Source organism: Megalops cyprinoides, chromosome 23 (assembly GCF_013368585.1).
Source record: "Megalops cyprinoides isolate fMegCyp1 chromosome 23, fMegCyp1.pri, whole genome shotgun sequence".
Lineage (NCBI taxonomy): Eukaryota > Metazoa > Chordata > Actinopteri > Elopiformes > Megalopidae > Megalops > Megalops cyprinoides.
This window is the reverse complement of record NC_050605.1, coordinates 10,068,346-10,136,423: the sequence shown is the minus strand read 5'-3', so window position 1 is coordinate 10,136,423 and position 68,078 is coordinate 10,068,346. Positions and strand designations below refer to the sequence as shown.

The following is a 68,078-nucleotide window of genomic DNA, read 5'->3' as shown; positions in this document are numbered from 1 at the left end:
AAAGGTAGTGTTCTGGCTTCCCCTGTTTCCAGCTCACCCGCCGCCACTGCTTGTATCTATATGTTGGTTAACTTACCTATTAGCTTTGAAAAACACATAGCATAAGTTTTCACTCTTTATCTTTGTAGCCATGTGTTTCTATCTACCATTCTACCACATGGAAGCAGCAGAGTGCTGTTGTTGTGATATCAACATTGAATAGAAAGTGGCATTTTACCCCTGGAAGCATTTCACATGGCCTCAGAAAACTTAGGGTGTGCTCCCGCATCAGGTATGACTAAAGGGAAAACAATACAGGAAGAAACCTAACGCCACATGCCGGGGATAGCTGTTATTGCACTAAATAATAACAATTAGGTATATCGCAACGGCTATATGGCCCAGCCCTACTTGAAGGGGACTTTCAAGTGTGCTGGTTTGGAGAGCTGAGGAATGTTTATACCAGAGGACATGCGGGGAGCAGGATGAGAGGTGGCGGAAAACACTGGATTTGTGAGGAGACATTGAAAATTAACGAGAGTTAGTCGTTGGTCATCAGAGGGAGGGAGGAGCTCAATGGTTCAGTGTGCCCCCTTCAGGAGCTCAGTCTGACCACATGGCTCTCGTGTTTTCATGTGTTCATGTGTGCACCTCTGCTTGTACAAACACCTATACATATTATTCCATATGTTGCATATATAACACAGTGCAGCTTCAGGTAACCAGTAGAAATGGCACAAATCGTGCTGCAGCAAGAGCTAGCCAAAGATTGTTAAGGGGAGGAGTGGACCTTTTCCCAAGGAGACCTGCGTAAACTCTGTTTTTCTCCAGGATCCCTCTGAGGAGCTACTGAGGTGCTTTCAGAGTGGCCTTCCAGCTCTGTGTATCTGAATAAACAGTCTTTGTTACAAACTGAACCTCAGCCTCACGTCCCTGTATTTTTGTATTGGTCAACAGATATCGCAAATACATTTCAAGGTTCAACTGCTCTGCTGTTTGGAGGTCTATTTCCTGTTTCCCTAAAGTGACTGGATAATTGAATCGGCCTTGTTTTGTACATAGTTTGTTTTACCCCAAATTTACATTACAATTTACGTGTCCTTAAAATATTCAGGATATAATTCCTCCCCATCCTCACCCAGCCCCCACCTCTCTGCCCACCCACCAACCCAGCCGCTCATTTTCAGTGTGATAAAGAGAAAATGTCGACACTGCGAAGAAGGTCCCGTGGAAATATCTGAAGGTCTTTGTTATCTATCTTATCTTTATTATCTGTTATCAACATAAAAAATACACATACATGCACTGCATTTCAATTTAGGACAAAAATACCAGCTTCAGCTCAATATATCCTCAAAATAAAATAAACCATCTTTGGATAGAAGAGTGAAAAGTGGTTTATTTCCATCTATCCTGCCAGTTCATTCTCATTTGAAATCAGGACCCATTTTCCAAACATTAAACATACTATTTCCTAACAGTGCTGCCAGGGCCTCTGATTTAATCTGTTCTGCATGTCTGAGCAGAGGAACAAAAGTTCCCTCCTGGAAAGAGATCGAAGTGGTTGTTTTTTTAGTGCAACAAGCTCAAGCATGTCTAGGGAAAGTTATATGCAGTTACAACTATACATACTCCCTCAATGAATCCTGCTCCATTGGCCAGCTTTTGCATTTTCCCCCAATTCCAGCTATGTTATTTTGACAACGCAGTTTGCAATGAGGTACAGAACCGCAGTTAGTTTTCGCTTGCGTTGTGGAGCTCTTCGTACGGAGGACTGCTGGGATTCATGCTGAGGCTCACTGGTGAGCGCTGTCTTCTCATTTGGCAGAGCAAAGTCATGGACATCGCCATCCCAATGAACTGATGACACAGAGGGACATGTTAAAATACTTAAAACACTGATTATTACTACTATCCCTAAAGTCTTTATTCAACAGAAGCCCTCATTCAGCCCTGTTTAAAAATCTAGAGAGAAACATCACAATCAAGAACACAGGCCTATTGCATATGCAGAATCCGAACAAAACACATTTATGAACTTTATGAATATTGTAAACTGCACCTATTGAATGATGATGACTAAGCAGCTGCAAAGACTTTCCAATACATAAATAACAAAAATGCATCTCTTCTTTTCATTTTTTTTTGTGATATGTTTTAAATGCAGCAGGCTTCAATAGAAAACAAAGCAACCATTGCCAGCCTACATCCAGCTGGCAGAGCTCAGCTCAACAAAGCACAGTCAGTGAAAAAGGGGGAAAAGTGGCAAGGAATACATACCGCCATTATAGCGAATCCAAAACAGATTCCCAGCATTATATTTAATGCTTTTCGCATGGTATTGGTAACAAAGGGTACGCAGGGCTGAGAGAAATAAACATGTTATCACATCATCCTGAGAAACAGAGCCATTGAGCAGTAAATTGACTGAACTCACACCCTCAATAAACGCTACTTTAGCTATATTGTTTAATTACAGGTTGAGCTACAGACATAGTTGTTTCAGAGGCTAAGAGAAATGTTTTTACCTCCTTGTACACCAGCTTGTCGGAGTCATCAGAAAGCATACTTCCATGTTCATGTGTCTAAAGATAAAAGAACAAAATACAATAGGTCACACAGGCAAAGTGTCTGTTTCAAGGTTCTCATACAGTATTTTGTGATAGGTAAACAAAAATAACACAGTATTTGTGTGGATGCGAAACTGAATTATATTGGGGTGAGTTTTCTTAGAGGTGGTGCACTAATCCCATTCAACAGGCACTCTCATGTAAGGCAGAAATAGGTAATCACTAGTAACTACTGTTAGGAAACACATGCTGAAGTACTGTAGGTGGTACTGTGATTGTACTGTGTAAGTGTGGCCACAGATGGTTTGTTTGTGCTGGTGCTGCACTTAACATGCATATCAGTGTGACAATGGAACAGGAACTCCACTTTAACAGGATGTTTTCTTGACTTTTATGTTATCCCAATTTAGCAATGAAATGTATATAGTTCGTTGTAGCAAAGGGCGAGAGCAGTCACCCCACCCGGCCTCGAACCCAGGTCTACAGAATACTAACCATGCCACTTTGACCACGACGCCAAAGAGCCTGGCTCATTGGTATGGCAGTCAGAGCGCATACTCAACCGTAGTGACGGCACTCCGTCACATTCGTATAGCTGAAAGTGTGAATTTTGTGTCATCAAACAAGAGGGGTAGTTGAAACACTCTGGTAACTTACCTCAAACTGTGAGCCATTAATTTTCTCACATTTATCCATGATAGGTCTAGATGAAAGACAGAGGCATGATTGTGGGAGGTGTTTCCCCCAGTCTTGGTAGCCATTGAAGACTCCACAGCAGTTAAGCTGTTCAAACAAAGCAGTCAGTCAGGAAATATAACCAATTATATTTCAGGTTTCTTTATTGCCCTGACACAAGTCTTTCCAACCATTAAAAGCTGCTACCATGCCAACAAATATAAAGAAGGGCAATATCAATAACGGTAATGTCAATATGAATCATACCCTCTTCCACAGCTAATTTGTGGATAATATAGCACACTGCTTAGTTGGCCTACGCATGTTATGCTTCTACTAAATCAGATAGAAAAGGAGGAACTTAAATGTTACCCAAGAGGTTAACTGTAGGCTGTTGTGTTTGCATTGTGTTTATAAAAATGATACATGTTGGTGTGTCAGGGCAACAGGACACACAGATGGACCATAAAGTTGGATATCTGCAACAAGCACAAATGTATAATGTGATAAGTTTAGCGTGTCTATGTGATACATTGGTATAGTTCGTCACTTAAAAGATATACCTCAGACTGCAACTTCTCGACAACGTTTTGGATGTCCTGGCTAGCTTCATCCAGTGGTATGGCATTATAAAAATAATTTTCAATAGTTTGAGTTGCCTGAAAACAAATAAAGTACAATCAGATTAGGTAATTTACTATCATCTTTAGTTTACACACAAAAAGCAGTCTGATGCTGTGTAAAAGAAAACTCAATTAATTCCAAGACAACATGATTGCTGAATGTTAGCATCCCAAATGAAAGTAGTATGGTTGAAAATTCTCCACAAACAGAGGCTCTAAAAGTTATGAACATATTCATAAAATAAAAAAAACACTGCTTGTTGTGTTTGTGTGGAATTTAAAAGAGCTGAATTCCAAGTTAATGGTGGACTATATGCAATCATTAGGTGAGTCAGATGTGCATTCATTTAGATTACTTGCCAGTTAGTTAAACCTGAATGCAGGGATATACAGTATATAAGAATTTAATTTTAAGAGTTTGTGACTGGCACCTATCAACATAGAAATGAACTTCTTAAGATTGGACGATGCCCTGTTGTCAGCAGACAGGTATGCTTTCAATAGACATATTTTAAGTATCAGCCGTATGAACCCATTAACCTTAATTGGGCTGGCTCCTTCCTATTGCCACTGTTGAGTGCATATTATACAAATAAAATCTTGTGCCTCAATTCACACCCTTCCCTCGTTCACATGTAATATAATGACCACTGAAAGCACCCGATCCATTATCATTAATATTTATAAAATTCACACACATGAGGTCCAGTGACCTGCCGTATGCTTGTTACATTCTACTAAATGTACCGCGAGTTCATTTCAAATATTGTCAATGACTTTTTTCGTAAACAGTCTTAGCGTGCCCCGTAAGGTGTGAATATCACAGGATGCTACATACCGCTGGTATTGAAACAGACACAGTGACTGAGAGCAGCAGGAGACAGGCATTCCCCACTACCAACCCTGTGAAAAACTACAGACAGTTCATGTCAGTTCTGTGTTGCCATTTCCTGTTGGATGAATTATAGATGGACATTACATTACATGCATTTACATCACATGCATTACATGCAAGTAAAAATGCATGGTATGTAATAATCAGAATTCCCACACACCATTAATATTTTAGGAAAGCATATCCCTGAAAATATTTCACCATTCAAAGATAATAACTACTATGAATGGGCTTTAAGATTTTCATTGAAGATATCCTTTAGTATGTTGTTCCTAGCCTTTGCTGTGGTAGGTGTCAAACAGTTCTGACCATTGGTTATAGAATGAAATTCAGCCAGAGTTTTAGTGAATGAACTGCACACTAAATATCTAATATCTAAATTGGTATGTCCACCCCTGGATTTAAAATAGGCATTTCGCTGAAAAAAGTGCACTCCAAAGAATTTGTGAAAGTGCCATATTTTTAAATATTTACCACAATCAATGCCCACTTCTTCTCCTTATGTGCACCGTATGCTCCAATAATCGACAATACCATGGTGGCAGCTCCGATGAGGTACAGAAATATGACTCCCGACAAGTTCTGTTCAAACTGAGTACAAACAGGAGGTCATGATCATGTTTTTGCCCAGGACATGGGTTCAATTTAATATAGTTCAAATTTACGACAGGACAATTCAGCCTGTTTTGTTTTGCATTGCGCTCATTGCTTCCGTGTAAAAGGCACTGTAAGCTCTTACCCCGTCAGGTCCTTGGCTGATATGTCCTAGCATCGCGATCATTATTAGGACCCCTCCTGCAATCTACAACAAGGAAGGTCTATTACAGAACAGCAGCTGAGAATAAGTTGTTTCATAGGGCGTGCACTGACTTTAGCAAACATTTGCCAAGCTTGCCAAGAACTCTGCTCTTTTTTCACAACGACTACAGGTGTGTTTCACTTGTTGCAGTCAACACTAACTATATTTAGTTTGTCCATAACTAATATTGTAATGGACAGACTAAAGTTCTGAAAATGTATCTTCCCATGAAACTACAAAGCACAAGTCAAAACTCTGGTATTTGGACTTCATGTGTCAAATGGAAACATGTCACTTTACTTACTGTATGCACTTTTGTACGTCGCTTTGGATAAAATTGTCTGCTAAATAAATAAATGTAAATGTAAATGTAAATTTACTAAGCCGATCTCAGTTAAGAAAAGCAACGCCGTACGACTGCGCATGCGCACATTATCTAGACCTGTGCCAGACCAAAATCGCATAAATAACTTACGCATACTTAGTATGTATACGCACAAGTGAGGGTTGTGATGTTACGTGCCTACATAGTTAAGTGTGACAGTGCGGTGAATGTGGAAATCTAGTATAAGAAGTAGCCCATACACAGATATTACATTATCTCTGTCGCAGCTGTGTTTATGGTTGTGTCATACATTAGGTTTCCCTTGTCTTTCTGTAATAATGAAAGAAATATATTCGGTGTTCCTATAACGTAATTAAATGGGAATACAACTATACATAGTGTCTAATTACAGCACGCAAGGCATATCGAAAACAAACACAACCGGTGAAGCTAACCTAAGGTCAGTGGGTGTACAATGTAGCCTATAATAATAACACCATCGGACATAATTTAGATTAAACCGATGTAAAATACAGGACATATTTCAGACATTCTCGTTTGCCCATAGTTTTAGCAATTTACAACGACATATTAAAAACCGAACCATTATAAGCCTTATTTGTTTAACTTACTTCTAACTTACTTCAAATTAACGATGCGAGCTAAACGGGATTGTTTTAGCAAAAAAAAGAAAAGAAAAAGAATAAAATAATAAACAACTTACCGCAAACAAGACATTGAAGACAATTAACACCCATTTCAGGGATGCGCTCACGTTAGTCATTGTTAGCTGAATGAACCTGCAACAAAACTCGCACAGTTCGAGTCGAAAGTTCGAATCAGCTATCTTTGTGTGGGCAGTACTTACAGTAATGCATTGCAACACCATGCACTTTTGCCATTCCAGATTTTCTGAGGGAGGTGCTCCAACATTTTGTTCTTAACCCTCCTACAGGAAATGATGAACTAGTGATGCACTTACTGGCAAGTCGCTCTGGGTAAGAGCGTCTGCTAAATGACGTAATGTAATGTGTCACTTAAAGGTTACATGTCAAACAGTGCAACTTAAGAAAACATCCAAGGTCTGAAAACCATTTTGCTTCACAGACATACACCTTTCTGTGTTAAAATCCTAAAAATACTGCCAGATCCTTTCAGATGCAGTGCAGAAATAGTGAAATTCACCATACACATTTCTTACAAGACGCCGTCTATTTAAGGGTCTAAACCATCATATAGGGCACCTCAAATGTTTGCTTTTGTACATCAATACTCCTGTGCTTCAGCGACAATGATCTTTGGCCAAACCGCTTATATATACAGTATAGATAAGTATAGATGGTGTTTTAACACAAATGGTCAAGTGAAAACTTACAAGCCCCACTTTCCACTTAGTATTCTCATGCATTTTAAAGATGTCAGAATCAAGCTTCCCAAAAACAGAATGCCTCTGTGAAAACACTTCCACATTGAGCAGCCGTATGTTGTCACCAGGATGAAGTCTCTGGTGTTGTATTCATTTACGCATATGAGCTAAATACTGACAAAGAAGTTCTGACTACCTGCATTATGTGATTTACAATGCAGCTGATTTAAGTTATCACATTACAGTGTCTGTTTGTCATGAACTGATTCCTCTAACATTGTTCAGTCTTTGCTTAACCAGTGCACCAACTTCCTCTTTTTGTACCTCAAGAGCTTCCTGCATTGTACTGCCTCTCATATGAGTGCCAAAGTATACATATATTTGGCCACACCTTTTTTTCAGGGTTTGGGCTAGGCCCCTTATCTCCAGTGAAGGGGAATCTTAATGCTTTAGCATACCAAGACATTTTGGACAATGCTATGCTTCCAACTTTGTGGCAACAGTTTGGGGAAGGCCCTTTTCTATTCCACCATGACTGTGCCCCAGTGCACAAAGCAAGGACTATAAAGACTCACTATAAAGAGATGAGTTCGGTGTGGAAGAACTTGACTGGCCCGCACAGAACCCTGACCTCAACCCCATCAAGCACCTTTGGGATGAACTGGAACGGAGATTGCGAGCCAGGCCTTCTCGTCCAACATCAGTGCCTGACCTCATAAATGCTCTACAGAATGAATGGGCACAAATTCAAACAGAAACACTCCAAAATCTTGTGGAAAGCCTTCCAAGAAGAGTGGAACCTGTTATAGCTGCAAAAGGGGGACCAACTCCATATTAAAGTATATGTATTTGAATACAATGTCATTACAATGTAACAGCCAGGCGTCCGAATACTTTGTCCATATAGTGTATATATGGACAAAGTATTCGGACACCTGGCTGTTACATTGTACAGTATATATATATATTAATAGTATATAATAGATATATAATGGTGGAATAACACAGAAAAGCATCACCCAGAAGTTTACAAAGCATATGATCTGCAAATGTTCTGAACTAGTACAGAACTGGTGTAGTTCTCCATCTCCTACCAACAGTTCTGAGTGAGCTACACAATTATTGAATGCTTTGAATTTGGAGTACTTCTCAAGGACTGTCCACCAAGCTCGCAGTGATGTGTCAGCTTATAAATGTTTGAGCAGACTGTTCCATAATGATTTTTTAAACTATAATGTTGTCATATATGTGAAATTTACTACCGCTATCTCACATTTTTGATATTTCAGTAGTCTGAAATATCAGACTGACATTACTGAGCTCAACCTGTATGTCATTAAGAGAAAAACAGCAAGAAAGGGACACTACTGGTCTGAGCTTCTACTTGACAAGATGAAACTATGGACTGAAGCACATCAGCACCAGCACATCTCTTTGTCATTACTCCAAGAGTGATGAAGACACTGAATTTGACGACTTTGAAGACGATTGTTAGTGTGAACGGCCAATTTTAAAACGATTGACTGTTTAAGTAAGTAATGCACCCACTACATGCTGAATTCTGCAAGCTGTGTTTCATATGCAATTTCAAGAGCAACAATATTGCTTTGGTGCATGCGTATGCGTGCGCATTATATTGTCACCGGTACACTGGAAAGCATAAGTATTTTCATACGAACATAGCACTTCTCAAGTGTGCAACAGAAATCAACGTTATGCTATTGTTTTCCACACCTCCCAGATAGATGGCGATAGAGAGCTGAGTAAGGTGTGTGCCTACCGGGGATCCTCACTCTCAGTGAGAGCCACTTTGCAGAGATAAAAGCAAAGATTTTTTGTTTGCTTTCTGGTTGCGTGTTGCATGTTACATGGATATAAAATATACATTTTAATCGGTGAGCTTGTTTGTCGATGTTGCAAGCAGTTATAATCAAGTTTTGCCGATCGTCCACAGTGTCGCCTGATGCATCAATCGCAGGAAAATAAACAGAAAATACGGAAGAATCTGAAATTATTGGAGCAGTCAAATCAGGTGATAGCAAATATCAACGAATGCAATTGCTTTGGCTTTCATCGCACACACCACTGTGACCTAATACCAAATGCTACCGCAAACTCGTCCAAGATAACCACGGGCAACCAGAAACAAATGTGCGATAAACATACAGGTTCATTCAGTACTGCTTTTCAAAATGGTGGATGTGGTCCTGCAGGTGTAACCACACAGTACTGTACATACTGCTTTCATGTAATGTGTCACAGTAGGTAAGTGTATCTGTAGTTTTAGAGTCAATTTCCATTCACGTGTTTGCTTGCCAGTGTATCCCCATTAACATTTTTTTCCAAACCATATGAGTTGGTTGATTTGGTTTGGCAAGGATGGCCTTACACACCTTGTAAATATAAAAGCCAGTTTCACTTAAATTGAGCTGTTTTTATGACAAAAGTTTAAACTGACAAGAGAGAAAGGGATGGGATGTCAGTACTCCGGCCCCCTAGCTGTGGTGTTTTTGTTTTCCCCGGTCCATGTGCTTTTGTTTTTCCTTGTGTTCTAGCCCTGCCCCGCTCCCCGCCCTGTCTCCACCCGCCTGATTGCCTGATCACCTTCACCTGCCTGCCTGCACACCTGCTTCCCATCCCCTCGTCTGCCCTGCCCTACATCTTCCCTGCGTGTCTCTGTCCTGTTGCTCGTTCGTTGCAGTGTTCGCGCCTGTTTCGTCCACGCCGTTGTTTCTGCCTGTTTGCTTTCCCATGTTTCGACTTCGCCTGTGTTCCGACCTTGTTCCTGCCTGCCGCCTTGCCCCAATTGCTTGCCTTCCTGTTTCCGACCCTGCCAGCTTTTTAATCGCGATTTGCCTTACGATTTCAATTAACCGGAAGCCCCCGTGGTCCGCGTCTGAGTCCTTGCCTGAGCTCTGACGTGGGAAAAGGGTGGAAGTTGTATGTGGCAACAATCTAAGTGTTACTAGAAAACAGGGAACATGCAAAATGTGTTGTCATCTACCTCATCACTTATTTTCTTTGTGACTGTATACAAGTGTCATTTTAATCAAGCATTGAACAATAAAATAACCACCCCAAGCAGAATAAAGAAAACAAATGCTCTTAATCTGATGGTTTGTAGTTGGTTTGTAAACCCTACAAAATATTTTGATTTGGACAGTATGTAAACATAAAGAAAAATGCTTTATAATTAAAATGATTTCTAATTTGAAGGCATGCTGCTTGGCAATTAATATTACAAGAAAGTTTCCTTTTTATCTTTCACTTTGTATTGAATCTTTTTTGTAATCTTAGGGGAAAGGGAAACTTTTAGCTCACTGGGGTCTTTCGTTATGTTGAATAGTTATTTCAGTTTGTCTTCAAATTTGTTTACGATTCAGGCATATTGCAGCTTCCGTCTTTGCTAACACTGTACAGAAAATTATGCTGTGTGCAGAAAGAATCCATTAACAGCCTTTGTCATAGACAAAATTAGAGCTGTTTGCAGATCACAAACACAATCTGGCAAATATCAATCTTTCTACTCCACAGCTGAGAAGATGTATCTATATATCTATCATCTATATCAAGATGAAACTTTCTCCGTCAGTTTTCAGTAGAGTTTATACTCAAGAAATATAATGCTACAAGAATGGCTGTTGACTTGCATACAAGGCAAATTTACCTAGGGGTGCTGTGAGGAAATCAGCTCAGAGGGCAAATTCAAATTCAATGGTTTGAGATTATTACTTTCCTCCTAAAGGTCTGTCAGCTTCAGGATGAAATGACTCCAAACCTACTATTCAGTTTCATTTGTGTGAATCTGATGTCGATGGCAGAGGCGCATGCCTTGTGTAGCCACAGCACATCTGTAGTGACTGCAAAAAATGAGCTTTATGTCGCTGATTATAAACAATATAATCAGAGACAAAAAAGTGAAGTTCATGCTTATAAGAATACTAAAGGGACAGGCATGTTTCTTTTGGGTTGAAAATATTATGTGTCACGTATGCCCTAATCAGACAAGAATAATATGTTTAAAATACTCTTAAATATTTGGCAGAGAATCTGGCTCCCCCTGCTAATCCCATGACATATCTAGCACAAGTGAACATTGATTGAAAACATTTGGAATGACTGTGAATTTAAACATCTTTTTATTTTAATTTAGTATTCATCTGTTATAACACATGCTTGTATCTTTTTGTATGGCTTTCAGGAGTCAAATGAGATAAAGTGGTCATGGAGCTGCCTGGGATTAAACCTAAAGAGGAGGTACTTGATGGCCTGGAGTCTGGCCACAAAATAGAGGTGGAGACACAAGGACAGGAGTCACAATGTGTCACTGATCTGCACTCCTCCCATATTGGGACAAAATTGAGACTGATGATCAAGGCCAAATTAAGACAGAGGAGGACAGTGATTCACAGGAGTTTGGTGGAGTAGAAAGTACATTTAAACAAAAGTGTGAATCCAGTGGAGGTTTACAGATTCACGGTGGGGCTGGTTGCGCATCCAAGACTGAAATGTCAGTGTCCAGGAGACCCATGTTCTAAAAATGATATGGAAAAACCATATAAGTGCACCCAGTGCAGATGCATCTTAAAGTGCATGCAGGTAAAAAACCATATGTATGTACACACTGTGGGATGTGTTTTAGTTGGGTGACTTCTTTAAATCAACATCTGATCATTCATTCAAATAAGAAATCATACAATTTTACACAATGTAGGAAGTCTTTTAGTCATTTGTCTACAGTATCACTGGATATTTTTAAATATTAGTGTGCTAATTGTTTTCCAGACATCTATTTCAATGTATTAGAGGTGTGAATTTTGTGAAATGGGAATTTTAAATTTTATTTTGTGTTTATAATTTACTTTGTGTATAAATATTAGTTTTGACTGTGTAGGGTCACTGTCATAATGAATGGAAATGTATTGGTGCCTTTCTGTGAGGTAAGACTGTCAAATTCTATCCTTTCATCAGATATACTATCATCAGTAGTGTATATGTACAAAATATAAAACAAAAATAATAACATAGCCTTTATACACCCAAAATTAACACCTGCACCGCTGCTTCAACACAATGAGTCATTTAATTATTCTTTACTACAACAATATTTCCCCAAAATGTAGTGGCTTAGGTTTGAAAAAGCAGGGAAATAATTTTCCTCCACAGAACCTCTAGCTGAGACTGTGTCATATGTACTGTATGAAATATATATCCACCACAACTGTAGAGACGGACTCACTTTAGTTCTATATTAATATTTTTGTGCTGATGTGTTTGAAATAATTAACGTCAATAGCTGCTTCGATATCCCTCGGTTTGCGCAGAACTTCGTCCGACTCGCCGGCTAAAAGGCAGGTGGCAGCCTGGCGCTTATCTGCTTATTCCAGCTGGTGCCTCACCACAGTCCTTGGAGGTGTGGCTTCATTACCATATCAATACGAAATAGGTATCCTTTATTTTATTTCCCTTTATTAGGAAAGGGTTTGAGAAGCGATTTTGAGAATAGAGGTGTACATTCGGCAGAGATCCACGAAAGCTTGGCGAACGCGTTCTTTTTGTTTTATTTCAGTGTACCCCGTATTTGTTATGCTACGGTCCTCGCCCTGCTGGGCTAGTCCCCAGAAGTGTCTGCGCGACTCAGCCACTGTAAACTGAAATGACAAATACTGAGGGGAAAGGACATAAGCAAAATATAGCAACGGTAAAGCCGTCAGAATTCCCCCAGGACTAGCCGGCATACACCCCCAGATAACACCCGCAACCGCAGAAACGCTGGAAGAAAATCCATACCTCACGGAAACATGCGAGGAGGAAACGGCGTGGCGATTGTTGTTTATGTATTGCTCCAGCTCAAAATTGCCGGTAAGAATTTGTCATTGAGTACAGGTGCAGAGATCAAGTGACGTCTGTGTTTTGTCGGCTAAATATCATTGCACTGATTTCAGTTACTACTAGCTTTTCACATTTTTTATTTATGGGTACTGAATCAGATACCAGGGCTCGTATGGTCGTATGTTGTAAATAATCGTAAAAAAACAAACCAGTGGCTCGAAATGTGATCACTCTAGGTTGTTTGAATTGAGAACCAGGTTCTAATCCAATACATAGTTAAATATACTATGCACGTTGTTAACTATTCAGTATCTCTATTTTATGACGACGCTGCACCGACTTTTGTGAGTATAATTCCTTGCACTTGAGGATGCCAACGATGATAAATTCTGCACGATTGAACTGTTTACGAAAGGGATAGCTTTATCACAACTGCATTATATGTATCTGTGTATAAAGACAAGCAAAGAAGACACCAAGTTTTTCTTAAATTTCGTCAGCAATACTAGTGATTGCGATTGACAAACAAATGTCTACTTCCAGTCGAATCTCTCTTCAGCACCAAGGCTAGCAGTCGCCGGAAAACAAAGCTGTCACTCGGGGGGAAACAAGTGAACCTGCTTCTCTTACACACGACACGCAGTGTTACATCGAGGCAACCAACATCATGTCACACACAGATGGAACATAACTATTGTACGGTATTGGATAAATTGACAATATGGTTATGTTTGTTCCTCACACGATTTGTATTATAGGTGTTTTAGTTGGTATAGTTGTAGTTGTTGCAGCTCCTCCTAAAAATGGACATAACTTTTACAGCTGCCGGAATTTTCTGAAACTTGACAGGCTATTAGACGGCAATGAATACGTGGTGCAAATTAGTCATGTAGTACGACGGCCATCTTGTAATTTATCTCAAAATTCTAAAATAAATAAATACAATGAAATCATTCGGCAGATTACCAAAAAAAAAAAAAAAAACCCCAGTACATATGCCTAGGAATGCTCAGGGAAACTTTAAATACATCACCTAATTTTCTTCATGAACCATACTTCTGAAAATACAGTATACAACCCCTTTATCCCAGTCCCTGCAATTGCTAAGACATACTGCTAAAAATACTATGTTGAAAGACCCCCAATGTGCCAAGCAGCAATCACAAATTCACCAGTAAGCTTATAAAATCCAGGCGGTGTAGCAGTGGAAACTCAGTAAATTCATTCAGTTAATGAAAGACAATAACAAGACCCACCAAGACCCATCACTAGTATGGCTCTGAACAGACACATCGTGGCGCTATAACAGTTGCCTGAATTTTTTATTTTCAAAAATTAAAAATCACACATACATCACAGAAACCCCACATTTGTTACAGATGTTATCCACCCGACACAAAACACCACATGGGTATATGGGAGCAATTTTCAAACATTTACTACAAATTGGCTCTATGCCATAAAAAATCTCAAACTTGCTGCAACGTACCTTACAAGGAACAACTATATACAGTCAGAACTGTCATGCCATTTCAGAAAAATTGCCATGGCTTACACAACAGTCACCGCAAGTTGCAGCATATGACAATTATTCATACAATGCATTGTAATGTTGCATAATATTGAAATATAAAAAAAATAAATGCTTTATCTGTAACCAATGGCTGGTTAATAAAAATGATCCTTTTTATCTCTGGGTCTTACATGGGGAGCCTAACCTGTGAAAGTCAGTAGTGGTAGTACTCCTACAAAAATACTATTAGTACTAATGATGATTAAAACTTTCATAAATACATAGATTTTTAACAAAAAGCCATCAGTCCTGTTCAGTTATGTTATTGTATGCTGTACAATAGAGAACTATAGTTCCATTGGCATGATGTGGGCATGAATGAGTGAAGTACTGCACTGTGGGACAGCCATGAGTAGAGGATGTACCTTAAAGTAAGTTCCTGTATTAACACAACAAAGATGAGGATGTCTTGTTGTTTGACCTTTAATTCAATTCCCTGATTGTTGCATCTGGCTCTCCTGGTTTAAATCACTATGCCCTTTGGGCTAGAATCCACTTTGAGCAAATAACTGGTGAAAACCAGCCAGCAACTCAGGTCTCTGTATCTAAATGGAAATTCTTATTTCCTCCATAGTTCAACTAGGTCCTACATTTAACACGTATGTGAATAACCTTTGAGGTGAGATGCTAATGTGATGTAATACCAGTTGGTTCTAATGTGATATTTGTTCTTTGAGTGTCTCTCTCACCTTTAAAATTTCCTTGCAGCATTCAGCAAAAAAGGAGGACAGGTCTTATAGCCCCTGGGATTAATAGATGAATGAGAGTGAGGGGAAGATCCCAGAGTTATCTCTCTTTTTCTCTCTCTCAACCTCTCCATTCCTCTCTTTCTTTATCCCCCCTCTCTCACTGAATTTTGATTGCAGAGGTCTGCTCAATCTCATAGCAATAGAAATGAGGTCAGATGAACTAAAATCTGCCCAAAACTGGTAAAATAGATTTAACTGAGCTTACAAGCAAAATGACACAGTTAATTCCCCTCAGTTGAAGCTTATCTCTATGTTCTGATTTGCTTTCCTGTTTTCTAGTACCTTGTATGAAGAAAGGGTGTTTCTGGTTTGCCCCTTGCTCATCAACAAACTGTTTCCAATTAGACATGATCAGGCAAGAGCTTGTGTTTCACTTATTATTTGAATCCTACGAGACCTTGCTGGGAAAAACAGTGGTTTCATTATTATATGAAGCCACATGCTATCTGACAACACCTGTGTGTCATACAACTCTGTAGGAATTCCATTTACACAAAGTAGATTGCCTCCCCTGTACAAATCAAAGCACTCATCTTTCCATGGCAGGGTCTAAGCCTATGACTGAGCTTGTGTGTGCCAGTGCAGAGATGCCTGAAAGCAGAGCCCTGAGAGACAACATTTACTCTTTATGTTTGGATTTTTGCAATGCTGGACTTTGTCTTTTTATTTGTTATGTTATCAAGATATTTTGCAAAAAAAAAAAAACACTGGCGTTCAGTCATGAAGTTTTAATCACTTTTGAAATTAATCACAGAATGCAATAATCCTGACGTGATCACAAATATGTGGTAAATTAGTTATTTTCCAGTGCTGCAGAGGACAATGTCTTGACCATGAACCTTCATTTAGAATTTAATTTTTATCTTCGATTTATCCATTTATACAAAGACAGTTACTGGGTGATCACTAAACACCTGCACAAATGTGTGAAAGCACATTAGTTTTCAAAGGGTGTCTTGCCTCTGAAAATCTAATATTAAATATTAGTAATGCAATCACTTTCCATCTGCATGTTTTGGCCTCAGCTGAAAGGCTCCACTGTGCCACAGAGACAGTGGCAGTCTTAATTATAATCCCTTGTTCTATATGTGAGTGGTAGCAGTGTTGGCTCTTCCATCACTCTGTGTGTCTCTGTGTACCAGGTGGCTTCTCAGGGGACCGTGACCGCTTTTTGACCACACAGACCTGGCGGTCAGAGCATACGGTCCCAGCATACCGCCACGCTGAAGGCTCACAGAGGAGCTTGGATGTGGGGGATGAAGGCAAGCAAAGGACCACCTTTCACTCTCCATCACACATGAGAATGGGCAAACAGCGTCCTGCTGCCATTCAAGGACCCCGTTTTGTCCAGGCCCCCAACAATCAGGGCGCTGGCTTCCTAGCGCGGACTGACCTCGTCATGCAGGTGGAGAACATCCCAGTGTCAACACAGCACATCGTCACTGTGGTAGGAACACATTTTTTACATTTACTTTCTACTGCTACTGTCATTCTATTATCTGACACATCTGTTTTTATGCAAGGGCACTCATCTGAAATATTGGCAGGCGACAGCGTTTTGACAATTTGGCACACCCAGTCATATAACCATGTGTTCCAACATCTCATTTCAGTCACAACAGTCAAACGTCTGCGTCCAGTTCACAAGGGCAAAGAATTTTAAAGGGCCTGTAGGGACACTTTGTGAGAAAGACATATCAGAGAAAGCGTTTCTCGGGCAGAGCAAGCAGTTCAAGCATTTAGATGTCAGGGTGGCACCTCAGAGAATTTATTTGGTTGGCCATGTAATTTTTTTCAGGCATTTATCAGCAATTTTTTTTAGAAAACTTATATTTAAGCTCATATTAATTCTATGGCAGCTATTGTTCATTATCCAGACACAAGCGGCAGTGTAGCATAGTGGTTAAGGAGCAGGACTCGTAACCGAAAGGTTGGGCAAGGTACTTAACCCACAGTTGCCTCAGCAAATATCCAGCTGTATAAATGGATAACATTGTAAAGAACTGTAACCTATGTAAGTCGCTTTGGATAAAAGCGTCTGCCAAATGAATAAATGTAAATGTAAGCCCAAGAAAGGATAATATGTTTTGAAAAAAGAGGAAATAGCTCAGTGTAAAGGTGGGTGGCCCTGGAACAATGGAAGGTCATTGCCATTGCAGAAGGATTATTGCTGTGTTTGTGTTCACTACACATGCTTGAACCCTAATACTCCCAAAGAGGCCCATTGTTCCCCTCATCGTTTCAGTGACAAATGAAAAAAATCCCTCTGCTAGAATAACATCCAGCCTGTCCAGTGAGGGATGGCTGGACTTACAGTCATAACAGGTAACTGTATATCAGGATGCCGACCCACATGACTCATAGTGGAACAAAAATCTATAATGCATTAGTGCACCACATGATCATGCAAGTATACTCTCCCAATAATAGCATTTGCCTCTTCAAGGAGAAGTAGGACCATTTGGAAAGAATTCCCCCCTTGAGTGTTCAGCAAGAGTTAACATGATTCGGGTTCAGTGGAAAAATGATGGGTAATTAGAAATGATTCTAAGCATCGCTTCATCGCCTCATGGTAATATTTCATTTTTGCCTATATGTAAGTACACATCTATGTATTCACATTGATGCTTATCTCAACAATGGGCTTTGGTTATAGTTAGATAAGCATTTTGACTTGAGTTTTTGTACTGCATATTGTGAATGCAGCACCCCACAGGGCAAGTTGATGTCTGCCTTGTTTTAGCCCTGATGGTAAAGGGGCAGAGTATTCAGCAACATTTCTCATTTCACAGACTGCATGGTGTGTGAGTACTGAAAGCAGGAACTGTGCACCTCTGTCATCGATGCCGTTTTTGGAAATTGCAGCCACCCAATGGGTGTAATGCACCTAGCAGGAGGGCTTTGGAAGGTGCCCCACTTCGGCAAGTGCAGTAATCTGTCATCGGAGACAGGATACAAGGAGGCTATCTCGTGATTGTCCTTTTCAGGGCATTGTTTGCCTGAGTTTTTGAATTTCTCAGTCAACCCTCATAATATAGAACAGGGCAACTCCATTCTTGTCAGGAGGGCCTGCAATTCAGACTGTTTTCCAACTATCAACTGCTAGCACTCTAAATTGGTTCAATCTAGATGAGCTTTAATTAAAGCTGAATCCAGCTGGTTAATTGCCATCCTTAATGAAAGGCTATAGACACAGAGGCACTCCAGACTGGAGCTTGAATAACCCTGTAATAGAGGTATGGCTCAGGGTGAATCAAGGCAACATCTTGTCACCTTCTAAAGAGCCCGAGGCCTCTGGGTAAAACTCATCTAGTTGACACAGGTGATTATCAACCAAGCTGATATACCCAAAAATCCAAGTACAGCAAATAATGTACTCAGATTATAAAAGCGCAAAAATGCATAAAATCTTTTTGTCATCGAACTGATGCATACAGTAGATTGTCAGTTTGCTTTGCCTTCTCCGGTGAGACATCTACATTTTCCTGGCACTGTTTTAAATAGACAAAAACCCTCACTGACAGAAAATTAGGAGTGTTTCTAAATCGTATTTTGGGTTGATGGACTGGATACTGGAGGATGCCCCTGTTACCAAGCAAGGGAGATTTTCACAGATGAGGTGATGCATGCCTTGGACCATTTTCAAAACCAGAACTGCAACTGCCCAGTCCTTGAAATATTAGTGCCATTGATCTGTTGTTCTGGAAAGTAATTTGAGCGCTGTATCCCTGTAAAAACGGGAAATGGTCAGAATGTCAGCATTCAGCTTGTTTCTCTTCAAAACAACTTACGGAACTGCTTAATACATGTTCATATTTGTGATTATATACTAAAATTTTCATTTGTATCACTTTGTCGTATTTTACCAGTCAATCGCTGCCACATAGTCTTGAAAGATTTCAAAGCTGTGAGCAAGACAGATTGATTTCAAAATGGAGTTTTGCCAAATGGAAATAATTGTCAAGCTGCAAAGCATCATGGTTAGAGGTTGTGTTATCAGTGCTACTTTGTCATATTAGCACTAAACAGCATGATACGATTAAAGAAGAGCAATTGCACTACATCGGATTCCCTTTAATATTACGGTAGCTTTCAACAGTATTACCACCATACTGTCATCCTGTTATTCTTTATTTCCTGGCCTGGTCTTGCCAGCTAATTGAGGCCCAGTATCACCAGCTGGCTATGTCAGAGCCTTTCTCTAATCAGGGAAAAGAGGGATGTGACCCATTGTTCAGGCTTTTTAATGAATTGAACCTAACAGAGCGCAGATCAGCTCCTGTGTCACACACACCCGCAACCAAAGTTTGTCTGGGATAATTCAGTTATGACAGCAATAACTCTCGACAAGTGTGTCCATACCAACATCATATAGCCTATGGTGGGTCCACGGGTTGGCACACAAGTACTTGGAGTTATACCCTGACGGGGTAACAGCTATGTCTGTACAAAATCAAACATGGCAGCCAAAAGCATAGAAAGGTTAGGTGCATTTACGAATTGCTCTTTGGCAATGAAATAATTTAAAAAATCTTTAACATTTAAAAAAATCATAATGGAAACAGTAACCAAAGCTATAACAAAAATACTCAACGCTGTGAAAACTATCACAAGCACAGTAGGTTTTTGGATCAATTATGAAATGGTGTTTAGTAATAGCAACAAAATAGTAAGACCAAACTATGATACATATTTCCATCAGCTGCTAAAGGAACTAATGTCTTTAATGGTCTTTTCAAGTCACAAAAATTCAACACAATTTACTAATACTTGTTTGGATCAGTATGAATATAGATGTGAGTAAGGTCTGTTTTTCTATCCTTCAGTTATACAAAGAATGACCTTCCGCTTCACTTTCATACCACTTTGTATTCTATGTGCTGAAATTCTAGAGGGCTACAAGCGTACCACATCGATCGTAGAAAACGTAATGCCATTGCACTCGATCTGCATACTAAAGGTAACTTAGCCCTTCAGAGGCATTATATCAGATTTGATTATGGCCCCCGAAGGGCTTGAAGTCAGTGCATTGATATTGGAGCCAGTCTACAAAAAACCCAGGCAGCTTACAGATGCATCAAGGATTGCAAAGAATAAACAGACACTGGTGCCTGGTTGATTCTGTACTGTGCAGAGAATTGTTATTTTTCATTATTCCTTACAAGAGTCATTGTTGAAATATATAGTCTAATATGAGGGCAGGTTCAACATGCCCATGATAAGTCATGAATTTTCATGGTAAGATTTTCAATACTCTACATTGAAGGAAGACCTCATTTATTTTGATAAGTGAGAATAAGGTCTCTTAAAGGTGTCTCCAAATAAAAGTTATACCTACATAAGTCATGAAAAATATTCTCCATTTCCCAACAGTGTATTTAACTGTCAGTGCATGCGAAAAGGAAATTTACCTCCTGACTGTGTATAAGATTAAATACCAATCATCCTCTGAAAGTCCCCAAAGTTATGATTGCCAAAATAAGGATTTTTAAAATTCTGTTCTAGAATTCCTCAGAGTAAAAAGAGGGGTCCAATTACAGCACAGAGGGTTTACCTTGGGTGCTCAGGAACTGAGTCATTGGATGGAAGTGTCATTTGATAATGCCTGGCTGTGAAACAGAAAACGTTACTTGAATTGGTTCATGTTGTATTGGTTCAAATTTTTATTTAGGCTTATGTGTCCAGACATAGGTAATGTTTGCTCCTCTTTAGTGTGCTGAAGTGGATGCTTGGAATTTGGGAGTGGCAGTGTCATTTATTTCACAGAAAACAAGGACTCGAAATTAATGGTTTTTTTTTCTGTTTGTCCTTAGTAACCTTAGCAGCTCATAATGCCAAATCCAAAACGCCTAAGGGTGCCCTGTGGCAAGATGTTTAAGATATTTTCAAAGATGTTCATCTATTAAAAGGAGTACTTTCTATATTCAGAGTGCTTTCTGTATTCTCAAAACCAACCAGTCTTCAATGAACACACATTTTATTTGTTATAGACTGGGGCAGATGGTTCCTTCAGACATGCTGTCTTCTCCTGAATAATGTCAGTTTATATTGTGAATCACATGACCAACATTGTACTGTGGCAGTCAGCCACTGCAGAATAGTTGTGTGCTGTTTGGCTAGCATGCTGTTTGGCTTGAAGAGAGCTCAATTCCTCCACTATGAGATCTGAGTATTGTCATTTAGTGTCAAGATAAAGACAAAATCACAGTACAACAATGAATTATAAAAAGCCACCCCATATAATTTCCTCGAGAAGCAACACAACATAAATATCCAGTCAAGCAGAGGCAAACAGATTACGTGCAAAGGTGAAGATTCTCTGTGCTCATAACTACTGGAGATAAAGAGAAATCAAGGGATAAAGACTCAGATGACTCCACTAAGGCTCTTGGTATATCATCCATTAGACCAGTGTTCTCAGTGACCATGTTAAAATTTAAGGCAACTCTTTTATAGCAGTCAATATTGATAGCCGGTGGTTAGCTAAGCCATCAAAAGGTAAGGATTTATTCATGATCCACTGAATCGCAATGAACGGAATGCTATATTAAAGGGATTGTTTAATGTACTGTCTTGGATGAAATCACATTATTAATGGCATTTCAAATTCAGCAAGTACGGAATAATTGAACATTTATGTAAGAATCCCTGCACTTTCTTTCCCATGCATCTGAATAATGTGCAATAATAATATGACTGCAGATCTGAATAGAATCGGGTTACCTCAATTTATACACAATACACATGTGTTATTTGTCAGTGTTTTGTCAAGTATCTGCATGTAATTTTCTTGCTCTGCTGTGGCAGAAGATGGTTATGAATGGGATGATCTTGAATAATGAAGCAGACACCCCTTCTGGGCTCACTCCATGGAAAGTCATAAATCATAAATTCAAATTAAGCCAATTAAATTTTTTAAGTAAGTTAAGTCAATTAAGTCCAATAAAACTCAGATGATTAATAGATAACTTCCGGTGTTTGCAGGATGGTGCATACCCTGGGCAGCACACATCCACAGGGCTTCAGGTTGCTCCAGATGCTTCTGCTCCCAACAAATTCTGTAGGATCAGCTTAACCCAGCCCTGTTCCTGATCACCATTATATAAGCAAAGCTAAAACTCATCTAGGGCCAGTCTTTCAGAGTACAAACTGTTAAACCCACTCTCAGGGGAGCATGATCAGCTGTGTTTAACCCTTTTTGTGGGTTATTTCAGAGCTGACCTGTCAATGTTCACTATGCACGGACTCTCCATTTAACTAAGATGCTCCATCGCCAATTAATTTCACAAAATAAAGATTCCAGATTAAATGCTTTATTGTCTTGCTATCTGTGTCTTACTGTGTGCCTTATCTTAACAGAAAATGCCCAGATATGATGTGCGTTTTTTACTGTTGCGAGGCTCTGGGTATATGTTGGCATTGTGTTGGAGTGGTACACTCTTGTTAGGTATATTGTGTTGCACATGTGTGCTGCGTTAGGTGGGCATCTGTGGTCTCAGCTTTGCGTGTTTCGCATCTACTCTTGCTTGTGCGTTGTTGGTTTCCTTATTTGTGCAATGTTTCGTGTCATTCTGCTGCATGTCCCTTTGTGCTTGACATCTGGAGTCAAGAGCATCTGTTGGATGTCGAAAATGTAAGCGTAATGCTAAATGGATTCATCTTGTACATCACATTGGATAGGAGTGTCTGCTGAGCAACAAAATGTAAATGTTAATTTTTCATTAATTTCTCACATTGTTTTTAAAAAATTTAAATTCTGTACTCATTTTTATTGCACACCTAATTTGTTTGCTCATTCAGATGCAGTTCAAACAAAGGTCTTTAATTGACTCCTAAGTGCGGTCTTGTAAATAACTTAAATTGACAAGGAAAGGTTTCATGGAAGGGGACAGAACAGTATTAATGTGATCTGTTCCCCTGTACTTTAGTCTTTTATTGATATGCATACTTCAAAAGCATCCTTGTTGTGCTTCCAGCTTCAAGTAGATTAATTATTATTTTTCTGTGGGCACAAGACATTGCTGGCTGTTTGGTGTAATTGTTATTAATGGAGATTTGTCATATGTGGAATAAATTTCCTGCATCTCCTGTGCTGTGAGCTAATTTAGTCTGTCTGGGATCCAAGGTTCAATTAGAGGAACATTCAGGGCCTTGCAGTCTGCTATCACCTATGGCTCATAACTTACAATAATATATTACATTACATTATTGTCATTTAGCAGATGCTCTTATCCAGAGCAATATATGATACAATTGTTACATGTTACTTATTTATACCTTTTTACTGAGATAATTCTAGGTTAAGTCCCTTACCCAAGGGTACATCAGCAGTGCCCCAGCAGGGAATCAAACCAGAAACCTTTTGGTTACAAGCCCTGCACCTGACCACTGTGCTACACTGCCACCCCATACGTATGTAATATGTATATATTTTTTGTATTTATTATAGTTAGAACTGCACAGCATTATGAATACCACACGCAGAGAAAGCTGAAAATGCCATTAGCTGCAAGGGCAGCAGTGGAATTGCAGCCCACACGCCAACAAACCAAAATCCACTCTCATTGCGGGCATGGCGTGGGAGGATGTCATCTCTTAAAATAATTGCACCTGTAATAGTCCTCTGCAGAGGGTTGAGTCCGAGCAATACCACCGAAAGAGCGCCTGCGCCCACCAGTCGAGAAGAGATCCCGACTGCCACCGTCCGGGTTGTTGTTTTCAGCAGGTCGCGTTTGCGTTTCTCCTTTTGCATAAAGATGCCGGGACTTTGGGTATCCCCCAAAAGCGAAAAGCGTTAGATACCTCGATGTGGCAGAAGGCGCTTACTAGCTCTGAAGGAGCGCGGCCTCAGAGCGGCAGACCCTGTTGGTTTTGTTGCGGCTGACCTGCTGAAGCCCTGCCGTGAGACTGTGGCTTCGGATGGGTCTATGAGTGGTGGGACGCGCTGAAGGGGGTCTGCTCACCTCAGGCAGATGTCAGACAGAGGCAGTGAGGCCTGCTGTTGGGTCGCCTGGCTTGTTTATCAGTTGAATTCTGGGAAATCTGTAGATGTACTATGCTTAGACGCTGGAACTAAAGCGCTGTGGTGGTGACATTTGCAGGTTTTCTGTTAGGAAAGACCTGATAAAAAGCAATTACTGAACTATCCACCAATTATTGGATTTTATGTCTGAACCATACTGCTGTTTAGGTGGTACTACATTTGTAAATGCTTGCTAAGAAAATTTCAATCTGATGAATCATTTTTTTGCATTCATGGCCCAGATGTGTTGCAACTAATGGAAGAGATTCAGAGATTCAAAACTTTGTTTAAGATAAATATGCAAGTGGCGTAATACACCATTGCCCTTCATATTCATGTCTGTTTGTAGATGGTGATGAATCTCACCATCCCAGGATTGTGATCCATTGCCATTAAATGTGCAGAGATATTTACATGACATAGTGACAAATTAGCATCCAAGTGAGATGCCACTGGTGCTCTACTGTCTGGCCATCATAACCAATGGAAATGCTCTTTAAGCTGGATACCATGCCGCTACACCTACACAGCAGTACACTCAAGCGCTCAGTAAGGGCACATGGAAGACGCCCACTGATTGGTTTAATTACAGCCATTTAACTTCTCCATTGGTGAACATCCCACGGCTGTTTCCTGTTTTCCTCCTGTCCTGAGCTGTGCTCTTTAAACGCATGGCTCTCTCCCCCACAGGGCCCAAACAGCGGCCATGCCAGTACGGATCTTTGTGTCAATGTACGCCAGGGGAAGGTGTCAGGAAGCCAGCTCGTATCTGATGTGTGGGGGGAGGGCAGAGGTGTGACAAACTGCCCCCTCCCCTCTCTGCCAGCACAAGTTGGGCATACACAGGCCTCTGGGCTCCCTTGTCGGTGCTGAGGAAGAGTGTGTTCGGAGGAGCACGGGAGAGTTCCTGGCCTGGCCTCACCTGACTCCTCACATCCAGCTATGTCTTTTTTACTCGAGCCGACAGCCCCCGCTTGGAGAGCAGGGCCGTGTAAGGCCAAGGCATCTGAGGCTATCCTGAGGAGTCTCTGCGGAGGAGGATCTGAGTTCCTGAAAGTTCTCATCACGTTGGTTTATTTTTAGGCCTAATGAGTCATCTATAATGTAGCCCAAAACCGTAAAGAGGGAACATCGTCTCTGAATACATAAAAGATATCCTCTGTGTAAATATGAATGACACTGTTGTTTTATATAAGCACTGTTTATAAACGTGGGGGGGTGGGGTCGGAGAGGATGGTGATGATTTTTTTTCTTAATGAATTATTAAGTTGACATCATGCATACCAGGGTGGGGGGAGGGAGCTTTAGTGAAACTCCCTGCATGACAGTTTTTCAGCTCGTCGAGCGATAGAGCTGTTGTTTGTTTGCGCCCGTTTAAACGCGGCCCTGGGGCCATTCGAGCCGTGAGTGAGAGCCGCTGTCAGAGGTGCGGGTGCCGTCACGCCTTGTCTTGTTTTTCATCTGACAGACAGAAGCTGCGCAGAGCCCGCAGCTTTCCCTTCACCTCCCCTCGTCCCCACTGCTGCAGGCCATTCCCAACGTACCGCCATTTATTTATGGCACGCTTTGTTGTCATGCACTGTCAGGAGCTACTCCGTGGCTTCAGGCAAACCGGATTATTTGTATGTAATGGGGATCATTTGGAGGAAAATAAGATTGGAAGTACAGTATAACAAATACGCCTCACAGAGGAGAACAAAGAAAACCCTCCTCAGATGGCCCTGTCTGTCAGGGTTTTCGGTGGTAGATTCATGGTTATGGAGAGGATATTCTGAAAGCGGGCACAGCTGCACTGTTAATGCATTCACAGAACAAATCGTCTCAAAGATCTTGGGTTTACTTTCTTATAAAACAATGGAAGAGTGGTGCACAGGGGTGAACAAAAGTGCACCTTTCAAATTCTGAATATTTTCTGTGCCCATTGCCTCTGTGCCCATTAAGCTGTGTCTAGTTTACACCTGCCATGGACATATTTACATTTATTCATTTGGCAGATGCTTTTATCCAAAGCGACTTACATAGGTTACAGTTCTTTACAATGTTATCCATTTATACAGCTGGATATTTACTGAGGCAATTGTGAGTTATGTACCTTGCCCAAGGGTACAGCAGCAGTGTCCCAGCGGGGATTGAACTGGCAACCTTTCGGTTACGAGTCCTGCTCCTTAACCACTATGCTACACTGCCGCCCACATATATTTCTGAAAACCAAAAGCACACAAAGTGTGTCAACGCATGCACTGATACAGCCCAGTGGCACAATGTTATTGTTAAAAGCATTTTGAGATGCTGAATTTGATTGGGAATGGCCAAGTGTCATGTTCCCAACACCGGCTTTACGGTCTGACCTTCCCCCAACACTGCATACACCCACTTTCATCTTTGGTCGCCTCTGGACATGGCATCTTGCTGATCCGGAATTCAGATTACATTTCATTTGAAAATAAAGAAGAGAAGTTTGATATCCATGTACAGGTCTGCCTTCCTTTTTCAGGTTTATGAAATGATTTTTGATTTTATTATAATGTCCTCTAGGAGTCTATCACGGTCCCTGACAATGTCAGAGCCTCTGCCGATGTAGACATGAAGATGTTATCAAGCATTTGGTGATTAATGCTTTAGCAGAAAGCCCTTGCCTTTTTGAATAACAAATATAGGATATATTAGGCTGTGATATCCCTACTGCTACAATTACATCTACATGTTTGGTTGGCCTAATATGATCAGCTCTATTTGGTACATGCTTGGTTTGGTATGTCCAGCCAAACACCTACTCTAAGCTCTTTGTTGGTGGTATTTTTTTTATAGTTTTCCTGGAGAATATTTAACATGGCCTTCAAGTACATATTTCTTGAAAAGATGTCCTGTGTGGTTGATTTCTTTCCAGTTATTTTCAGAGTGGACCGATGAAACATTTGTTTTTCAATTGCGGGTCCCTTCGGCTTCAGTGGGCAGCACTGGTTACCATGGTGATGCCTCTCTGTCCTCCGTGCAGATGCTGCAGGTGGACATCCGAAAGCTGAACGTGACCTCTCTCCGCACGTTCCAGGAGGGCGTGGCGGCCGCTTTAGACGTCCGTCCCCGACAAGTGCACATCAACCGCCTCAACGTAAGCGCTCACAATAACCCAGCGTCCAGACAGGACCGGCGACGTGAAAAAGTTAACCTGTTCTCAACAAAGGGACAGGAACTATATTCTGGGGTGGATCAGTTTTCTGCAGTTCAGACAGTGGTGTTTAGGTCAAATATCCTGAAATAGATGCTTGCTGCTCTGAGTTTAGAATCATTCACGTATTTGTTAAAGGGCGCGTGGGATCTGTTCTTTGAGAACAATTTACGATTTTATATGTACTTGCTTGGAGCTTGAAATGGGTGTTCAGAAGAAGTTAATTAGTAGAAGAAACAAACCCTGGAAAGTGTTGTCAGACACACCAAGCATACACCAAGCCCATTCAGTGATTTATAAATGTGTTGTGCATCCAAAAACAGTTGTACATCATTTCCTTTCATTTTATTTTCTCAGAGAACCATCCTAGGTTTCCATTAAAAAGAATTTGCTATAATCTATTGGCCAATGTGGAATTCAGGATATTGACTGCATTGACTCCATTATTATTGTTATTGTCAATCTATTTATTTGCTTTGCAGATGTGTTTTGCATATCATCCCTTGCTACAGCTGAAATATATTTAGCTTATGTCTCTTGCTCAAGGCTATGACAGCAGTGCTCTACCCTAGAACTTGAACCTGCAGATTTTATCGGCCTAAAAGTCTAGGCCTCTAAGCACCACCTCACACCTCCACCTACCATATTGCTGCATTGAGTCTGATTCGCTCCACTTCCTCCCCAGGAGAGGAAGAATGGTATTGAGCTGTTCGTGTCGTCGGAGGGGCTGAGGGCTGCGGGGCCACTCCCGTCTGAGGAGGTGATGAACTCCCTCAACATCAACGTCCTCCACAGGGGCCTGGAACAGTTTGGAGTCATAGATGTCACCCCAGAGGTGCGTCCCCAAAGATGGAGCCACCTGCCACTCTCATAAGACATAAATGGATGACATATAACAGATCAGAGTCTGATATAGAATGGATCTTGCCATTCATGGTTTTTGAGATTCGAAGAGATTTCTGGTTCTGCTGCCACCCCAGGTGAGATTTTCTTTACCTTGGTTCCTTTTTGGATTTAATCATTTGTTTTCCCTTGAGGAACTCCAGTGAATGCATGAGTGTGATACAGTGGTTTGAAGACTGAACTTACAACCAAAACGTTGTAGTATGGAGTCCTGCACTGCCATTTTACTCTTGAGCGCAATGTTACTGTAGCCTGAATTTCTTGTAGCTGTATAAATGGACAATGTAAATTACTTTGTATGTTTTTTTTCCACAATTGTTGGGCATGACCACATTCAAATCAAAGTAGGCTGCACTTAAAAGATTTATAAGTATGCATAAACACTTAAAAAAAACCTGCTCTCAGGCTGCGCTTAGGGGCAGGGCTTTGTCATCACTGAATAAAACTGAGAAATCTTTTCAGAGGGTATTTGTAAGTGGCACCTGTGTCATGTCTGCCACTCACAGAAACATCTATGTAGCTCAGGTGTGCAGTGGCTTGATTTGGAAACTTGTTTTTTGTTTTTTTTGGTTCTGCACTCCTGAACTGGGAGGCATGGCCCATCCTGGACTGGTGATGTGCCATCCTTTCCCTAGCAGGTAATTTAGTGTCTAGGCATGGCGGTTCTCTGGAGTTCTCTGATGGGTGATTAGCTGCAAACAGCATGAGATGTCTGATGAGAACAAAGTGACCAGGCAGTGGTGGCTTCCCTTTGTTAAAACAGTTTTAAATTTAATTAATCCTTATTTTCTTTTTCACTTTTTCCCCAAATTCAGCCAAATTAAACTAAATTAAAGGTTTTATTTGAATCCTTGATGAATTAGGTTGGTGATGGATTCATTACGCTTACCTTTGTGTATATGAAAACAACGAGACACAGATATGCCTTAGGGAAGGAGTACCTAACAATTCTGAGGGCGGCATGCAGACTGAAGCATATGCAGTGGTTATAGATTCTGTTCAGGCATTAATGAAGTATTTCACCTCCCGCACTCTCTGAAATGGGCCATACATGCAAGGACTTTCATTCTCTCCTCTCAAACAGTACATGCTCTTCTTTTCCCTCTCATCCACTCTTTCTTTCTCACTCCACAAGGCTTGTAGTAATAACCGCTGACAAATTGAGAGAACTCAAACGCCGTTTTAATCCTGGGTCTTTGAATGGGTTTCGCATTAAGGGCTCGTTTATCACTTCAGACATGCATGTTTAATGTATTCTCTAGAGATGCAGGCTGGGAGACGGACGATTATTTCAAATCCGTGTACATGCGTCCATACGTAACCAAATTATTCAAGATTAGAATTCAAGAGAATTCTCCCTCCCTTTTATATTGTGCAATTCAGCTGTAACTGTTTGCATAATTTTCACATTTGGTGGCCTGGGAGCAACGCCCAACAACACATGGTACCATAATAGTGTCACGTATAACACATTGGCTTTTTTATAATTGAAAATGAGCCGTTTGGGTCATTACCATCTGCCTGAACAACCTCTTGCCCGGACGCTAATAGGATTTATAGCTTCCTGTGTGAGTAATTGAATCCAGTGAGCCGCTGCAAATCCATGAACATGTAGGGAATTGACAGGTGGTATGTTTGTTTCTTCCATTTCCTGCCGCAGGCTCAAGTGCCTGGGATTCCCAAATCCATTTTAAAGAGCAGGTCCCTCATCTGATATGCTGGCAACCAGAACTTCCCTACCTCTGAAAAAATGCCTTTTTGTAACTTCTCATAAGACTACATCCCTCCCAGGGTTTCCCCTTTTGCTTTTACTGATACTGAGTAGTGAGGAGGTGTGGTAATGGGTGTGACTGTTTTAAGTGGGAGGAGCTGTGGTGTAGGATTGGGGGAGGAGCCTGAGTTCCCATCCCTCTCTGTGTGGGTTTGGCTCCTGACAGCACTGCTGCCAGCCCTGTTCACCTGTCAAAGTGCATCTCCAGGGCAGGGTGTCGCTCTGCATCAGTGGTGTCTGCACAGGTTAGACGTGAGCAAGGTGAAAGCACTGAGCCACGTGTGGCAGGATTGGCTGTCTGTGCTGTTGAAGGTGGTCTGTCTGGTAGGGAAAAGCAGTCCCCCTTGGGGTGTCACAGCAACAGTAACCGGGGGCTGTGCTATGCTTCTTGTTCCCCCTCCTATCTGTAGAAGAATGTGCTACAGGGGCAGCATGACAGGGACAATGTGTGGACCCAAGAGGGATTTTACGCCGTGGTTATTTTTCTCACCATCTTCGTGATCATCGTCACTTGTTTAATGGTAAGTTACACCCTCCTATTAAATTTACTCATTCTTTCATTCTTTTCGGGTGGACTGCTGGTCTTAGCATCTTGTGGCTACTCGCTGTGAGTTTCTTGAATGTTGAGCAACTGAGTGGTTACCTACATAGAAAGCCATCTGTCCAGATGGTTGCAAATGTTATCACTGCTTGATAACTGAGTTTAGATATCTTCTCATTTGTGGCGCTCCTGTTGTTTCAGCGAGTTTGATTAATTATGGATCATGTCTTCTCAGGAAAAGCTCCGTTTTTTATTCTACATTTCAGGGGGAAAAGTGCACTCAAAATGCAATGCTGGCAAATCCAATAGTGGTGTTACATTTCAGTTTGCCAGGCTGTGTGGAGAAAGTGTATGTAAACCAATTCTGCCTGTAGTACAGGAGGTGATTCCTCGTGACAGTAGGTATTGTGTTTGTCAGCCCTGAAACGTATCTCTTACTAACGTATGTAATCAGATAATCATACATTTGAGTGATTACAATCCTTGTATTACAAGCTTGTACTCACAGCTTACAATAATCAATATAATTACACACACACACATTATATATATATATATATATATATATATATATATATATACATAGTATACAATATACACTATATATATATATATATGTTGTATGCTGACATTTTTTTCCAAGAACAGCCCTTGTTTGTTGAATTGTAATGCGGCTATCCATCTCCTGTTGTGTTACTTTGAAAGAATCACAACATCTCCTGATGGGATCTGCTTTCATTGCCTGCTTTTGTAAACATGAGAACTTTTCACTAGTGGTTGCTTGTGTGGTCTGACAGGTCAGAGTAGGGGCTTTTTGCTTTTTATGATGCCAAATATCCACAGTTGTTTTTGTTTTCAGTTTTTAACTTGTTGGCCTTGACTGCTCACTTCTGATATGGTGTTGATCTGCTCATGCGGTGGATGCCAGGCATATGGTGGCAGTGCCGTTTGACCCGGTGCTGATCTGTAGGTACTGTACCGGTTGAAGGAGAAGGTCCAGTTGCCAGATCAGCAGCAGAAGGGGCCACCAAGCCCAGGCCTGCACCTGACCCCCATCACGGCCCACGCTCCGCCGCAGGTCAAGGTGAAGATTGCCGACAGCATGGTGCAGGCTGAGCAAGGCCCCAAAACCACCAGCGCATTCCCCATCACCAAGCCCCAGTGCCTGCCCCAGAGTCCACTGTGCCCCCCCGTCCTGGACATCAAGCCCTGCCTGTCTGCCAGCCCCTCCCCCTTCAGGATGAAGACCGCCACTGGCCTCCAGGAGAGGTGAGATTAGGGCCTGACGTGTGGAGGAAAGAGGAGCATAGCTTGTGCTCTAGAAGACATATGCAGTTTGGGGAGGTGTAGTTGAACACCCTTGTTTTTCCAGCAGAAAAGCGTTCCTCAGATGTGGTCCTCAGATCCTATCGTCTATGCTGCTGGGTCTTGTTCCAGCTGAACCCTCACTAGACGTAATTGAGCTCTTAACGGAACACTGATATTTATTTGGCATACATCTACATCTACTCTACATTTACTGTACACTATATATATATATATATACATATATATATTTTTTTTTCAGGTGTGTTTGAGCTACTGTAAATCAAAAAATGTTTATATTTCCCCTTGAACAAATTTGATATAACTGTCTCAGTTGTTCCTGGCTTCTGTCTTTGAGCTATTTATTCTTAATAAATTAAGTTGAATACATGACTTTGTTATACTTTTCTTTAAGGAGCTCATCTTAACAGAAGCAGCATACAGACACAACTTCACTGCACTCTGCTTAAACAAACATATTTCCAGCAAAGCACTTGGGCAAGGTACTTAAGCTAAAGTACAGCATCAAGTACTGCAGTGCTCTTGACATTGTACTTCGGAAGGGTCTCCACTGGAAAAATTTATCATTTATTGAAAAAAAAAACATCATTCCATTAATCTGTAGTATGTAACTAATGCATAACGGAATTCATCTTTCACTGGTTTTTGTGTTACTGCTGTCCAGGACTGATGAATCACACACTCTCATGTGTGCCTGAATTGTAGTACGTCTGCAGTGTTTTGGTGTGTATCTGTAGCATGTCAACACCGCCCACTCATGCATGTGACAGCCTGTTGATACTAGCAACTGTCATTGGCTGCCAAGTGTGGTACTGGCATTCTCATTCCAACGGGACATGCTGTGTTTCTGTGTGTTTTTGTGTGTAGATATACACACACAATATACACAGAATAATATATTGGATACTGGAAATGTTTTCACTTCCTGTTATACCAATTCTAGCTCACAAGTATGGACAGGAGTGTCATGTAGCATTTGGGAACCTTGAGATTTGAAGGTTGCAGACAGAAATCCCAGTTGGGACACTGCTGCAATACCCTTGAGCAAAGTACAAGGGTACAGACCTGCCTCAGGAAATGTAGCTATAAAAATACTCAAATGTAAATTATGCAGGATGTAATGAATAATGGGATTTGCTATGAACATAAGCGGATGCGTACGATTACAGCCCAGCTGAGATAACATTGCTTTGACATTTTAACAACCCAGCAAAGACACAATGTTTTCATCTTTTCCTTCCAATGTGTCTTGTCACAAGTTTGCTATAATGTTGTTGCCAGTTTGTTACAATGTTACAGTGTGTTGGTGCTATGTGAGCTGGAAGCATTACTGTAATGTTAGAGGAATGTTACAGTGGGTCGTGTTGAGACACGCAGCAGGGTCAACAAAATGGGGTGGGTGATGGGCCAGAGGTTTGTCAGGTTTACCTGTCTGTGGCAGGTCACGAGACTCTTGTGGTAACCATGGAAACCGTAGCATCTATTCTACTGGAGGAGTTAGGTGGGGATTCACAAATCGAGCCCACCAAGCCAACAAGGCCATCAAGAGCTGGGCTGGAAAAATCCCAGTGGACAGGATCCAAACTGCTCTGGGATTACCACAACCCACAATGCACTATGTTTTTGTGGACTTCAGGTCAACCACAGTTGTTGCAGTCAGTCTAATTTGTACTCCCTTGATCCCTTGAGAATGATGCTCTGACCATGCAACACAAGCAAGCTGTGACTGCCCAGCAAGTACAGATCATTCTCACAATGGCTAGGTGATATGAAAATGCTGTTGCAATGCTAAATTAATGCTGTGAAAACATTTAGCCTTAGCTGTAATTTGAGGTTTCGGTGGTGGCGGTTATAGGTGAGGAGGGAGGTCAATTGGCTGAGCATGTAGAAGTGCTTTTTGAAAAATGAGCACTGTTGTCTTGAGCATGAAGAGGACTGAATCTTTTCCAACATGAAAAATATTTTTTACAAACCTGTATGTCATTGTTATAGTGTTGACTTGTAAAGCAGGCCCCATTGCTCCCACTTGCCAGTTGGCTATTTGTTTTTATTTTCTTTTCAGTTTTGATACAATTACTGCTATATTTCCAGTCTGAAACACTTCTCTGAGTCTCTGTCTGGAAATATCATTTGAAACGTATCTTGCCATGGATGAGCACAATGTTAGAAGCAAGCTTAGCCTGAGGGAGTCAGCAGAGAGCAGCAATACAAGAAATAATCCAGAGTGTCTAATGTTGCACATGACTGCCCTCTAGTGGTATGTTTAGGTCCATTACATGCTTCCAGCTCCATTGGTACAATGTTCACCTTTTAAGTATAGCCACTGCCAACCTGAACACCAGACAGGCATAATTAGATAACCTTTCTTAACTTCAGTGTTAGATGCAGTGAGTTGCCTCATTATGACACTGATACCTCAAGAAGTGTTGCAGTTGTGTTTGTTCTGTCATGTTATAACATCATTTCACATATTTGAAGATTTGTACAAATTAAAAAAAGGAGAAAGGGATTTTCTTTCATTTGTGCTGTCTACAGCATTCTCTTTTAAAATGTTAAATGTTGAACAGATATGCAACACAAGCAGTGCTGTTCTACTTGTGTAATAAGAACAGATATTCTGCTGTAAACAGAGGTTAACACATAGACAGCGTTCACAGTGTAATTATAGCAGAGTAATGAAAACAAATATACAGTAATACCAGTACAGTTATACTAGTTATGAATAGATATACAGCATAACCAGTACAGTTTCACTATATAGTGAAGAAGAGCTATATAGTGTTAGTAATGCTGTTATACCAATGTAATTAGATACAGAGTATAATTATACCAGCGTTAATTGTGTCGCCCGTGCTCTCTCCTTGCAGGCGAGGCTCCAACGTGTCTCTGGTGCTGGACATGAGCGCCCTGGGCTGCGTGGAGCCCCTGAGCAGGGCGGTCTCCGTTCCCCGGGAGCGCGCCGCGCTGGAGTACCTGCAGTCCGCCGGCCGCACCCTGTCCCGCCAGCAGCTCCGCCACGCCACGCTCAGCAAGCGGCTGCTGCATGCCGAGTTTGCAGTGAGGAGATTCTCAGCCTCTCCGTGCTGCTGCAGCACTGTGAAACGACATGACTGAAATGCGGACACACAGTCCTTCTACAGCATTTCAAACAGCCCTGAGGCCCTGTTTTTTGATCTACATTTAGCATGTCAGGCCTCACTTCCTGTTCGTTGATCACAGATCAGTAGGGACTGGGGCAGGAGAAAACGAAGGAGCTTTCAGGGATAAAAAAAAACCTATATGTCATATTCAACATTGTGCTTTTTTGCAGCTGTTATATTCCAATACATTGGCATTAAATTATAATATTGGCATTATATTACATAACATGTTTCCAATTGCATATTACAAGCTTAGTAATATCTAGTATATCTAGTATACTAGATATACTAGATTACTAGACAGTATTCTACACTGGCCCCACACTGAAAAGTTATTTTTATGGTCACAGTTAAGGATGAAGCACATTGTAATATTGTCTGAAATTATAAAAACGTAGATTCCCAGATTGGAAATTTCATTTGTGGTGCAATGTAAAGCATTTTCTCCTTGATCTCAGAATGGTACAGAATTAATATTCTGTACTCCCGCTAATGCTTTGTGTGTGTGTGTGTGTGTATGTGTGTGTGTTTTCCCAAGGAAATCCCAATGAATTTTGTGGATCCGAAAGAGCTGGACGTTCCCAGTCATGGAACAAAAAACAGATACAGGACTATTTTGCCAAGTCAGTATTCTGTCTTAAAAATCACTAGGATTTTATTTTTAATATAATATTAACATAAGGGAGTCGCCCTACATTGCCCTTGTTCAGGGTTGTCATTGGTAACAAATAACACTTCTTGGGATCTATTTTGTCATATGGGACTTTTTGCAACCTTTCATTCCTTTTCTTTTCTAACAAGTATCACTTATTTGTCCTTTTTAGATCCCCATTCCAGGGTGATCCTGAAGACCAAGGCTGGTGATCCACTCAGTAGCTACATCAACGCCAACTACATCCGAGTGAGCTGCTGCCAAAATTTCCCTTCATTAGCTGTAGGACGTGAAGAGTCAAATCTATATATGAAAGGCTAGCATGACCAATTATACTCTAAATCTGTTTCAGAAAATACTTAACAAAACGTAGTCTTAACTTTTTGTCTCTACTCATTCAAGCTTTTTTTCTGAAGTTGGGCCAAGGGTGGTCTGATCAGACATCATCCATTTTCTTTGTATTTCTCTGAAAAAAGAGTGCCATCTTCTATGACAGTGGTAATTTCCAAAGGAAATGGGGAAATTATTATTAATAAGTCCATACAAATTGTACATTGAGCTGACATATATAGCCTTTTTCTGTTTTGTCAGGCTGGATATATACTATAGTAGTTTAAGTTAAGAAGCCTGCGCAAATGTACAAAGCAACTTACAAACTTTTCCCTTGTGGTCCAGTTGCCTGACATCGGTACCACATTGCCACCTGATGATGCACTATGTAATGACAGAGGGAGCAGACCAGAAGTGTACGGTGTTAGACTGATGAATCACAGAGTTGTGCTGTGTGCTGGTGCAATAAGCAAGATGACAACTCCTCTCTCTCTCTCTATGTTGGGCCAGGGCTACATGGGAGATGAGAGGACCTACATCGCCACACAGGGCCCCATGATCAACACGGTCAATGATTTCTGGCAGATGGCCTGGCAAGAGGACTGTCCCATCATCGTCATGATCACCAAGCTAAAGGAGAAGAATGAGGTAGGGCGCCCCCTACTGCTGGGACAGAGGGACATGCACTCAGAGGACACTACACACGCACACACTGGTGCACCCATCCTATCCAATAAGCCCAGAGCTGGTTCACACTGTGTAATTTAATCAATTTTAATTTCATTTGGGTGTGCCTGCGTAGGGCCATCTTAAGCCTGTCATTTGGAAGTAATCTCTGTCCTCTTCTTGCTTAAGTATGAGAGATTTTCATTTCTCAGACAGAACAGAAACAGAACATTCTATTTTGTTCTATTTCTGCGTGGAAAGCGGTGTGGTTTTCTGATTGATTTCAAGAGAAATCAATGAGAAAACATGAAAATCTGTTAATGAGGGATGACAACATCAAATGTGGAAATGAAGTTTTTTGTCTGATAAGATTCTTTGTGCAACCCATTCTAACTGCAATTCTTGGCTCTCAGTTCCTTCATTTGCCCTACATAATTTCAATATTACTAGAATTAGAATGGAATGTCATTCAGGTGTCATTGAAAGGACCGCTTTCTTTATTTTTCAACTCCAGAAATGCGTGCTCTACTGGCCTGAAAAACGGGGCATCTATGGAAAGGTGGAGGTTCTTGTGGAAAGTGTGGAAGAATGTGACCACTACACCATCCGCAACCTGACACTGCAGGTAAGATCACCTGTAATGCTGCTACGATTATCTTGTCGTACCTTTTCTCTGCAGCTGTTGCCTACTTGAAGGACACAGACTTGAGACATTGTATGTTTCCAGTACATAACTGCAACATCACTAATAACTTCCACTGGATGAAACAAAAATATTTGCTTTCACATCATATAATAACTCATGCTGTTGGCAGTGTTTCTCACTCAATGATGTATGCCCAATATTTGCACACAACAAATAAACAAGGAGGAGGGAAGTTGCTACCTGTTAGATAACTTCAGGTAGTCACACTCGTTTTCTGATGGTTCATCAAATAGATATGATTCATCTGGTTTTTAAAACTGGCAGAGTCTGGCAAATGGCTGCACTTTAGTTGCAAAGGAAAGGAGTGCTATCACGTCAGGTCCTGCTTGATTTCATGAGTTCAGCTGAGGATCAGGCTCATTCACCCAGCCCCGAAACACAGCTGTGAGCCCCCACTTTCTGTTTAAGCCAAACAGTTAATCATGTCATTTTCCTGATGTATTTATATAATACAGTAATGTGGAATTGAACAGTCAGTGTACACTGTATAAGCTATTGTGCATATACACTAGGAAGATTATAACTTTCCCATTAACTAAACTCTGAGTTATGGTGGGTACAGTGGGTAACAATACAGCACACAGATGCTTATGTGTCACACCATAAAGTACATCCTGCAGGATAACCTATTGTGTTTCGATGTGTGTGTGTGCGTGTGCGTGTGCGTGTGTGTTTCCAACAGCATGGGGGTCAGAGCCGCAGTGTGAAGCATTACTGGTACACCTCGTGGCCGGACCACAAGACCCCCGACAGCGCCCAGCCTCTCCTACAGCTCATGGCGGACGTGGAGGGGGAGCGGCGTGTCTCAGACTCCAGGGGACCCGTCATTGTGCACTGCAGGTACCGCATGGGCAGCCACGCACAGCTCCCTCCCTGCTGCACCCAGACCAGGCCTGCAGCATGGAACTCACGGCCGGCCTCAGCCTCCAAAATCAAGAGGAGGGCTTCAAAATGCGTCCCACTCCGTGCTAAACCTGTTTATTGACGAGCACAGTTTAGGGGCGAGGTCAGCTGGACCATGTTATCTGGTTCCTGAAAGTTAGAAGTGTCTGAGAGGGTTTCCAGTGGGTTGCATACTGCAAGTTGTAAAATTGATTGTGTCTGTCATCACCATGGTTGTATTTCCAAATGGTAAATGGTTGCAACTTGAGTCTATAGTGAAACATTCTTTGTGTTAAGACACTGAGATGAGTGACTCCAATGACTGTAAAATACACCATCGCATAGGCTCCTCATACAAACAAGCTACTGTGATTAGAACCTCTATGAAAATAATTTTTATTTTTAACATCGTCTTTTTAATATGCTATTCCTTACACATTACTGAATCATTAATGTAGTTACACCATAGGGTTTTAATTTCAGCAGAAATGACAGAAAGTTGCTTCTGTCATACTTATGCTGTTAACACATCACCATATACAGTATGTGCTATTGCACCGTTGTCTGCTTAATCCCTACAAATGTCATTTGGTCTTCTTACACTCTTTGTTTGGAAATGGTACTGAATCTATATTTGCTTACTTTTATACTATCTTTATTTTGACATCTGTTTTCAGAGTGATTTACAGAGCAAAGTGCCCTTATTGCCAACCCTGCCCCTCTTGTTTTCTGCAGTGCTGGGATTGGCCGGACTGGCTGTTTCATTGCCACGACGATAGGTTGTCGTCAGCTGCAGCAGGAAGGGTTTGTGGATGTCCTGGGAATAGTGTGCCAGCTAAGAGTTGACAGGTGTGTTTTTTCACACAGGTTTGTCTATATTACCCAGAAAGTACAGCCCTTTAATTCGGTTTATCACATACGGATATACAAACAATATGAGTAATAATTTAACAGAAAAAACACACAGAAAGACTGGCGATTACTGAAGACTGTACATACACAGTAGAGATAGGGAAATATATAGCTAATATTTATATGGTCTGTAGGAAGACGTGTGAATGTGAATTGAACTGTGTGGAAGTAATTCCGGAAGTAATTCTGAATACATGTTGAAGCAAGCATGCTTAAACAATGTCAGAGGGCTGTATATATATTCTTGATTAAAAAAAAAAAAAAACATTTGCAGGAAGAGTTGACTAATAAAAAAAAAAAAAACAGTTAATGGGCATGTGAATTATAGTAAAATCTAAAGCATCAAGAAAGTAGCCATTATCACCATATGGCAACTGTGCAAAAACTGTTGAAATTTTATATGTGTGGATTTTTTTTTGTTTATTCAATAAAGACTTTAAAACAGCAAACAGATTTCAGTCAAACTTGAGGAAAAAAATTTCCATGACACATCGGATGCACATGCATTCACATGCAAAATTATTGCCCATTTAACTGGCAGGTTGTGGTAAGATATCTTTTACAGCACCAAAATCATATCCCTCATGCCTCTCACACCATTATGATTTTGGTACTAAGAGGCAGATCCTTTATGACAAGATACTACTCAGCCTTTTAATCTGAATGGGTGACCAAAATCATTTATGAGTAACATCCTTGTGAATTAGAGGTTTCAAGTTTTTTTATCTTTTAACTTACTACAAAAATCATACTTGGACAAATGTTGAATAAAAAGTAGGTGGTGCACAGAACGGCCATACTGTATAATGTACAATTTGTTTAATTGTTATGCCACCTGACTTAAGTGAGTAAAATTCATAATATCTTCACAACATAAACCGTTACCTATAAATCACAAATCTATAAAACAGAACAATTTTTAGATTCAAGGATGAAGCCGTTGTTCCTGTTACCAGAATGTATTAGTGGTAAGCTCTGTCTTTTTGTGTCTGCTGTGCAGGGGAGGCATGATTCAAACAGAAGAGCAGTACGAGTTCGTCCACCATGCCCTGAATCTCTACGAGAGCCAGCTCTCAGTCAGCGCGGGCCCGTGAAGACTTGGCTGGCACTTTATTCTCAGAGCAGTGGAGGAAGCCACAGGGGTTCTCATTTACCTGGCGACTGTCTCTCATACCTGTAGTGGCACGAGGACTGGATCCTATGGGATTAGCTATCCCCTATGCAGTTTATAAGGGAACAGAAAAACTAGAAGAGAGAGATTAAGAGATCTGAACAGTTGTTAAGGAACATACTTTCTTCTCTCCATCCTATCCCTGAAGCACCTTTGTTTGCTTCCCAGAGCCTGTAAGCTCTATCCGTTAAATTAGTGATACAGGGTCTATGTTTATCAATTGTTGTACTAGTAGTACACTTACATTATGGATGTCTGCCTTCTATTGTGTATTCTTGTAGAATTTACTAATGGTTGGTTTTCAGTTTCCTTAAAGGTACAGTAATGAGGTTATTTTTATTGATATAAAATGTGTAACTGTTATTATGTTGTTTTGATTCAAAAACAATTTTAATGACTCAGTGGTTCCTTGAATGTAACATTCTGCTGTTAGAAGTTTGAATCAAACGAGACTGTTAATTGCATTGTGTTAGAAGCATCTGTGGACAACATTTCCCAGCAGATGTTCTTGTAGTTGTAAGACATGAACTGACATCCCTGTTGGAACCTGGTGTCAAAACTGTTAAACATGAAGACATGATGGACCTTTCATTTTGACAAAGGTCAAAGCTTTTATAAATGGTACAGCGCTGACTGGCACCATTTCTTCACTCTTGTGATTCTTCTCTACCCACCTGCACACCCATTTTTCAGCTTAGCATTGTGGGTATTGCAATGCATTTTCAAATCCAGCCCATGCCAAAGCTTGCTATGCACAGCATGATATGGGGTGACACATGTGTCATGGTAATGTTCTTCATTATTAAAGTTAAGGTATTATCCCCTGATGCACGCTGTGTGGAAAACAGGTCTCAGGTTTGAAACATGACCAGAGTTTCACATGCAGCTGCCAGCTGCTAACTGCCCTGTCCGTCACTTCTGACTATTTTTTGCCCATGTGTTTCTCACTTCTGGATCGCTAACAGGAAAACGAGAAAATGGATCATTTTTACTTGCGAACGTTTATACTCCTGAAGTCTGGTTTACCAAAGCCTTCACTACCGCGCTCATTACTGTGTGAACCTGGACTTTTTTTGTTGCTTGTATAGGTAGCAAGTGAATTACTCAAGAGGAGGGAATCCAAAGCTTCTCAATTAAAGGACACATTCAACTGATTTGTTTTCAAAGATCTGTGGCTTATTACTGCTATTGTTTCATACATTAAACCATTTTTCTAAAACCGTTCATAATCATGCAATTACCTTGGCGGTGCCATAAAATGATATTGTGTGATACATTCACACAGTATTACATACTGCAGTACAGTACATTCAATAAATCAAATCATGGTACAAAAACATATACTTTTCAGTATTTGTTATTTATTATGTGGCCACAGTCACATTAGTAGGTATATTAAAATACTATATATTTTTTTTACTATTACCATGAAAAACAACCACTCTGGATTCTGAATTGATTTTGGTCACTTCACTCATCTTGTTTCATTTTCAGCCATGTCCCACACAAACTTCACAGGTGGATTTATGCTTTATGCATATGCTTTATGCTTATATCTTCAACAGCAAATTCTCTGTTGTGGAAGCCATTATTTACTGCCAGTGATAAAAATCCAGGCTGTTTTCTCATTTTCCTGTTTGTGATTGAGGAAAGAAAAAAAGATGGGCAGAAAGTATCAAGTCATCACCTCACAGTATTAACTTTTAAATTAAGACTTTGATTCAGGAGATCACAACCAAGGTCCTAATAAATTTGGAATGGCATGAATTTTGTGGAAAAAAAATCAGTATTGCCCTCACAATAAAAGTTAATAGTCAAGAATTTACACAATATCTATAAGGCTGTGGAGACACCCAGAAAACATTTGAGGTCCTCCCTCTTTAATGAAATCATATGGCAGTGAACACATGACAAAGAGTGTTCTCACCCATAGATAAATTATAGATTCTATCAAGGGGTGTCACCACGAGTCAAGAACCACTACATTCTTCTGACTTCCCACTGACTAAGGACATTCCTAGAGAGCAGAAAGAATATGTTACTCATGCTACTGCATAGCTCTGCAAATTGGGAATTTTGAAGGACTGCACTGCAGATTCATTTCATTATGTCAGATAAATGGTCCCTCAAAACTTTAGATTTTAGGTACTACAATGAGTGGATTCTGCATTCTACATATAACTGTATTGTAAGCTATTTATGTTTAATATTTTATCATGCACAATAACAATGAAATATCACCCAGGGTTTTTTTTTATTTTTTTATCAACAGACCTGGGACCACATGTTTGAAGTAAAGCCTTCATCATAACCTTTCAAACAAAGAAGGCGACTGCTTATATACTCACATTGACACTTACACAAACTGTGAACTAGCAACAATAAACAGTGGTTGAAATTACTTACAAGAAATTTCCAGAGGCAATCTTGATATTTGATTTTCTTCATATCTTAATATGTAAATGTAATTGAAAAAATCGTAAGATAATATCTCACAAAATTTTTAAATTTATACCAGTAACTATGAACAGATATGGGATTCCAAAGTGTGGTTTTCCTTCGTTTTCTTTCTGTATCTGAATTAAAACCATTTGTTTCATTTGTATCATGTAATTATCCATTTGAAATCACATTTCACATACTTCAATTCAATCCCCATCCCCCACAACACTTTTTTGGCATGTTCAATGTTTGTTCATCATTGTCATGCATTTCAATTTGAATATTTATTATACAATTATACCTTGTGGTGATACTGTCACCATAAAGCCTGAGATCAGCTACTGCATTGTTTAATCATGTTAAAAACAAATCATGTTGCCTGACAGTGGAATTGAGACCAAGATTTTAAATACTCACCCTTGCACACAAATGTCAGTGCTAAACCTTTGGGTGACATTGCACCACACTTAGGATGTTACATTCAGAGGTTGAAAGTTTGAACTGTACATCCCATGTTGCTACATGTTAATACAGCTATGATGATAGAGCAGGAATAGCAGGTATTCATTTCATCCGTTTCCTCCCTGCTGTCATGTAGGTACATTGGTCACTTGTCACTCTCTTTTGACAATGATACCATGGTTTCGGCAAAATCTGAGGCTGCAAAGCACCATTAACCCACTTATGACTGTGGTTGTTTGAATGCAGCATTGTGTTATGAAAACAGTATACATTATAGCTGTTACAAAGCAAGCCTCTACTGGCAACAATAAATTATTCTGTACTTTGCAGATGAGACTAACGTTGCTGTATCTCAGTTGTACATGTAGTATGTACTGTATGACAAATCTGCATTGCCCGCCCTTTCCTTTCTAACAGACTTAGAATGTGTGCTTTAGACTGGGGTCCATATGTAAATGCTTGTCTGTATGCATATAGGTACACTGGAGGAATATGTTTACATTAAAGTGCTATTACAAATTATGTGTCTAGCAAACCTTTAGACCACATAGCCGTCTTGCTGCTAAAGCTGCAAAATTACTTTCATCAAAAGTTCTTATATTTTATGAAAAAGCAGAAATTGTTCTTGTTTAACAAGGGGAACCTCCTCTGAAGACCTTTGTACATGGTGATATTTTTAACAGTATTGTTTGTGATACAAGGGTTTTAACAGATATATTTGTCTAATTATATTACATGAGCAGGTACAGTGCACATTACCCATTACTTCATGTTTATAAATTCCAAACCTTGTTGTATCTTATTTATGGTTTACAGGCATAATCTATTAAATGGGCTTAATCCATTAAGTGAACCATAAGAGAGTAATCAGTTATGACATTTTGCTGTAAGACAATAAAAATGAATGCTATGATTCACTGTCTTGTATGACTATAATGATATATCTGTAATTTTTGGTGGTGATGCCACTGGTGAAAGATCTGTATGATATCCTGAAAGTATGCATGCTTCAATTTACATGTAAGAAAAATGTTTTACAATAACAAATGGAACATTATTATTGAAAATTACATTTTAGGTAGTAGCACTCCTGGATCAAATCTGATTAATAATATATGGTAATAAAATCCTTAAATTAAGTGCAAACAATAATCAAGAACATGTTTGTTGGTCCAGGTCACCAGATAATATACATATTAAATTTAAATTCCCTTAAACTAAATTGCATCTTCACTTATCTCCATACAATAAGCAAGTCAGTCAAAAGAAAGAAGTATACATTGATATATTTATGTGTGAAATATCAATCTTAGGAGGGGCTTTGACATGCTAGTCACACTGTGAAGCTTTCAAAATAAACTGTTGCTTGTAAACTATATGTAATGACACTTAATAAAAATGTTGTTTGGACAAATTGAGTGCTGTACTATGCATTTCTGTCGGCTGCTCTGTACTATCACATTTCCTGCTGACTCAATATTCTGAACTACCAATAAAGTAAAATTATTTTAAAAGATGATTTTGAATGTCATTTCTTTGTTGTATTGCTGCTTGAATTATAAATATAACTGTTTAAAATAATTATTAATTCATGTACAGTAGCATCAAACAAAAAATAAAAAGGAAAATAATTTTTACCACTTTATTTAATAATCACATATAGCATGCAAAAGAACAGGGGGTTATGGAAACCATTGCTGGGCTATTGGTTTATCTTTCATAAATCATATATAAATAAACTTCTGTATATCACTGCAATTTCAAACTCAACGTTTTTTCATTTTACCAAAAATTTCAAAAACAAAGTGTTCCAGCTCTGCATCGGAAATAAGCGTTTAATCGTTGTTAACAGAACTAAGACAACATACAATACATTTCTAGAGCGGTCTTTCTTTAGCTTAAAAGTGTCAAGGTTTATCAAACCTGCAAATTACAGCTAGTCAGAAATGATTTATCAGTTTTATTCTATGTTACTTGGCACATAACACCAAACCTTAGTGTGTGCGCCTATGTTCTCATAGCCACTATCAAGGAAGAACCGCGCATAAACTCCAGGAGCAATGGGGCAGTAATAGCTTGAACTGATATAGACATCATAACCCAGGAGATCTTTTGAGGGATCTTTGTTAAAGCTTGTGGCCCATGAGAATGTTTTATAATTTTTAGAGTCATAATTGACTAGGGCGTAGAACCCCACCCATGCATATCCGAACTTGCTTGTCCAATCAGTAAATGACTTCCTGATGAATAGCCGAGCATAGGCACAGCCATCTTTAGCAATGAGCTGCAGCAGGGCATCAAATCCACTGATTTTCACAGGTGCTTTTCCACAGGAGTCACTGACCTCTGGCCCCCTCCAGATTGAATTTCCATACCTGTCTGTGAACAGCCTGGCATGCAGACCATGATTCATAGGCACTGAGGTCTCATAAGAGCCTGACACTTGCCCAAACAACCAGTTATAATACAGGTATTGATTATATTCATATTTACCTGCAGGATCAACATCATTTTTGAACAATCCAACCCAGGCATTCGCATTCAGCCCCTCTTCAGGAACATGCTTCCAGACAATCTTAGCCTTACCATTCTGTAAGGTATGAACTTCGAGTTGTGGCTGAGAAATTTCAGTTTGAATGGCATCACATGTGTCTACACTCAACGAGGATTGCGTGTTCAGTCTTCTGTGGCAACTAAAAAGTTTCCTGGAGAAGTAAGTTTCGAAAGAGTCTGGACTGAGATTTGCGATTTGTTTAACAAGGTCATTATTAATGTAGAAGGTTCTGTCTGGATCATAATTATCTGAGTTTTGAATATGCTGGGTGCTATAGACAGCATTAATATAAAACGAAATATCTGAGTTGGAATCGTTTCTGTGAGTCCCTTGGATGATAAGTCTATCAATAGTTTCATTTACCATGCTGTTAAATACAGAGGCAAGTCATTTGCTCCAGGATGCTTACAGGAATTTAGATTGCCTATGATGTAATAAAAGTTATCATTGCCGGCAGTAGGTAAAAGGTTTTCATTGTTATGAAATCGATGACATCCAAACTGATGAATATTGGGATTAATCCCAGTCATCCAGTACTTGCCATAAAAGTCAATACGATGTGAATACCAATAGAGAAGCCTAAGTCCCTGTGGATTGAGGCATACATCTCTCAAGTCATCCAAACTGCTCAGTTCTCGTACTGCTAAGACAGCAGAGAGAGTCAGAACCAGAAGAAACAAACCAGAGGATGCTTCATTGTGACCCTTTGAAAGAAAGAGTGAGAGACAAAATAGTTTCACATCAACCGTTCATGAGCCAAATACCTATGCCCAATAAAACTGGCAATGATGTGAACAAGATTAGTTGTACTAAAACTGATAAGCACTAATTGTGTAATATACATAGATTTGTATACAATATATAAATATATATATATATATAATATATATATATGTATACAAATATAACAATTTGCTAAGTAAAATACAGGTACAGTGCTTTCCAACAACTTAACACTAAACAAAGTTTGGGGTAAATTGTATTTCTCAGTAATAAATATTGGTTTCATATTCAAATTTTTCAGAATAATATTAGTAACAGATATAAAACAACACAGTTCAGTAGGTCTATATTGTCCTCAAAGGTGAAGTTTTGTGCAGCATTTAAAAAATCTGATAGTTCTCGTGATCTTAGAAAAGATCTTCTTTACTTTTGCAGGAAATATGGCGCCGACTGATGGCGACATGCTACGAGCCTCTCGCTGTTCTTAGTTTTAGCTCCACTTATTACAGTTTTTAAAGATTCTTCGAGCCTGCATGAGTACACTGAAGCAGTTTTGGACTACGTTAAATTCTGTGTGGACACTTGTATTTCAACTCGTACATTTTGCTCCTATCCTAATCAAAAACCATGGATAAACAGCGATGTCCGTAGGAGACTAAAAGAAAGGTCTGCTGCTTTTAAATCAGGGGATGATGAATGCTGCAAGACAGCCAGATACGAGCTCAGAAAGGCCATTAAGTCAGCTAAAAAACTTCATCGGGATAAACCTGAACGACACTGCTGCGAGGGTGATTCGAGGCGATTATGGCAAGGCCTGCAAGCTGTCACAAGCTATAAAAACAAGCCAAGTGGCGTTTCAATTACCTCCGCTTCATTCCCAGATGAACTAAATACTTTCTATGCCCGTTTCGAGCGCGCTGTTGAGTCACCTGAGCAGGGACAATCTCTAACTGTGGACACACACTTGCGAAGCGGGCCAGTACTTCAGGTGACAGAGACTGATATGCGCAGGGTTTTTAAATCTGTTAAAGCAGGGGAGGCTGCTGGCCCAGATGGCATTACACCCCGGGTCTTAAGGTCCTGCTACAGCCAACTTGATTCTGTTTTCACAGACATTTTGAACCTGTCGCTTTCCCTCTGTGTGGTTCCTACATGTTTTCAGAAATCTATAATAGTACCTGTGCCTAAGAAATCACCTGCTACCCACTTGAATGATTTTAGACCTGTAGCTTTAACTTCTGTGATAATGAAGTGTTTTGAGTAACTGGTGAAAGTACATATAAATAACAGTATATCTGCTACCATCGATCCATTACAATTTGCATATAGATCTAACAGAGCTGTGGATGATGCTGTATCACTGGCTTTACATACTGTGTTACAACATTTGGAGGGTAAAAACACATATGTCAGCATGCTATTTGTTGATTATAGCAGTGCTTTCAACACAATTATTCCATGTATCCTTGTAACTAAGCTGATAGACCTTGGCCTCTGCAATTCCATCTGCAGGTGGTTACAGGACTTCCTGACAGGCCAAGTGCAGATAGTTAGGGTTGGAAACAGATACTCATCCACTGTAGTTTTGAACACCGGTGCTCCACAAGGCTGCTGTCTCAGTACACACACCTGTTCCCATAAATAACACTCCTGTGGAAATTGTGAATAGCTTTAAGTTCTTACGCATTCATATTTCTGACTCTCTCTCCTGGTCTCTTCACATCAGCTGTGTCATCAAGAAAGCACACCAGGGACTCTATTTTCTGAAGTATCTCAAAAATATGGCTTGTCTACAAAAACCCTCATTAACTTTTACCGTTGCACAATAGAAAGGACAGTAAAAACAGCATCGAAAGTCATCGGATCATCATTACCACCAATACAGGACATTTACATCAAATGCTGCAATATGGCAATAAGGCTGCTGAACAACAGTTCAATTAGAAGGAGGACTGAGGTCTGATCTATGGTTTTAGTCTTTTTTATTATTATTGTGCTTTTATTGGTATTTATTGTTATTTATTGATATTGGGCTAAGAGAGCGCCAGGGCACATTTTATTTCATTGCTTATGGTACTCTGTACTTGTATGCACATGAACTTGAACTTTTAATTCAGTGACAGTGAAAAGTGTCAGCATGGTATTGTCCATATCAAGGGAATTTAGCTGCCTGAGCAGGAAAAATCTCTGCTGCATCTTGGAATGAATTGCATTTTTCTTAGTTGTCTTGACTATAGGATTCTCAGTGGATTGATCTATGGATTTCCTGTAGACTGACCTATAACAACAATTAAAGGGTTATCTTTTTCAATAATCACATAATTACCTTTTACTATTCCTTTAATACACACGAAGACAATTATTCTAAAAGAGACAATATACCGTATACATGTCTTCATGCGTGATAAAATGAATAATAATTCCATTCCATTGTTTTGCTTTTAAATTACTTATTGTTGTGTGTTTTGTGTTTCCAAAAAGGGGTCCACCAGAGAGGGAAAGCGGTTACGAGTCTGGTGGAATTAAAAAAGAACCATTAAAAGTACAATAAATCCCAGCTGAGTGGGTTACTCTTAGGAATTGGAAAATTGGAAAAATAATTGGAAATATAATAAAATAATTGGAAAAATAATGGTCATTGAGGTACAAAATGCCTTTGCATTTTTTTTTCATTTTTCAAAGAAAAAAAATGCCACTTTATTTAATATATAATGCAATATATAACTTTCAAAAGTACAGAGGGTTATGGAATACATGGCTAAGCTGTTGGTTTATGTTTCATAAATCATATAAAAACAGACTTCTGTATCGTACAGCAATTTCAAACATTTTCTCATTTTGCCAAAAATTTCAAAAACAGACAAAGTGTTCCAGCTCTGCATCTGAAGGTAAGATAGTTCAATCATTGTTAACAGAACATAAACTGAGAGAAGTAAGACAACATACAATACATTTCCTTGCTGGATAATTGGGTCTTTCTCTACTTTAAAACTGTCAACAAATTCTACCACACCTGCACACATCAGCTTGTCAGAAATGATTTATCAGTTTTGTTTTATGTTACTCGGCACTTCACACCAAAGCTCAGTGCGTGCACGCATGTCCTCATAGCCACTATCAAGGAAGAACCGCGCATCAACTTTAGGGGCAATGGGGCAGTAAGAGCTAGAACTGATATACACATCATACCCTGAGAGAAATTTTGAGTAATCCTTGTCAAAGTCTGTGGTCCATGCATATGTGTCAGGCTCTTCAGAGTCATCGTTGACTGGGGAGTAGAATCCCACCCATGCATAATAGAACGTGCTTTCCCAATTAGTAAATGACTTCCTGATGAATAGCCGAGCATAGGCACAGCCATCTTTAGCAACGAGCTGCAGCAGGGCATCAAATCCACTGATTTTCACAGGTGCTTTTCCACAGGAATCACTGACCTTTGGCCCCCTGCAGACTGAATTTCCATAACTGTCTGTGAACAGCCTGGCATGCAGACCATGATTCATAGGCACTGAGGTCTCATAAGAGCCTGACACTCGCCCATACAACCAGTCATAATCCTCGTATTGATTATATTCAGAAACATCATTAGGATTAACATAATTTTGGAACAGCCCAATCCAGGTATACTTATTCAACCACCCACTATAAACACCACTCCAAACAATCTTAGCATTTCCATTCTCTAAGGTATGAACTTCAAGTTGTACTGAACAAACTCCAGGTTGAAATGCAGACAATCCTCGTACTGCTAAGACAGCAGAGGTGGTCAGAACCAGCAGGAAAGAACTCAGAGGACTCCTCATTGTGACCCTTTGAAAGAGCAAGAGACAAAATAGTTTTGCATCAACCATTCATTAACCAAATACCTATGCCCAATAAAATGGTGTGAATTATGTGAACAAGATTAGTTGTACTGAGACTGACAAGCACTAATAGTACAATAATGCTATCACCAGCATGCTGATTTTGAAGTGTTTTATTGCCATAGAAGATGTGCTTATCTCTCAGGTGATCTGGCTTTATGATGCACAGGATTACCAAACTGGCTAGAAAAAATGATTATCTATTATGAATCATGTCCCATGAATTCTGGGTCATGACTGATGTGATCTTCAGGCATTTTTCCACAGTAACCATTTTCTGTTCTAAGACATGACCTATTACACTGTGTTAAACTGAAAATAAAGTAAAATACAGGTACAGTGCTTTCCAACTTAATGCTAAACAAAGTTTTTTAAAATTGTATTTCTCAGTCATAAAATATAGGTTTCATATTCAAATACTTCAGAGTAACGCTGTCTTATTGGTAAAAAATATAAAATGACACAATGACTGATGTTCTTTTTTTCCTAAAGCACAGTATATGCAAATTTTTAAGTCATTCTTTTTAAGAGCCCTTTCAGTAAATGTCTGTTGCAAATGAATTGGATACACCTACCTGTGCAGCGTGTGTCTCCTCTGATGGACCTGAGGAAATGTGTCTTATTTTATAACTCTGTGTGTGTGTTTAATTTTGTTTACATAAAAGTTCAGTTGCGATCTTTATTGTCCATTCTCCTTCACCTTTTTTAATATTTAATTACTTTGTTTACAACTGATTGATTGTTATAGGGTTCAATGGCCAACAAAATCTGACAACTTGGAATTTGGACTGTGAAGTGAAAGTGTTCGCTTGTGATCCCTGTCATAACAGTGATGAACACGATTTCCTTGAAATCACGTGGTATTGTGGAAAGCCGAAATATATAGTTTTATCTAAAGAGTCATGCTTGATTTTTTTGGACAAATGTAAATCATGAAGTTGAAGCCTATGTATGAATCTTTAAAATCAAAAAAAAAAAAAAAATACTATTTTGAGGACTCTAACATATAAGATTTTGTTTTAATTTGTTTATAACACTTTTTTGGTCACTGCATAATTCCATTTGAGTTGTTTCATAGTTTTGCTGTCTTTACTGTTTTTCTAAAATGTGGAAAATGGTAAAAATACTGTTTTGACTGGTACTGTAGGTCAAGGCAACGTCTTAAAACAAGCAATGGAAAACTTCATTTTAGAGAGGTAAGACCTTTTCCTATGGAAGTTCATGTAGCTTTTAGCCTACTTGATCATCTGTGCAATCCCCCATGCAAGAAGAATGGAGCTTGTTTATTTAATCGTAACGATTCCAAATATTTTGTCACTGCCAAGCCAAAGTAACATATTTGGGTTTTCTTCATCAGTTCCATTCTGGTCTAGCATTTGGGCTCAATTAATTATAATTAATTGAGGACATGAGCCTTTTTCAGCTCATGCAGTGCCTTCTGCTGTTCTGGATGCCACTGCCATGGGACGTCCTGTCTGTACAGTTATAGAAGTGCGGTGAGTGTGACCTCATTTGGGATATACTGAGCTAGGTACCGTGTCATGGCCAGTAACCACTGAAGTGTTTTTTTGCCAGGTGCATCTGTGCATGTCCAGTTCTCTAACTGCTGGGACGCATATTGAAATATGTCGCTCCCAGGATTGAGTATTCCAAAAATCAAACTCCATTTCTTTCCCTAAGCATTATATAAAACTCCCATTCCTTCTCTGTTAATTACTCACCACAACAAGATTCTGAATGTTGATTCGAAGCAATAAAAATAAATCTCAGTCAAATACTACATTTTGTTCATACTATTGTTATTGATATAATCATCAACACATATTTAATAATATTTCACTGAATGAAAAGCAAAAAATGTGAACCAAGTTGAGTTATACAAATCATAAAAATCAATTACAGATAAGTTAATAGACAGTCAGAAATTGACTGATAGCAGTCATTTATTTTTTTATTGAAAAAAGGAGAAACAGCATTAGAAAATCTGAGGTCACCAATAGGTGATACAAGTGTTTGCCATGGTTTATAAGCACTGATAGAATGTAGCAAAAACACTTAGGTCACCTTTTAGTGATCAAACCAATAAACTAAGAAAGCTAAACCAATAAAATAATGATGAAAAGTGTTTGCCACATTTTATAGACAGTGATAGAATGAACACTTTTTATCCATATTTCATTGGTTTATCTATATAGAAATATATAAAACATACAAATATTAAATAGTGAACTAATGTTTACAAATGTAATGATACCCCAGATATAGTTCTCGTCATGATGGATCTCTGAAAAGTGTCAGCATGGTATTGTCCACATGAAAGGAAATTGAGCTGCCTGAGCAGAAAAAATCTCTTGGAATGAATTGCATTTTTTTCTTAGCCATATTGACTGTGTTATTCTCAGTGGATTGATCTATGGATTGACTGTGGATTGATCTTTAACAACAATTAAATAATTATCTTACTCAATAATTAAACAATTACCTTTTTACCAGTCCTTTAGGACACATGAAGACAATTATTTTAAAAGAGACAATATACCGTGTGTATATCTTCATGCGTGGTGAAATGAATAATGAATCCATTCCATTGTTTTACTTTAAATTACTTATTGTTGTGTTTTGTGCCATCTGAAAGGGTCCACCAGAGAGGGCAAGCGATTATTGGTCTGGTGGAATGAAAAAAGAAACATTAAAACAAGAACAATAACGCCCAGAAGAGTGGGTCACTCTTAGTTTTAACCACACTACTTTCCAGTACACAAATTTGCTTGTATCATGATGCATACAAACCAGGCGCATGCTTGGTGTAAATCTTAGTGGAGCCAACAGTGGTGGAATGAACAAGCTTTGTTCAATCAGGAGTAGGGGGTCAGTATTTCAGCTGGGTCCCCTCGTCTTTCCACTGAGGGACCCTATACTGGCTTATGAGATGTCTGTGAAGTCCCTCGGTGACATCAGTGGGGAACCATTCATCCTCCACATGACGCATGCTCCACTGTAGCACACTATTTACATTTACATTTACATTTATTCATTTAGCAGACGCTTTTATCCAAAGCGACTTACATAGGTAACAGTTCTTTACAATGTTATCCATTTATACAGCTGGTTATTTGCTGTATAAATGTATACTGTAAATGTATTTGCTGTATACACTATGGGACCTACAGTGTGAAAAATAGCCTTTGTCTCACGTTTGAGTGTATTGCAGGATTGCACCTGAATCACTGTACAATCATCGTAGGTGTGCAAAGAGCTGAGCCTTCTGTACAGTTGGAGATTGTTGGGTAAGAAGGGGGAAAATCATTAAAATGATTTGGGTCAGATGACTTCAAAAACACTAAAAGGTGATATAAATCTTTGCCACATTTGCTACAGAAGACAATGTATGACCACATTTCACCCATGGTTAAGTGGCCAAAAACTAAAACAATTTTGACCAGTAGAGACCTGTTCTGGCTTCATGGAGAGCTGTGTTGCTCTCATTTTCCTTCACCTTTTTGAATATTTACTTACTTTGTTTACAACTGACTGATTGCTGTAGAGTTCAGTTGAAGACAAAGTCTGACAACATGGATGATTTCCTTGAAATCACGTGGTATTGTGGAAAGTCAAAGTCAAGTCAAAAAAAAATAATTAGACATGACTCAGAGCCAAATGCAAGTATTTGCTCATCTTGTTAGATGTTAGATGATGCCAGAAATGGTTAGGTGGTCAAAGAGCCAGCAGCAATCTTTGCATTTGGCAGGAGCAAGAGCGGGGATATTCTGCTGTCAAGGTTGAGAGGATCTGTGTCAGCTGTCCTACTCTGGTGCGGTAAACAAAAAGTGAAACTGACTGAAGATAAAGCCACCTACTCACACTTCATCATTTGGCTTACTAATTCTGTGAATAAATAGTGGTGGCAAAAATGTGAATTAAGTTTCGTTATACAATTCTTAAAACTGAATAACAGATAAGTTAATAGACAGTTGGAAACCGACTGATGGCAGTCATCTATTTTGTGATTGAAAAAGGAGAAAAAGCATTAGAGGAAATAATGAACTAATTTTGACCAATGGAAATGTTAACTCAGAGCAATTAAGCCCTGCAAAAGCCCATTCTCTTATCAAAAAACCTCACCCCTGCTTTCCACTCAACCCTTCAGAAACTAGTCACTTGACCAAAAATCTCAGTAAATATTCACATCAAGCATCATGGATTTTGGACTTGTGCAAACAAAACATTGTTTTCTGGAATAAAACACATTGGAGTCAAGCCGTTTGTTTAATTTTCATGGTTGTCAATGTTGTAGTGGTCATGAACATGATTTCCTTGAAATCACAGGGTGCTGGGAAATTCTTTGTCCTCTCAAAAACAGCTAATTTCAGAAAATGTATTACAATAAGCAATGGAGACCTTCTTTAAGAGAAGCAACACAGATCAAGTTCACCTAGCTTCTGTCCTACTTGACCATCTGTGCCAATCTCCTTCTTTATGAATGTGTACAGAGTAACAAAAGTCCCCCTTATATGTTGATTTCAGTGCTTTATCATGTGGCATTATGCAATGGATCAGGCAGAAAATGACACATCACCCCCCTGCGTCCTCCTTCCGATGGATATGTTGGGGAAAAAGTCACTAGGTGGCACTGGATGATGTTCTATGAGGGACAGGCCTTTCTCTTTCCTGTTGCAAGCCTTTCAACTGAGGAGATGACTACCTTTCACAGGAGTAGGCTACTATATGGAGGGATACATTTTACATGCAACTGCATGTGATTGCAGAGAAAGGAGTGCTTTAACACAAAATAACTTCAATTTAGGCATTGCTGTTCAGTTCCGTATAATAATAAGAGACTTCTTCATTTAATTGCATCAATATGTTAATGCTATGGTAGCTTAACATAATTAGACATATCATAGCATAACATAGATCAACATTGAGAAACTTGATTTTCATGATCCCAAAATTGAATTCCAATGCACCTTTTCATCACATGCATTATCATGTTTTCCACATAACCCCCTGATTTTCCATTGACAATGCATAGATGTCCGATGGGCTAATTCATGTCTGACAGGTGCATTTCACTGTCAGTCTCTGTGGCAGTCTTCACTAGCTGCATTATACTGCCTTCTACTAGTTCCTGTGTTGTGGGAGCATAATTGACATTTTCATCAGTGTGGTAACATGCCTTAGTCACAGTAGTATAAACAATCTGAATGTCATACTTTTTAAAATGCATCAAGCTGTAAAACAGTGAAACATAGAGCCTAACAATGATCTACAACTGCAACATTTCTTAAAGCACAGCATTCACATTTTACAGAGGAGCGATCTATAAAAGCAGCCTTAACCTGCTATTCAATGACACATCCTTATCTATACAATAATAATAATAATAATAATCTATACAATAATAATAATAATTATATAATAATAATATAATGACTAGAGGTCGCAGGCTACCTCAAATACTTCCAAGCCCCAAAGGTATAAAAAGATATATAACAATTAAACAAACTGAATTTTTTTCTGCACAGCATGATTCCATAATCACATTAACACCTTCAGCGCTTTCAGAACAAATTAAACAGCAAAAGAATAGTAATACAATAATGAGATGACTGCAGACACAAGGATGAGAACAGAGAGAAAGCACAAGGAGAGAGCTGAACAAACGTTAGTTGTTATGTCTGCTGTCTTGTCCGAGAGTTGTGCTTGTTAGAAAGTATGCCTAAATGAAATGGTAAAGGCCATTTGTAATGGAATAGAAGAACAGGAGACATGTATAGTTTTTAGGTATACTTAATGTGTAGTTCAGAAATAATGTTGTTTTATGTGTCATATGTAAATGTAATGTACTGTCTGCTGAGAGTGGTAGATTAATTGAAAGTAGTGCAGGGAATTTTGAAATGCCATACATTCAGTAGAGCAATGTTTGAGAAATGACAGTAAGGCTACTTGAGAAGTTGTATGTTAGTGATCATTAAAAATGGTAATGAATATTGTCAATGAATTGAGAACAAAAAGAGTTATGACGTGTTATAGAGAAGTGTTTATATTGTGGGCAGTGAAAGTATAATCGAGATGCTGTACAAAATTATTGTGTGAAAGAAGGTTTTATAAGAGATAAACAGCAGTTTGCACAGTAACCAATGAAAAAGAATACTTTTGTTGTGAAAGTTTAATTTGAATACTAAAACTATATGAAGGTCAGACTTGATATGGCTGTGTATGGTTGTAAATGTTTAGGGTTAGGGTTAGTACAACAGTGTAATGAAAGTGTTGTTATTGATGAGAATTTCAGTGTAGTAGTGTTGTCTTGGTTGAATGATTAGTTCTGATGAAATCGTAACAATGCACAGAGGGATATAGGACTTTTTGAATGGCATTTGTCTTCCTTCGTAGGAATACAATTTATGTATATTAGATAAAAGGAAGGTATAAAACATAGCTCTGGAAATGAGAGGAGTGTGACAGATGAGTGTTGGGAGATGTGTGTTTTAATTTAATTTAATTAAGGGAAATCAACATTTCATTGGAAAAAGGTAAATATGACATGTAAAGATTGTGTTTTATAGTGCTAAAGCAAGACTAGTACATGAAAGAGTTAGTTCCAAGAGTTGAAGGAAAATGTAGAAATTGTGTGAACTGAAGAATTATGAATGTGTCAATGTGAGCTTGGAGGACCTATTGAGTGTTCAAGCGCAGATTGGAGACAGTGATAACAGTATAAGACCTGCATGCATTGGTAAGTACTTGATCTTTTTTGATGTGATTTGTTTTGATGAGTAATCACAGTTGGTTAGTGTTCTTAGCAAACCTGGGTACTGAAAGGTGTGAGACCATGTTGTGAAAGGTCATTTGCATATAGTGCTCATTGTGAGTGTCATGGAATGAAATGGAATTTAGATCTAAATGTGAATAGTATGTGCATTTAGTAAATAATATTGTAGAAACCATTTGTATTGACATTTGACAATGTTTTTTTAAATAAAGTAGTTTGTGTATAGATTAAATGTAATATATCAATGATGAATGCAAAAAAGGAGGAATAGATATGGAGGTAATACATTTACATGTATGTTTAGTATAAACAAATACACATCAAGTATAAATATTAATGTCACATGAGTGATAAGTATTGGAGATTTCTTTTGTTTTTGAAGATGGTTTTGGTTATTATATCAATAGTAGCCTATATGATGCAAAAAGAAATGGTCTAAACATAATTGTTGCTGATAACTGTTATTGTAGAGCGCAGAGGTAATGATAAAAGGTAATGATGATGTAATGGTCATGAAGGATATGTATGTTTAAAAGATAAGTAATATGAAAGACTCATTATCAAGGATTTAAAGGATATTTTATAGAATTTGTGTGGATTGATTCTTTATTATATAATGTATGAATCTGAAGTTTGGAGCATCTACTGAAGTGTAGCTACAAAAGAGACATTGGTAATACAGTGTGAGATGGGAATTGCATTGATAAAAGCTTGACCTTTTTCACGTGCATTTCTTTGATGAGTAGGCAAAGTTGATCAGCTTTAGGTCTGCATTGATGAAAAGCCTTAAGGGACAACAAAGAGTCATTTGAATATAGCTGTCATATTGAATGTCATATAATCGAATGCACTTTAGAGGTACATGTGAAGTAGCGTATTGAGAAATTTCATCGAGAAAAGGTAAATATGACATGTAAAGATTGTGTTTTATAGTGCTAAAACAAAACTAGTACATGAAAGAGTTAGTTCCAAGAGTTGAAGGAAAATGTAGAAATTGTGTTAAATGAAGAATTGTGAATGTGTCAATGTGAGCTTGGAGGACCTATTGAGTGTTCAAGCACAGATTGGAGACAGTGATAACAGTGTAAGACCTGCATGCATTGGTAAGTACTTGATCTTTTTTGATGTGGTTTGTTTTGATGAGTAATCACAGTTGGTTAGTGTTCTTAGCAAACCTGGGTACTGAAAGGTGTGAGACCATGTTGTGAAAGGTCATTTGCATATAGTGCTCATTGTGTGTCCTGGAATGAGATTTGATGAGTTGGTAAAGTTGATCAGCTTTAAGTCTGAATTGATGAAAAGTCTTAAAGGACAGCAAAGAGTCATTTGAATAATGATGCTATATTGAATGGTATATAATCAAATGCAATTTAGAGGTTAACATGAAGAATATATATGATTATAAAGTAAATAATATTGCAAAAGTGATTTAAATTAAAAGGTAACTATATTTTGAAAGTGAACTTATTTTATGAAAGTTATAGCAGTAAATGCCAAAGAGTATCGTTAATGATTTAAGGTTGGTTAGTAAAATGTAAGAGGGAAAATGTGCTATCATATATGCTACAGTATTATAATTATGATGTTTGTCATGTGGCAATTGAGAATATATGTGTATACATGAGAATACAGAATACATCAAGAATGCATAGTTAGTAGCAGTTGTGTCACATTGATGTTAAATACTGGGGACACATTTGAAATTTGGGGTATGGAAATGTTTCCATATGAAAAGCAGTTCGTGTGAGGCAATTTGATGTAGTTGTGTGGGTATATAGATATATATTACTATTTTGATGTAAATGATATACAAACATTGTAGCCGCATAGAGCTTTATTGTCAAGAAAGAAGATGTATGAATACAAATGTGTGAAAATCAAATTTTGATTGTTTGCTCATTGTAGTTCTCTAGGTATTTATGATGAAGAATAGAAAAGGCACAATTTTTTGTTAAAATTGTATATATGTTTCAATCTTGTCGTGTAATATTTTATAAATATAACATGAATGATGATATGCTGAGGAGATCATACAGATATTGTAAAGGATGTATAGGATGTATACATTATATAGAGTCAATGTTTAAACATTGTAATAATATTAACAATCACTTAAAAGGAAAGTCGGAGTGAATTGAGTAAAGGTGTGGTTTACAGATTAGAAGTGTTTGCTGTAAAGAACAAATGAAATGTAGGAAAAGATATCATGTCTGTAGAATTTGTGGGGGGGGGGGGGTGTTGCTTAAAAGTGATTGGATTTTGAAAGAGTATATAAAGAAGGGTCAGGTTATACATGCTAGTTCTTTGACTTCAATGCTGAATAAGCAACACTTGTGAATCAGAGCCTAACATTCAATAAGGAACACTTTTAAGGGAGTGCTCCACTACTTTACTTATTTGAAAGCAAATCAGGAAAAGTAGCTGTGAACTTTCTATAGACGTGATCCTGGAAATTGGTGTGAATATTTACAGAAGAGAAAGAGACGCTGTCCTCTTTTAAAGGTAATGTACAAATTCACATTTATTTTTCAATAGAGATGTAAATGTTTTAAACATACCAAAATTTAGAGTAAAATACAATTGAAAGTGTACCCTCATATAGATCTAGTGATATAAAGTTAATATGTTGCAGAAGTTATAAAAGGTGTTATTGTTTGTAAACAAACATTTTGAAGTGATATAAGAACATGTACATTTAGATGTTGTAAAGAAATTATGCGTACTTTTTAAAAAATGAAATAATGAAAGAGTCAGAATATGGCAAGATACAGAAAATGTGAGGAACTTCAGCCTCTGGTGAGTAACGACAAAAGTGTGGGTAGACATGCTATAGAAATTACTCAGGGAAATGCTAAATGAAATGCATTTGTTGTTGACATGGTAGAGATTGAAGAGGTTTCACATGTAATAGAGGTAAAAGTGTTTTGATGTGGAGGTATCAAGCACCAGTGTTGTTATGATAATTGTGTGGTTTACAGTTAGAAAATCATATGTGTGGGTATTTACAGATGTTGGTATACATATTAGAAAATTAGACTACGTAATGACATACTTGAATTGCTTTCTTGCATCAGTCTTCTTGCAATAACGTCCTTTTTAGGTTAAAAATATAGTTGAAATATGGTATGAATAAATGCAAAGTATCTGTGAAACGGTAAGAAAGAAGAAATCTATTACAGATGTGTATTACTGCTGTTATAGCGAGGATCAAAAAACTTTAATCCATGTTTATCTATAATCACTATTTATCCTGTTACTTTCATGTCTCAGATCATTTTTGTCAGATTTTGTTGATTACGTTGACACTGCTTAATCCTCCTTCCATCCTGTGTGCATGCTTGTGGATTTCCTTTTCATCAATGAATATTTTAACTCAACACCAAAATAATATGATGAAGGCAGTCTGGCACAATTATCGACTGAAATATTTTTGATGTGTTTGACAATGATGGTAGCAGGAGCAGCTTTCAATAGTACTACCTACATATTTTACATATTTTTCATGGTTATGTGGTTGAAAAGCCATGACTTGATAAAAAGTCCTGAAAAAAATGCTTTGCAATTGTTTGTGGTTGTATGTGGTACCCTGTGGTTGTTTGTGGTACTTTGTGGTAGGTGTTTATGGTAATCTGTGATACTCTTTTTTTGTTTGTGGTACTTCGTGGTCCTGTATGATAATTAGTAGGACCCATGGCAAGTGTAGTCTTAAAACTGTATTGACTGGGAATGCAGCCGACCTAGAGTCTCATCTGCAAACTTTTACAAAGTTAAAGATTGCAGAAAAATCATAAATTCTCTCCTAGTAGCTGTGGCCCATTGAGATGGCATTACTACAGTTTTGAAGTAAGATATTTGCTTTGTACCAAAAACTGGATTCAGGTTCCCCACCTTTGAAGCTGTTGTTTTAAACTTTTCTCGTTCTAAACTGTGACAAAAGAATCTGTGCTTCCAAGCCACTAATATTCTGACTTTGAAATATTTGCTTGCCATCTGATCCCTACATAGATTTTCTACATGAACTCTCTTTGCTTATATCAGGCTCGACAAGGTTCTCATTGTTCAGTATTTCAATATTTATACTAACTGTACATCTGATATTCTAAAAATGGCCCTTATGTTTGTTCTTGAGTCTGGCTTCATCTTTCATGTAACTGATCCTACACATTACTGGAAACTTGTTACATCTCATTATCACCCTTGGTACTGACTTGTAAGACCTGACTGTTTACCTTATCAGACGACATTTATGTTTGGGGGCCCGGCTGTGCACTTAACTTTCACTGATGCTATTTTTTCCAGAAATAAACTGAGGATACGTCATGGCCAGCAGCAATGAGTGCATCGTGAAACTGAACGACGGAGTAAGGAAGATCTACAGGGCTCAAGATGTCAGAGAGGAAACTGAGCTGAAAATGAGATCTTACGCTAACTGGGGGGAATTCCTGGTTCCGGGGCCAATGTCAATTGCTATACTCGGTGAACTTGTATTTATATCAGCAAACCACGATTTCGCAATTAACAGACACACACCCAACAAAACCTACAGGCACATAAAACACCCAGAGTCCTTCAGAGCCTGTTTGATGCAACTCTGTAATGATGGATGGAAAGCTTTCAACACAGCTCACAAAACATGGATGCAATACGTCTCTTAAGCTCACACATACCAAATGACGTGAAGATGGTGGTGCAGACCCTCATGCAAGATGATGAAAAAATTGTGCAGGGACTGCTTCCTAGTCAACTGAAAAAAATTAAAAACATTTCAGACAAGTGTTTCAGCCTGGCAGAAAAGGTTGAAAAGGATTTCCACAACATCATTGACCTTACCTCTGAACTTCTGGAAAACTGCACATCTGCTAAATCATCTCACGAAGGAAGCCTGAAAGAAGTTAACCAGGCCATTGAAGCTGCTGAACTGAAGAAGAAATCTGCAGAACTGGCCAAAGAAATGGCAAAAGAATATCATGAAAATGTCAATAAGCAACTGGAAGAAGCGCAAGAATATTACAAGAAAGCCATCAACTCTACGCCCGGTGTAGGTACCATGATTGCAGCATCCCTGGTAGATGCTGTTCATACCATTGCTAGTATTCTCCCAAACTTCTTCCACATAATAACTAGCAATTCACAAAGCAGTCAAAGCCAAGAAGAATCTCAGTCTCTAGAGTCGGACCCTTTTGCCATTATGAACATTGCATCAAAAGTTGACATAATCCTTGAATCGTCAAGAAGTCTTTTGGGTTACATCAACAAGTGTCATGAAATTGATATGACCCGGCTCCGTGACCAAGAGACAAACACAGCAAAATCAAATGACATTTGGAAAATTTTCAAGAGTGTTGCAGCTTCAGTTGAAAAGGAGAAGGAATGTGATGTCAGAGCAAGTGCGCTGAATCTATGCAGGAAAGGTGGAGACATTTGTGAAAAGTTAGACCAAATGGTGTCCAAAGCATGTCATCAGGATGTACCTGATCCGACATTAATAGTTGCAGACATACAAAAGCTGGTCACGATGGCTCAGAAGTTTAAGGTTAGCTGTAATGGTATAACAGGTTCCTCTGCCTTTAAACAACATGCCCCAAATGCATCAAAAGCAATGGCAAGTTCAGAAATGTCTGAGAGTTCTTTGCAGTCTATGATGCAAATGAGTCACATGAAAATCGAGCAGAGCATAGAGCAGCTGAAACAGAGCAGAGAGGAATACCACAAGTCCTTTGAGAATATGAAAAATGCACCCAGGAGTTTGACAGCATTTTCAATGAAATGCAGAAACTTCAAGTGGAGAAAATTGACTTTGACACCTCAATAAAAATGTTGGTGAAAGGATTAGATGCACTGGGTCGAGTGAGAGAACAGTGGACCAAGATGGTACAGTTCTTCGAAATGATCACCAACCTAATTGAATCATGTCTGCAACAAAACATCTCTGAATTTCTTGACCATTGTCAGTCAATTCCTGAAATACCCAACTACCGCCATATAGATTACATTAAAGACGTGCTATATGGTCCAGCATTCCAGGCAAGTAATGTAGCTCACCTTGTCCATATGATCTCCGAGACATATGTTCAAGTTTCTAACAAGTACCTTATGGATCGCATGAGTAACTTGACAACTCTAATGTCTCTTGAGCAAAGCAGTTCTCAGTTTGAAAAAGCTCGAAGGGAACTGGAGGGAAGCTGCAAGGAAGCTCTAACAGGGATTCTGGATCTTGTGCAGAAAAACAGAGATGAATTTGACATGCTGATTGAGAAGAGAGTTAATTCCATCAATGAGAACCTGAAGGCTGTGCTGCCAGCTCCTTCCACAGCAGAGATGAAAGCGATTGAGGATGCTGTGCAAAAGCCACCCCAGCTACTGCTGAGGGAGATGTCAGCAGAGGATGAAGATCAGTTTGCCTAAGGATTTCATGCAAAAATGGAGAGACTGAAACACAAATACAAGTACAAACCACCAAGTACAAACATTCATTTATCGTGACCATTTTCCTACATAACATTCTGATGAATGTTGAAAATATTGTAAGCATGCATGAAATTCATTAGATTAAATTGAAAATCATATCCTTTAAAAAGTTCTCTACAACATGGATTTTTTTCCTCATGTAAAGAATCATTTAAACTTTTGTTTTCAGCGTTGCAGAAGTATCATCAGTGCTTGCACTAACATTTTTAAATAGTGGTCTTTCTATGCAGTATCCCTGCTTTACACTTTAGTGTTTCTGCTCCTGTCTTTTCATAACACCTGAGTGTGTTGAAGAATATTTATGTATGTGTTTTTAGACAGAGTAAGTCTGCATTGAACATAAAATCATTTGAATTTTGGTTTTGCGTTGATTATTCATCTTTGTGCCATTTAGAAATGAGTAAAATAATTCACAGTTGAATCAATACTTTTTAGTCCTCACGGAGATGGAAAATTGTTTTTGATTGAATACAATACCTTTCCACTGTGTAATCCTCTCTTGGTGTTATGATGCATGAAACATGTGAAAATGTGATCAATGAATATTAAATGAATGAATGTTGAAATAAACACATAAACAATTAAACTGTTAACTAAACCCAATGTTGAGAAATAATAAATAACAATCCATAGCACACAGAATATACATTTGTGCATGTACTGAAATGATTTAATGCTGATGCTGATGTATTGGTGATTAAATGATACCCTTCATATCAGGAACATTGATGGAATTACTATTTGTTATTGTTATTGTTATTTATTTATTATTTCTATCACTACTGAAATATTCTGGCTTGTATTTGTCAAGTAATAAACTGCTAAACTGCTTATATTGTATTTGAAGAGGATCACTGTTTTCTGTTTATGTGATGTACTGAAAACCCCTAATCACATGACAACCCCAGTCAATAATTGATATAGAGTCTATAGACTTGGACTTGTGCAAACAAAACATTGTTTTCTGGAATAAAACACATTGGAGTCAAGCCGTTTGTTTAATTTTCATGGTTGTCAATGTTGTAGTGGTCATGAACATGATTTCCTTGAAATCACAGGGTGCTGGGAAATTCTTTGTCCTCTCAAAAACAGCTAATTTCAGAAAATGCATTACAATAAGCAATGGATGACCTTCTTTAAGAGAAGCAACACAGTTCAAGTTCACTTAGCTTCTGTCCTACCTGATCATCTGTGCCAATCTCCTTCCATATACATATGTACAGAGTAACAAAAGTTCCCTTTCTATCTGTGATTCAGTGCTTTATTATGTGGCATTGTGCAATGGATCAGGCGGAATATAACACATCCACCCCCTTTACAATGGATTATGTGGTGTTCACCAATATTAAGGAGGACATTGTGTAATTAGCAAAACAGAGTAAAGTTTGTCAGATTTGTCACTCACAGTGGAATGCCGCTTCAAGTTAAGAAGTGGCTACATCTGAGCTGCCCATGCAGGCAGAAAAATCTATGAGAGGCAACACAGTCTCTTATTCAAGTTCACCTAGCTTCTGTCCTACATGATCACCTGTGATCTCCTTCTATATGCATGTGTACTGAGTAACAAAAGTCCCCCTTATATGTTGATTTCAGTGCTTTATCATGTGGCATTTTGCAATGGATCAGGCAGAAAATGACACATCACCCCCCTGCGTCCTCCTTCCGATGGATATGTTGGGGAAAAAGTCACTAGGTGGCACTGGATGATGTTCTATGAGGGACAGGCCTTTCTCTTTCCTGTTGCAAGCCTTTCAACTGAGGAGATGACTACCTTTCACAGGAGTAGGCTACTATATGGAGGGATACATTTTACATGCAACTGCATGTGATTGCAGAGAAAGGAGTGCTTTAACACAAAATAACTTCAATTTAGGCATTGCTGTTCAGTTCTGTATAATAATAAGAGATTTCTTCATTTAATTGCATCAATATGTTAATGCTATGGTAGCTTAACATAATTAGACATATCATAACATAACATAGATCAACATGATCTATGTCAGTGATTTCATGGATGAGAAACTTGATTTTCATGATCCCAAAATTGAATTCCAATGCACCTTTTCATCACATGCATTATCATGCTTTCCACATAACCCCCTGATTTTCCATTGACGATGCATAGATTATGTCCGATGGGCTAATTCATGTCTGACGGGTGCATATTTCACTGTCAGGCTCTGTGGCACGTCTTCACTAGCTGCATTATATGTAGAATAATGTGTCAATGTGAGTATAATGTACTTACCAATGCATGCAGGTCTTATACTGTTATCACTGTTTATCACTGTTTCACTGTTTTACAGCTTGATGCATTTTAAAAAGTATGGCATTCAGATTGTTTATACTACTATGACTAAGGCATGTTACCACACTGATGAAAATGTCAATTATGCTCCCACAACACAGGAACTAGTAGAAGGCAGTATAATGTACTTACCAATGCATGCAGGTCTTATACTGTTATCACTGTCTCCAATCTGCGCTTGAACACTCAATAGGTCCTCCAAGCTCACATTGACACATTCATAATTCTTCAGTTCACACAATTTCTACATTTTCCTTCAACTCTTGGAACTAACTCTTTCATGTACTAGTTTTGTTTTAGCACTATAAAACACAATCTTTACATGTCATATTTACCTTTTTCCAATGAAATGTCTCAATGCACTACAGCAATTGCTAAAAAGATGATTTCCCCTTAATTAAATTAAATTAAATTAAAACACACATCTCCCAACACTCATCTGTCACACTCCTCTCATTTCCAGAGCTATGTTTTATACCTTCCTTTTATCTAATATACATAAATTGTATTCATACAAAGGAAGACAAATGCCATTCAAAAAGTCCTATATCCCTCTGTGCATTGTTACGATTTCATCAGAACCAATCATTCAACCAAGACAACACTACTACACTGAAATTCTCATCAATAACAACACTTTCATTACACTGTTGCACTAACCCTAACCCTAAACATTTACAACCATACACAGCCATATCAAGTCTGACCTTCATATAGTTTTAGTATTCAAATTAAACTTTCAAGTCACAACAAAAGTATTCTTTGTCTTTTTCATTGGTTACTGTGCAAACTGCTGTTTATCTCTTATAAAACCTTCCCTTCTTATAAAACCTCCCCTTAATTATTATACAGAATGTGTCAATGTGAGCTTGGAGGACCTATTGAGTGTTCAAGCGCAGATTGGAGACAGTGATAACAGTGTAAGACCTGCATGCATTGGTAAGTACATTATACTGCCTTCTACTAGTTCCTGTGTTGTGGGAGCATAATTGACATTTTCATCAGTGTGGTAACATGCCTTAGTCATAGTAGTATAAACAATCTGAATGCCATACTTTTTAAAATGCATCAAGCTGTAAAGCAGTGAAACAGTGATAACAGTATAAGACCTGCATGCATTGGTAAGTACATTATACTGCCTTCTACTAGTTCCTGTGTTGTGGGAGCATAATTGACATTTTCATCAGTGTGGTAACATGCCTTAGACTAATGGGTTAACTTGGGTTAACTTATAATAATTGATGTGGTTTGTTTTGATGAGTAATCACAGTCGGTTAGTGTTCTTAGCAAACCTGGGTACTGAAAGGTGTGAGACCATGTTGTGAAAGGTCATTTGCATATAGTGCTCATTGTGAGTGTCATGGAATGAAATGGAATTTAGATCTAAATGTGAATAGTATGTGCATTTAGTAAATAATATTGTAGAAACCATTTGTATTGACATTTGACAATGTTTTTTTTAAATAAAGTAGTTTGTGTATAGATTAAATGTAATATATCAATGATGAATGCAAAAAAGGAGGAATAGATATGGAGGTAATACATTTACATGTATGTTTAGTATAAACAAATACACATCAAGTATAAATATTAATGTCACATGAGTGATAAGTATTGGAGATTTCTTTTGTTTTTGAAGATGGTTTTGGTTATTATATCAATAGTAGCCTATATGATGCAAAAAGAAATGGTCTAAACATAATTGTTGCTGATAACTGTTATTGTAGAGCGCAGAGGTAATGATAAAAGGTAATGATGATGTAATGGTCATGAAGGATATGTATGTTTAAAAGATAAGTAATATGAAAGACTCATTGTCAAAGATTTAAAGGATATTTTGTAGAATTTGTGTGGATTGATTCTTAACTATTATATAATGTATGAATCTGAAGTTTGGAGCATCTACTGAAGT

General features: G+C 38.8%; 2 protein-coding genes across 2 annotated transcripts; one reads left to right on the top strand and one right to left on the bottom strand.

Moving 5' to 3' along the window:
* Positions 1–1,409: 1,409 nt before the first annotated feature.
* On the bottom strand, positions 1,410–6,767 carry LOC118770144 (tetraspanin-8-like). The gene is made up of 9 exons (XM_036517615.1): positions 6,591–6,767; positions 5,482–5,544; positions 5,217–5,333; positions 4,686–4,760; positions 3,788–3,883; positions 3,207–3,332; positions 2,508–2,564; positions 2,260–2,343; positions 1,410–1,839 (listed from the first exon to the last, which is right to left on the bottom strand). Exons 1-9 carry the CDS (start codon positions 6,753–6,755, stop codon positions 1,714–1,716), a joined length of 909 nt encoding a protein of 302 aa, XP_036373508.1. The 5' UTR covers positions 6,756–6,767; the 3' UTR covers positions 1,410–1,713.
* Positions 6,768–12,813: 6,046 nt separating this feature from the next.
* LOC118770430 (receptor-type tyrosine-protein phosphatase R-like) lies at positions 12,814–40,584 on the top strand. Its single transcript, XM_036518086.1, has 14 exons — positions 12,814–13,094; positions 16,529–16,833; positions 27,404–27,517; positions 28,260–28,409; positions 30,659–30,769; positions 31,760–32,058; positions 34,983–35,172; positions 35,794–35,878; positions 36,080–36,156; positions 36,748–36,885; positions 37,418–37,528; positions 38,292–38,449; positions 39,227–39,340; positions 40,404–40,584. Exons 1-14 carry the CDS (start codon positions 13,034–13,036, stop codon positions 40,495–40,497), a joined length of 2,007 nt encoding a protein of 668 aa, XP_036373979.1. The 5' UTR covers positions 12,814–13,033; the 3' UTR covers positions 40,498–40,584.
* Positions 40,585–68,078: the final 27,494 nt, after the last annotated feature.

Bases quoted from the DNA above. Each gene is read 5' to 3' on its own strand.
- LOC118770144 (XM_036517615.1), bottom strand. From the start codon at position 6,755: ATGGTGTTGCAATGCATTACTGTAAGTACTGCCCACACAAAGATAGCT. The intron at 5,545-6,590 runs GTAAGTTGTTTA...TCCTTGTTGTAG, and splicing joins TCTTCAATGTCTTGTTTGCG to ATTGCAGGAGGGGTCCTAAT. The intron at 2,344-2,507 runs GTAAAAACATTT...TATTTCTCTCAG, and splicing joins ACAAGCTGGTGTACAAGGAG to CCCTGCGTACCCTTTGTTAC.
- LOC118770430 (XM_036518086.1), top strand. From the start codon at position 13,034: ATGCGAGGAGGAAACGGCGTGGCGATTGTTGTTTATGTATTGCTCCAG. The intron at 35,173-35,793 runs GTGAGGAGATTC...TGTTTTCCCAAG, and splicing joins TGCTGCATGCCGAGTTTGCA to GAAATCCCAATGAATTTTGT. The intron at 35,879-36,079 runs GTCAGTATTCTG...TGTCCTTTTTAG, and splicing joins ATACAGGACTATTTTGCCAA to ATCCCCATTCCAGGGTGATC.